The 72,089-nt window shown below is 45.5% G+C and overlaps 1 protein-coding gene across 5 annotated transcripts; it reads right to left on the bottom strand.

Annotated features, from left to right (window-relative positions):
• Positions 1-15,873: 15,873 nt before the first annotated feature.
• KIAA1210 (KIAA1210 ortholog) lies at positions 15,874-71,671 on the bottom strand. Of its 5 annotated transcripts, none has more exons than XM_028715287.2 (14): positions 71,570-71,671; positions 51,583-51,627; positions 39,282-39,364; positions 36,345-36,516; positions 34,351-34,447; positions 32,718-32,876; positions 29,738-29,803; positions 28,677-28,886; positions 27,752-27,857; positions 25,751-27,343; positions 22,225-22,409; positions 20,736-20,822; positions 19,866-19,971; positions 15,874-18,097 (listed from the first exon to the last, which is right to left on the bottom strand). In XM_028715287.2, coding segments are annotated over exons 1-14 (3,078 nt in total). In that variant the 5' UTR covers positions 71,572-71,671; the 3' UTR covers positions 15,874-17,930. The 5 variants fall into 5 exon arrangements, with proteins under 5 accessions (XP_028571120.2, XP_028571119.2, XP_028571122.2 ...); XM_028715286.2 differs by lacking the exon at positions 71,570-71,671 and adding an exon at positions 56,790-57,116; XM_028715289.2 differs by lacking the exon at positions 51,583-51,627 and having other exon boundaries at positions 71,570-71,662.
• Between the last annotated feature and the right edge of the window lie 418 nt (positions 71,672-72,089).

Genomic DNA, 72,089 nt, shown 5'->3' with positions numbered 1-72,089 from the left:
AGCCAGGTAAAAGCACTTGAGAGGGACCAATGAAAGGTGCAGCCTGAGGAGACATGGCCTAGGGAGAGTCCTGAGGGCTTGACAGAGAATTTTGGAGAGCCACATTTGGCCCACAGGCCTGAGGTTCTCCAACTATGCTCTCACCACTACAATTCACAAGTCTTTTTTTTTAAATCAAAGTTACAAGCTTGGTGGATCAGGGGAATAGTGTGGATGTAGTATATTTGTTTTCATTAAGGCTTTTGACAAAAGTCCCCCATTATAGTCTTACAGAGAGGGTGGTAAAATTGGGCTGGACAAGGTAACTGTGGATTTGTAGCTGGCTGACTGACCGAACCAATGGTTCCTTGTCATCCTGGGGAAAAAGTGACAAGTGGGGTGCTCAGAGTTCTGGATGAGGGAGCTGGGGGAATGCTCATGAAAGCTGCAAATGACACCAAACTGGTAGGGGTATCTAATGCCGCAGAAGATAGAACTGGAATTCAAGATGACCCTCACAGATTGGAGAACTGGGCCCAAAGTAACAAAATTCATTTCAACAGGGACAAATGCAAAGTTTTACACTTAGGCAGGAAGAACCATCTGCAGAAATGTAAAAAGGATCGAGGGGGGTCTTAGACCATAAGCTTAACCTGAGTCAACAGTGTGATGCAGCAGCAAAAAAATCTAATGCTATTCTAGGCTGCATCAAGGGATGTAATAGTACCACTCTATTCTGCCTTGGTCAGACGACACCTGGCCACCACATTATAAGAAGGTTATTGACAAGCTGGAATGTTTGCAAATGAGGGCCACCAAGGAAACCAAGCCTTATGAGGAAAGGTTGAAGGAGCTGGGTATGTATGGCTTGGAAAAGAGGATACTGAGAAGAGTTATGATAATAATCTTCAAATATCTAAATGGTTATCACATGGGAGATGGAGCATGCTTGTTTTCTCCTGCTCTGGAGTGCAGGACTCAAACCAATGGCTTCAAGTTAGAAAAAAGGAGATTCTGACTAAACAGGAAGAACTTTGTGAACGTAAGAGCTGTTTTTATAGTGGAACAGACTCCCTTGGGAGGTTGTGGAGTCCCCTCCTGTGGCGTTTGCCTCCTAGGATGGGTCAAGAAAAGGGTTAAAATGGGTGTGATGTGATTGGCCAGTGAGAATGCAATGGGGGGAGTAAAAGATAGAGTGGGAGGTTTTGAAAGGCAGTTGAGGTTTGGGAGTTGGGAGTTGAGGTTTGGGTGTTGGAGAAGGAAGAAGGTGGAATAGGCAGTGGGTTGGTCAAGTTGTATTGTGAGAGAGTGAGAGGAATTGTTAGGGAGTTAGAAGGATAGTTGGGAATAATTCAGTTTGAAGTTGTTAGGAACTAAGATTTAAGAGAAAAAAAACCAAAACCATATGCTTATTCCTGCACTTACGAATAAACTTGATTATTTGTTTATGTTAACAACTGTCTGGACTCCGTGTGTCCCCGTGAGAAGCGGGGTGGTGGCAGCAAAGAAAGCAACTGCAGTGGTGGCACAGGGTCAATAGACCGTGAAACGTCCGGGGGCCCTGTGTGATCGCCACACCTCCCTTGGAGATTTTTAAGCAGAGGTTGGATGGCCATCTGTCATGTATAATGTTGTTGAGATTGCGGGGGTCCCCTCCAACTCTACAGTTGTGTGTCGAGGTCCCCGAGCCACCACAAATAACTCACACATGACACGGAATTTTTGTTTAAGGTTTCTGGCATAATTTTGGCCACAACTTTATTAAAATACAAAAAATGTGAGTGGTTGCTTAGGCATTGGTTGCGACTATCTGCCCTCAGTGGGGACAGAATGGCATTTCGCAAGGCTGCGAAAGCCAGAAAAGGGGAATACATGCTTTCTAAGATTCTGTGAGTCTATAACTCCCATCAGTGCTGGCTGGGACTGATGGGCACTGCAGTTCAAAACATCTAGAGGCACCAAGGTTGGCTGAGGTTGCTGTACTCAGAGACCTACTAACCTGTCTAAACTTCTGCCCTCTCCAGCCTAAAGCTCTCTTTGCTTTATGGATACCTGCATAACAAAGCCAGGAAAGCTATTGCTGCTGTACCAACTTTCTGAACTCATGGAGTTGGGGGGGGGGGGAGTCATTAGAACTACATGTTGTTGCATTGTGGCCAAGTTACATAACCAGGGTAATAATAATAATAATAATAATAATAATAATAATAATAATAATTTATTATTTGTACCCCAGCCACTCTGGGAGGCTTCAACAAAGACCAAAAATACACTAAGATGTCACACATGAATGTCAGGTGTCGTCTGAATGTCAGGTAGTTGTTTATCTCTTTGACATCTGATGGAGGGTGTTCCACAGGGTGGGTGCCACTACCGAGAAGGCCCTCTGTCTGGTTCCCTGTAGCCTCACTTCTCGCAATGAGGGAACCGCCAGAAGGCCCTCGACGCTGGATCTCAGTGTCCGGGCTGAACGATGGGGGTGGAGACGCTCCTTCAGGTATACAGGACCGAGGCCGTTTAGGGCTTTAAAGGTCAACACCAACACTTTGAATTGTGCTCGGAAACGTACTGGGAGCCAATGCAGGTCTTCCAGGACCGGTGTTATGTGGTCTCTGTGGCCACTCCCAGTCACCAGTCTAGCTGCTGCATTCTGGATTAGTTGTACTTTCCAGGTCACCTTCAAAGGTAGCCCCACGTAGAGCGCATTGCAGTAGTCCAAGCAGGAGATAACTAGAGCATGCACTACTCTGGCAAGAAAGTCCGTGGGCAGATAGGGTCTCAGCCTGTGTACCAGGTGGAGCTAGTAGACAGCTGCCCTGGACACAGAGTTAACCTGCGCCTCCATGGACAGCTGTGAGTCCAAAATGACTCCCAGGCTGCGCACCTGGTCCTTCAGGGGCACAGTTACCCCATTCAGGACCAGGGAGTCCTCCACACCAGCCCACCCCCTGTCCCCCAAAAGCAGTACTTCTGTCTTGTCAGGATTCAACCTCAATTCATTAGCCGCCATCCATCCTCTAACCGCCTCCAGGCACTCACACAGGATTTGAAAGAGAGGTAGAGCTGGGTATCATCTGCATATTGATGGACACCCAGTCCATACCCCCTGATGATATCTCTCAGCGGCTTCATATAGATGTTAAAAAGCATGGGGGAGAGGACGGAACCCTGAGGCACCCCACAAGTGAGGGCCCAGGGGCCTGAAGACTCATCTCCCACCATCACTTTCTGAACACGTCCCAGGAGGTCTCCCTGAGTGAGTGCCTGAGGGCCCTGCTCTTGCCACTTACCACCTGGCCTGGGGCGGGACCTGACAGGCCTCACTAGGACAGTTGCTGTTACTGCCGGAGGGGCACAGGGTGTTTTTAAAATGTTTTTAAAAATTTCTTTTGGATTTTTTGTATGTGGGGGGTGGGGGTGGGATGGATGTTTGGTTGGGCTTGGGGATTTTTATTTTATTTTGATGTTTTTGTAATTTTTACAGTTTTTTGTTTGTATTGTTTTATTGGTTTTGTTTCTTTGTTTAAGGTGTTATTTTGTTATTAAGGGGAGGGGTCAGGGCTGCTGGGGAGTGGGCCCCAGCCCACAAAATGGCTGGGGCATGTTCCACAGGGGGGGATGCACTGGGACAACCGATCTCAGTGATCATGGGTAGGAGGAGGAGTTACGCTAAGACTAGACCATGTCATTACAGAGGGGGCAGGTTTAGTCGTTGTCTGAGGACTATTCCTGCCTCCGGGTCTGGTCCTGACTGGATGGATACAGTGGTGCCTCGCAAGACGAAATTAATTCGTTCCGCAAGTTTTTTCTTCTTGCGAGTTTTTCGTCTTGAGAAGCACGGTTTCCCATAGGAATGCATTGAAAATCAATTAATGTGTTCCTATGGAAACCGACTTCAGACCAGGTCCGGGGACAGTCTGTCCCCCAACCTCTTCTGAAGGCTGGGGGGGGGGGACAAGGGCTTTTCTTCCCACCCCCAGCATTTTAAAAAACCCCAGGACAGCGGAGGGCTTCTTCGCTGTCCGGGGCGATCTTAAAATGCTGGCGGGCGGCATTTTAAGATCGCCCCGGGACAGCGGAGGACTTCTCCGCTGTCCGGGGCGATTTAAAAGCCCTCCGGGACAGGCAGGCAGGGGGGAGCAAAGACTTTCGCCCCCCGCCCGCCTTCAGAAGAGGTCCAGGACCTCTTCTGAAGGCAGGCGGGGGGCAAAAGTCTTTGCTCTCCCCCCCCCGCCTGCCTTCAAAAGCCCTCCGGGACAGCGGAGAAACGCGCTGCGTTTCTCCGCTCTCCCGGGAAGGCAGGCAGGGGGGAGCAAAGACTTTCGCCCCCCGCCTGCCTTCAAAAGCCGTCGGGGACAACGGAGAAACGTGCTGCCTTTCTCCGCTCTCCCGGGAAGGCAGGCAGGGGGGAGCAAAGCCTTTTGCCCCCGCCCGCCTTCAGAAGAGGTCCAGGACCTCTTCTGAAGGCGGGCGCGGGGCAAAAGGCTTTGCTCCCCCCGCCTGCCTTCAAAAGCCATCGGGGACAACGGAGAAACGCACTGCCTTTCTCCACTCTCCCGGGAAGGCAGGCAGGGGGGAGCAAAGCCTTTTGCCCCCCGCCCGCCCCAGGACCTCTTCTGAAGGCGGGCGGGGGGCGAAAGTCTTTGCTCCCCCCGCCTGCCTTCAAAAGCCCTCCGGGACAGCGGAGAAACGCGCCGCCCGGGGCGATTTCAAACCCGCTGTCCCGGGTTTTTTTTAATGCTGCCGCTGTCCCGGGGTTTTTAAAAAACCTCTCCGCCCCCCGCCAGGCTTCGGAAGGCTGCTCCGAAGCCTGGCGGCGGGAGGAGGTGTCCCCGCCCCACCGCCCGGCTTCGGAGCATCCTTCCGAAGCCGGGCGGCGGGAGGAGGTGTCCCCGCCCCACCGCCCGGCTTCGGAGCATCCTTCCGAAGCCGGACGGCGGGAGGAGGTGTCCCCGCCCCACCGCCCGGCTTCGGAGCAGGCTTTCGAAGCCGGGTGGCGGGAGGCGGTGTCCCCGCCCCACCGCCCGGCTTCGGAGCATCCTTCCGAAGCAGGGCGGCGGGAGGAGGTGTCCCCGCCCCACCGCCCGGCTTTGGAGCAGCCTTCCAAAGCCAGGCGGCGGGAGGATGTCTCTCCGCCCCGCTGCCAGCCTTCGGAGGAGGTCCGAGGACAGTGGGGAAGACGCGCTGCGCTTCCCCGCTGTCCCGGAGATTTCCCTATGGGCTTTCGTCTTTCAAAGGAAGCCCATAGGGAAATTCGTTTTGCGAAGCGCCTCCAAAACGGAAAACCCTTTCGTCTAGCGGGTTTTCCGTCTTGCAAGGCATTCGTCTTGCGGGGCACCACTGTACTAGAATCAGCAAGGGATACCCACATGACCTGAAGGTGCTGCTGTGCAATGCCAGGTCAATGATTCATAAGACCACTGCCATCCACTGACTTGATCATGGATGGAGGACTTGACCTGGCATGTGTAACAGAGACTTGGTTGGATGAAGCAGATGGGCCTGTCCTTGCCGCTGCTTGTCCACCAGGTTTCTCTTACGCACAACAACCCAGATCATGTGGGCGGGGAGGGGGGGTTGCAGTGATTTTTAGGAAGTCCTTAGTTTGCACCAGGCGTCCTATTGGGAAGACCCAGTTTTCCGAGTGCATGTTCTGGAAGTTGGGCAATAGGGGCAGTACAGGATTCCTTTTGGTGTACCGACCTCCCCGCTGCACCAAGGATTCCCTGCCCGAGTTGCTTCAGGTCGTGGCGGATGTTCTCCTGGAGACACCTAGCTTGGTCGTCCACGGGATTTTAACATCCATGCTGACACGACCTTACAAGGGGCCGCTTGGGACTTTGTGGAAAGCATGGCCTCCATGGGGCTCTCCCTGAATAAATCTGGCCCAACCCATAGCCGCGGACATGCCTTGGACCTGGTGTTTACATCTATGGATGTTGGTAATCTGACACTAAGTAAAAGCGAAATGGAAGCAGTGCCATGGTCAGATCACTTCCTGGTGCAACTGGACTTCTCTGCGACCCATCCCCTCTGCAGGGAGGTGGGACCGATTCGGATGGTCCGCCCCCACCACTTAATGGATCCAAATGGTTTCCAGAGAGTGGTAGGGGATGCTTTATCCCATGTTGATGGCCTTTCAGCTGATTCCCTGGTGGCACGCTGGAATGTGGAGTTAACCAGGACTATTGACTGTTTGGCTCCGAAGCGCCCTCTCCGATTGCATGGAGCCCGGACAGCCCCGTGGTTTTCCATGGATCTGAGGGCAATGAAACAATCGTTGAGACGGCTAAAGCGCCGGTGGCGGATAACTCATTCAGAATCTGACCGGACACAGTTAGAGCTCAACGTCGAGCCTACCAAGTGGCGATGATTTTGCAAAGTTTATTGCAGATAAAATCGCTCAGATTCGGGAAGAAGTAGACTCCACTGTGGGAGCAGGGCCAGGGCAGGAAAGTGCTAGAGTCCTGTCTAGTCAAGTTGAGTGGGATCAATTCCAATCTGTTACCTCCGAGGATGTGGACAGGCTGCTTGGACGAGTGAAACCAACCACCTGTCTCCTGGATCCTTGCCCATCCTGGCTTATAAAAGCTAGCCGGGAAGGACTGGGCGATGGGCTTCGTGGGGTGGTGAATGCTTCCCTCCGTGAGGGAGCCTTCCCAGACCCGCTGAAAGAGTCGGTTATTAAACCGCTTCTTAAAAAAACATCTTTAGATACGGCCACGATGGCCAACTATCGCCCAGTCTCAAATCTTCCATTCTTGGGCAAGGTGATTGAGCGAGCGGTTGCTGAACAACTCCAGGCACGCCTGGAAGAAGCGGACCATTTGGATCCCTTCCAGTCGGGATTCAGGCCTCATCATGGGACTGAAACTGCCTTGGCCGCACTGGTTGATTATCTCCGGCGGGCTAGGGACAAAGGTGAGAGCTGTTTCCTAGTTCTGCTGGATCTCTCAGCGGCGTTTGATACCATCGACCATAACATCCTTCTGGACCGTCTGGAGGGGCTGGGAGCTGGGGGCACTGTCATACAGTGGTTCCGCTCCTTCCTCCTGGGCCGTGTTCAGAAAGTGGTGGTGGGGGATGAGTGTTCAGACCCCTGGGCTCTCACTTGTGGGGTGCCTCAGTGTTCTGTACTCTCCCCCATGCTTTTCAACATTTACATGCAGCCGCTGGGAGAGATCATCAGGAGGTTTGGGCTGGGTGTTCATCAGTATGCGGATGATACCCAGCTCTACCTCTCTTTTAAATCAGAACCAGGGAAGGCGGTGAAGGTCCTGTGTGACTGTCTGGAGGCGGTTGGAGGATGGATGGCGGCTAACAGATTGAGGTTGAATCCTGACAAGACAGAAGTACTGTTTTTGGGGGACAGGAGGCGGGCAGGTGTGGAGGATTCCCTGGTCCTGAATGGGGTAACTGTGCCCCTGAAGGACCAAGTGCGCAGCCTGGGAGTCATTTTGCACTCACAGCTGTCCATGGAGGCACAGGTCAAATCTGTGTCCAGGGCAGCTGTTTACCAGCTCCATCTGGTACTTAGGCTGAGACCCTATCTGCCTGCGGACTGTCTCGCCAGAGTGGTGCATGCTCTGGTTATCTCCCGCTTGGACTACTGCAATGCACTCTACGTGGGGCTACCTTTGAAGGTGACTCGGAAACTACAACTAATCCAGAATGCGGCAGCTAGACTGGTGACTGGGGGCGGCTGCCGAGACCATATAACACCGGTCTTGAAAGACCTACATTGGCTCCCAGTACGTTTCCGAGCACAATTCAAAGTGTTGGTGCTGACCTTTAAAGCCCTAAATGGCCTCGGTCCAGTATACCTGAAGGAGTGTCTCCACCCCCATCGTTCTGCCCGGTCGCTGAGGTCCAGCGCCGAGGGCCTTCGGGCGGTTCTCTCATTGCGAGAAGCAAAGCTACAGGGAACCTGGCAGAGGGCCTTCTCGGTAGTGGCGCCCCCCTGTGGAACGCCCTTCCAGCAGATATCAAAGCAATAAACAACTACCTGACATTCAGAAGACATCTTAAGGCAGCCCTGTTCAGGGAAGTTTTTAACGTGTGATATTTTACTGTATTTTTGGTTACTATTGAAGCCGCCCAGAGTGGCTGGGGAGGCCCAGCCAGATGGGCGGGGTATAAATAATAAATTATTATTATTATTATTAGGAGCAGAACCACTGTATAACAGTGCCCCCAGCTCCCAGCCCCTCCAGACAATCCAGAAGGATGTTATGGTCGATTGTATCAAAGGCCGCTGAGAGATCCAGCAGAACTAGGAAACAGCTCTCACCTTTGTCCCTAGCCTGCTGAAGATCATCAACCAGTGCGACCAATGCAGTTTCAGTCCCATGATGAGGCCTGAATCCCGATTGGAAGGGATACAAATGGTCCGCATCCTTCAGGCATGCCTGGAGTTGTTCAGCAACCACCCGCTCAAGCACCTTGCCCAGGAATGGAAGATTTGAGACTGGGCGATAGTTGGCCATACTGGCCGGGTCTAAATATGTTTTTTTTAAGAACGGGTTTAATGACCTCCTATTTCAGCAGATCTGGGAATGTTCCCTCACAGAGGGAAGCATTCACCACCCCGCAGAGCCCATCGCCCAGCCCTTCTCGGCTTGCTTTTATTAGCCAGGATGGGCAAGGATCCAGGAGACAGGTGGTTGGTTTCATGCGTCCAAGCAGCCTGTCCACATCCTCGGGGTAACGGATTGAAATTGATTCCATGCAACTTGACCAGACAGGGCTCTAGCACTCTCCCGCCCCAGCCCTGCTCCCACGGTGGTTTCTACCTCCTTCCAAATATGAGTGACTGCAAAAAACTTTGCAAAATTGTTGCAGGAGATCTTGGGGTCTTTACAAGGCCCCAGTGGTAAAGGTGGTTCCATTAAATCGCGGACCACCTGAAAGAGTCTCCTGCTACTATTTTCTGCAGATGCAATAGAGGCGGTGAAGAAAGTCTTCTTCGCTGTTGCTATCGCCACTTGGTAGGCTCGATGTTGAGCTCTAACCTGTGTCCGGTCAGATTTGGAATGAGTTTTCTGCCACCGATGCTCTAGCCGTCTCAGTGATTGTTTCATCACCCTCAGCTCTGAAGAAAACCACGGGGCTGTCCGGGCTCCATGCAATCGGAGAGGGCGCTTCAGAGCCAGACAGTCGATAACCCTGGTGTCGGCATGGATGTTAAAATCCCCTAGGACAACCAGACTAGGTGTCTCCATCCGCCACGACCTGAAGCAGCTCGGGCAGGGAATCCTTGGTGCAGCGGGGAGGTCGGTACACCAAAAGGAATCCTGTACTGCCCCTATTGCCCAACTTCCAGAACATGCACTCAGAGAACTCAGAGAACTGGGTCTTCCTGGTGGACAAGCAGCAGCTAAGACAGGCCCATCTGCTTCATCCAACCAAGTCTCTGTTACACATGCCAGGTCAAGTCCTCCATCCACGATCAAGTCATGGATGGCAGTGGTCTTATGAATCATTGACCTAGCATTGCACAGCAATACCTTCAGGTCATGTGGGTTTCTCTTGTTGATTCCAGTATCCATCTGATCAAGACCAGACCTGGAGGCAGGGATAGTCTTCAAACAATGACTAAACCTGCCTCCTCAGTATTGACATGGTCTGGTCTTAGCGTAACTCCTCCTCCTGCCCATGATCACTGAGATTGGATGTCCCAGTGCCCTTCCCCCGTGCAACTTGCCCCAGCGATTGTGTTGGCTGGGGCCCCACTCCCAGGCAGTCCTGATCCCGCCCCTTAAAAACAAAACACAAACTATACAACAACCAATAAAACAACAAAAAACAAAAACAGAACAATTATACTAAAATTAATTCCCAACCAGATATCCATCCCACCCACCCACCCCCAACAAAGCAAAAAAGGAGAAAAAGAAAGAAAAATTTAAAATGCCACCGACTGCTTAAGGGCATTTTAAAACTCATTAGCCACTTGGAACAGGGAAACAATAGCAGAACAACCTCCCGCACTTTCCCAAAATTTTGTTCCAAATGAGGGCCTGGGCCAGTTGGAAAAGACCTTGGAAGGGAGCAGGCCCTGCAGTCCTCACCACAGCCTCTGTAACTAAAGGTTACAGAGTCCCAGATAAAAATAAGGATTTTTTAAAAAGTCTGTGTGTGCCCCCACCCCCAGAAATAAGGTAACAAATAAATATCCAATCTTAGTCATAGCTGGCTCCCTAAATAACTTTCCATAGCTAGCTGGAAACCAAATTTGCAAGAAAAACAACACCAGAGCTATGAGGGGGAAAAAAGCTATGTACACACAGAGATTTCAAAAGGCAATATTGTCTTGCACTTATAAAGCCGTAGACCTGTAACAGCAGAATTTGAAACTGAACCATTTTTTCCTGCTCCCCAGAACCATGGAACTGTTTTAGAATTGGACAAAGAGTTGGATTATTTTAATCTTTAGGACAGGATGAAATACCTCTTGATGGACTCCCCATGGTCAATGGTATAATACAATGGGGTTTAAAGTCCAGAAGCAGTGGGAGGGCAGTAGGTCACCCTTGCTAACTAAGGTAAGCTTTGCAAGAGGTCACCTGCAACAAGCGAGTCAACTTGCACTCTGAATGATGACAACAGCAAAACTGGCTGTTCTGCCTTAGAGAGTGGTTCTGTACAACCAAATACTGAAGGCTTGGCTTTTAATGGGACAGGGAAAGGAAACTGAATGAAAATATACCCCTTGTAACATCAGGGGTTTCAGGTCCCAGCAGAATAATCTAACTCTACATAAAGAGACATAAACCATTAGCAATATGCTTTCTATTTCTCAGCTTTCCAGTATTTTCCCCTGGAGAATTCAAAGGCCTAATGCTCTTTCCTAAGGGTTAAGTTACAGTGGTATTCCTTTTTAGCCATAATCCCTGCATTATGAATGTTCTGCTTTGTTCTGCTCATTCTGTGTAATAGACTCTATTACTATGTAGTATAATATTTAGCCTACTTTCGCTGCAGTTCCTCACACCTTTTCAGAGCAGCTTATTTCCCTTCATCACCTATATTGTTTGTTGCAATAGTTTGCAGCCAATGTCAGTTTGCTGCTGCTGTTTCTTGTTTTCTAGGTCAGATCTCATCTCCTTCCATAGCCACCCAAATCGCTAGAAATCAGTTGTCGATTTGCAAAAGTCTAAAAGTTCAAAGATGTAATGAAAACTGGGCACAAGAGATAAGTGGATTCCCTCCCAACATTTGCAATGAAAGTTAGGAGGAAAACTTTAAAAAAATTATTATATTTTAAAACATGTCAATAAATGTACAAGTGTTAACTGGATAAGTCAGTAAGGTGAATGAGCAACAGTACAATCCCATCTAGGTCTACTTAGTAGCAGTGATGGGGAATAAATTTGATTCAGTTTGCATTTAAAGATGAATCTGTCAAATTCACACTTACCCAGATTTTTAAGATAGCTCTTCAACCAAACAATGTTTACAAAAAAATAATATATTAGAGGAAAGTGTGCATAACTATATTAGTGAAAATCACATACAAAAACATGCATAGTATTAGGAGAAATCGCTTGGAAAAATAGCATACATTAGTCAAAACGGCATACAAAAATTTGCACTAAAATTTCTCCTAATACATTGCAAATTGCTGTAGAATGTGGAAAACTGAATCTGAAACAGTGGTGGGGCGTGGGTGGGATGATAATCTGTAAGAAACTAAATTGTCAGGTCTTTCCACCCCTACTCAGAAGTCAGCACCATTCACTGCAATGAGACTTTCTTTCAAATAAGTGAGGGTAGGGTTGCAGTCTATATGGAAAAAGTGGGCAGATGTGAACATAGGAAGCTGCCTTATACAGAATCAGACCATTGGCCTGTCTAGGTCAGTGTTGTCAAGACTGACTGTCAGCACCTCTCTGGAATTTCAGATAAGGAACCTTCCCCAGCCTTTCTTGGAGATGTTGGGTTCTGTGTTTTTGCAGTGAACAGAGTTCCATGCAGGAGTTCCATACAGTACAGTGGTACCTCGGGCTACAGACGCTTCAAGTTACGCGATTTTGGGTTGCGCACCGCACCAAACCCAGAAGTACTGGAACGGGTTACTTTTGGGTTTCGGTACTCGAGCACGCACAGAAGCACCAAATCGCGCTTTGCGCATGCACAGAAGCACCAAATCGCAACCCGCGCATGCACAAACACAGTGCTGCAGGTTGCGAACAGTGTGGGTTGAGAACGTGCCTCCCGTACAGATCATGTTTGCAACCCAAGGTTCCACTGTACACTGAGTTCCATGCAGAAATGTCAAGGCCCCATGGATCTGAGATGTGCATTGTTTTATTTTCGAGAGGGATTTAGTCAGTGGCCTTGAAGCTCCTCAGGCAGGCATTCTCTTCGAGCTACAAGGTCCAAGCTTAGAACATCATCTCCTAACTGACAGGAACATTTTGTACAAAGAATACCATAATAAAGGACGAAAGTGGTAAGGACCTAACAGAAGCAGAAGACGTCAAGAAGAGGTGGCAAGAATACACAGAGGAATTATACCAGAAAGATATGGATGTACCCCAGGTAGTGTGGTTGCTGGCCTTGAGCCAGACATCCTGGAGAGTGAAGTCAAATGGGCCTTAGAAAGCACTGCTAATAACAAGGCCAGTGGAAGTGATGATAATCCATCTGAACAATTTAAAATTTTAAAAGATTATGCTGATGTGGGAGGAGTTAACAAGTCTCAGATGTAGGGATGGGGAACCTGTTGCTCTCTAGATTTTTTTTGTTCATAGACTCATAGAATTGTAGAGCAGGCCACAAGTGTCATATGGTCCAAGCCCCTTGTCATTGGATAGCAGCTCCTATCAGCTTCAGTCAGCATGGTCGATGGTCAGGCCTGATTGGAGCAGCAGCCTCACAACTTGGGCGGGATGCCCCGCCCCCAGGACACATGCCACGCCCCTGCAGGCAGTGCATCCCGCCCCCAGGATGCATGCCAGCCCCCCCCCCCCGCCTGCTCTCCACCCCCACCCCGGTGCCGGAGCATGAAGCTCCACCACTGATGCCAGCTGGTCAACTTAATTTCTTCCATTGCTTTCAGTTGGACATGCAATCCACAGTCCTGTGCAGATGTTCATAAGGCTTACTGTCTGAAGCTATTGCATATTTGGCCATAAATACTAGAGAGTTCTGTGATAGGTGTGCAGATAGTAGCCCTACAGCACAAACCAATGCATGTTTACTTGGAAAAAAATCTCACTACTTCCGCTGAGACTAACAATCACAATCCTAAGCATGTCTACTCAAAAGTGTGTGTGTATATATATATATATATATATATATATATATATATATATATGCAGGTTTTGGTGTCCTCGGGTGTCTTCCCGTGTAAAAGTTGGGGTGTCTAGGCGACGTTTCGACGAGGTCTCACTCGTCATCTTCAGGCTGGTGCTTTCGGCTTCTTGTTACTGGAACAGAGCAGGATCTCAGTGTTTGAGTTCCTATAAATACTGTTGAGGGGTGTGGTGTATAGCCTCCAATGTTCTGGGCCGAGAGGAAGTTCCCAGGCTAGTGTGCCTTTTCTTCTTTTGTTCCTTAGTTGCTTGAGGGATATCTTGAGTGATTTCTTGAGTGATATCCTGAGTACCACTTAGGTGGGTCATTAGGTGTGGATTAGTTGCTAAAGCCTTTGTGTCTTGACCCCTCAACAGTATTTATAGGAACTCAAACACTGAGATCCTGCTCTGTTCCAGTAACAAGAAGCCGAAAGCACCAGCCTGAAGATGACGAGTGAGACCTCGTCGAAACGTCGCCTAGACACCCCAACTTTTACACGGGAAGACACCCGAGGACACCAAAACCTGCATACCTATACCCGTGAAAATCTACGAAAGCAAATATATATATATATATATATATATATATATATATATATATATATATATTTGGACCATTTCCTTTTTTGCTTTAATAAAATTTTATGAGATTTTAAACCATTTAACAAATTCAGTTCAATTTCAGTACAATATTCCCTTATAATTTTGGCTTCCCACCCTTTATTCCGCGACGTTTCAATTCAAATCATTCATCTACTGCCATAAAAGTAGTATGTCTCCAAAACATATACCCTACATTACATTCCTTTATCATTCCTCAAGTCCTGCCTGTGATTTCATTTGACTATAATATTTTCTCAGATAATCTGAAAAGGGTCCTTTCCCAGGTTGACAAGTCTCATCTGCCCCTCACTTCCCTCCTCAGCACGTGCAGAAACCTTCTTGACCATTGGACCCACTATTGGCCTTGTCAGCTCAATTCACCAGAGCCTCTCTTCATATGCAGGGGAAGTGCCTAACTCACCAAGGGTTTGGGACCCATCAGCTGCCCTCACTTGCTTTAATCAGCCAGTCAAAGCCTTTTCCTGTGGTGTGGCCACTGTCAGTGTTGCAATGTTGTCATGCTGATAGTTTCTAGGGGCCACAGGTGAGCTCTGAGCGCAGGGTGGGGCCCAAAGATGGACAAACTACCTCAGAAGGAGCACAACATTTTCCCCACCAGAGGTACTCCTCTTCTCTTAATACACCACAAACTTCTTAGCAGAACTTCCTCCCAGGAAAACGTGCAACGGATTGCAGCCTAAAGTAATTCCTAGTGAATCCAACGGGACTTAACAGATGCATGGGATTGCAGCCTTAACTACAGTGGTACCTCAGGTTACAGACGCTTCAGGTTACAGACTCCGCTAACCCAGAAATAGTACCTCGGGTTAAGAACTTTGCTTCAGGATGAGAACAGAAATTGTGCGGTGGCGGGGCAGCAGCGGGAGGCCCCATTAGCTAAAGTGGTGCTTCAGGTTAAGAACAGTTTCAGGTTAAGAACGGACCTCCAGAACGAATTAAGTTCTTAACCCGAGGTACCACTGTACAACTATATAAACCAAACCAAGGCCACACATGAAATAGAACAAGCTGATTTAGGGATTTTTTTTTATCTTCCTAGAACAGGAATCCATAATGAAAAATTAATTGTATTAAAAAAGTGTCGATTGCCATTATAAAACAAAATAATAAAAAACTTTTCCAAAATGGTGTCCTATTGCCCTCTACTGGCAGGCAAAGGGGAGGAACCCAAGTGAAAACTTTCGAAGCATAAATATACAGTGGTACCTCAGGTTAAGTACTTAATTCGTTCCGGAGGTCTGTACTTAACCTGAAACTGTTCTTAACCTGAAACACCACTTTAGCTAATGGGGCCTCCCACTGCTACCGCGCCGCCAGAGCATGATTTCTGTTCTCAACCTGAAGCAAAGTTCTTAACCTGAAGCACTATTTCTGGGTTAGCAGAGTCTGTAACCTGAAGCGTATGTAACCTCAAGCGTATGTAACCCGAGGTACCACTGTAGATCTAAAGGTAAAAGTAAAGGGACCCCTGACTGTTAGGTTCAGTCGCGGACGACTCTGGGGTTGTGGCGCTCATCTCGCTTTATTGGCTGAAGGAGCCAGCGTACAGCTTCTGGGTCATGTGGCCAGCATGACTAAGCCGCTTCTGGTGAACCAGAGCAGCACACAGAACTGCCATTTACCTTCCCGCCTATTTATCTACTTGCACTTTGACGTGCTTTCGAAGTGCTAGGTTGGCAGGAGCTGGGACCGAGCAACAGGAGCTCACCCCGTCGCGGGGATTTGAACCGCTGACCTTCTGATCAACAAGCCCTAGGCTCTGTGGTTTAGACCACAGCACCACCCGCATCCCACATCGCCATCTATTTAATGCTATAAACAGCATGTGTGCCTTTGGTTTAGCAAATGGGTGAGAGAGGCAGTTGAAAGTGGATATTTAAACGTGTTGGATATTAAATATCTTGGATATTTAAAGGTGTTGTCTTCTTTTAAAATGTGTTTCTCCCTGCCACCACAACAAACCAAAAAGTCAATTGTGACAAAAGAATTTAATAGTAAACAAAGTGTGGGAACAAAATACAAAAAAAGAAAATGTGCTCCAGAAAGGCAAGGATTACAAAAACATATATACATTCCATACATTTCAAAAGAGACATTTCTTTCTTTCTTTTTTAAAGAATAAACAATAAAGAATAAAGAACTGAACAGAAACCAGGAATGTATTGATTTGTGTATCCTTTACATAGAAGAGGATCAGGAATGGCAGGACAGCATTCCAAGACAATAGCCCACCAGCACTATACTATTAAAGTAGTATCATACCACTTTAAACCGTCATGGCTTCCCCCAAAGAATCCTGAAAGATGTGGTTTGTTTAGGGCACTGAGATTTGTTAGGAAACCCTCAGAGAGCTACAATTCCTAGCATTCCTTGGGAAGAAGGACTGATTGGGAACTGTAGCACTGTGATGGGAACAGGGGTCAACTCTCAGTACCCATGGCAAAGTTACCAGGATTCTTTGGGGAAGCCACTGCTGTTTAAAGTGGTATGATACTGCTTTAAATACCTAGTGCAAAAGGAAGACATCATTATGTGTAGAGCAGCCTTTGCCAACCTGGTGCCTTCCAGGTGTTTTGAACTACAAGCCCCATCAGCCTTAGCCAGCATGTGCTAACTGGAGCTGCTGGGAGTTGTAGTTCAAAACATCTGAAGGGCACCAGGTTAGCAAAGTCTGGTATCGGAGGTTGATCCCAAGTTAGAATTTCACAGCCAGTTTCTTGGACTGGGGCTCAAAAGGGTCATAAGGAACAGGGGAAGACCTGAGCAACTATAAGGCTTCCTGTTTTCCTTGGAAGGGAACAGAAACAACCTATCCACTTCATCCATCGCCAGCGACAAGATGCTTTGGAAGATCTGAGGGGCTGCAGCAGATTCAGATTCCAAGTATGCTCAGCCAGAAAACTCAACTCTGCTTGGTGTTACGTATGCTCTTTACACTGCATAACTGGTTCAGACATCTATGCCAAAGCCTGAAAAAAATATTAAACTAGATTTGTTGTATTTGCAGACAGTTCTGGACAGGCATGCGGACATTCCTGAATGATTGAATCAAGTGCTATTTTACTGGCAATCATCCATTGCCAAGAGCAGCACTATCCAGTTGTGCCCTTTCCCACAAATAAACACACCTTGAAGTCATGGCTGCTATTCTGCTGCCTGCGTAGGTAAAAACTAGGCTGGGCAGCAGTAGATGTTTGGGGGAAATGGAGTTGAAAGGGTTACCATGAATTGCCATTGGGTCTCCACACAAGGGCAGTCAATATGATGACCTCCAGATGATGCTAGGACTACAACTTCCAACATCTTTTACCAATGGTCCCACTTGTCAGGGTGGATTGAGCTGTACTCCAGCATCTTGAGAGCACCACATTGGGTACCTCTTCTATTGAGCGACAAGTACTTTGGACTGACTCTAAACATCTGGAAAATCGGTACAATCCGTCTCCTTGCACAACCATATCTCCCATACAATAGGAAGTCTGTGTGTGAGAGATGTCTTTGGTTACTATCAAAGCAGGCACTGGTGTTGCACTTGCTGTTAGAAAACTAAGTTCACTATTTGAAGAACAGAACACAGCCACCATCTTTGTAGCCTCGCCATCAGCCACTGGCAAACCAGGGCCTGCTTAGGGTTTCAGTCTTTTTGGCAGAAAACAGAAAAGCCAGAAATACCAGCACAATATTTTCCACCCAGTGCAGGAATACTGTGTCTCAGGTGGCTTTTTTTTAATGGGAAATGTGTAACCACCTTCAAGGTCCTCAGCAGAGTCTTTGACCTTAACACTGATACTGTAACATATGGCCAAAGATTCCTGGAGCAATTATTGTCTTACAGTGAAAAGCACCCAGTGTATTAATAATTCCAATGGTTACCTTCGTATTAAATGTGTGGTAGAAATTACGCCCCCCCCCAATTCACCAGTGCTTCCCATCATCCCTCCAAACCCTCAATAAATGATCACAGTGAAAACATTAGTATATGCTATTAATGCAGCTATTGGCAGTGTAGACAGTTCTTCCGAATGGCTACTGAACAATCTGAGGCATTTCACTCCATGCTTTGGCCTTTTTCCTGGCCAGAGAAAGCCAAGGTGGCTCAGCAGGGCTGCACGATGACATTGGTAGGCTTGGCAATGGCCTCGTTTCCTTTTCCATTTGAGGGGCTTCCTGAGGCTTTGTTCTAACAGATGTTGCTGGGGAGAAAAGGAGGACATTAAGTAGGCTCTATGGGGCTGAAGAACACACCCCAACCATCACCCTTTGGAAACGACCACCCAAGTGGGACGGAACCACCACAAAACATGCCACCCACCCCCCAGCTTGGACAGTTGCTACAGAAGGATTCTATGGTTGATGCCATCAAAAGCTGCTGAGAGGTCAAGGAGAATTAATTCTCCTGTCCCTCTCCTGACAAATATCAATATACAGAGCAACCTAAGCACTTTCTGTGTCAAAATTGGGCCTAAACTCCAGTTGAAATGGATCTAGAAAATCAGTTTCCTCTGAGAAAGCAAGGATCTGGTCCTTCACCACCCGCTTAAGAACCTTGGCCAAGAAGGAGAGATTGACAACAGACAGGAAATTGCTCAGATTTTTTGAATCCAGGGAGGGTTTCTTAAGCAGTGGTCTTATCGCTGCATCCTTCAAGCAAGCACGAACCACTTCCTCACAAGAAAACATTAATCACCTCCTTGGCCGAGCCAGCTGTCTCCTCCCCGCTAGTTTTTATCAGCCAAGAGGGCCAGGGGTTCAGAGAACAGGCGGTCGCTCTGACCGATCCAAGCGCTATGTCTGTGTCCTTGGGCCTTACTGAAACTCATCCAACAGGACAAAGCAGTGCCATGTAACCCCCTTGAGATTAAACTGCGTAACACTGGAGATCAGTTCTCAGCAGATGCAAGTGATTTATTCTTCAAAATGCTTTGTCAACAAGTCACAGTAAGCTCTAATCAGTTTTGCTACCTCCTTTGGGCCAGACTGTAAAAGGTCTCATGCTCCCCGGGAAAGTTTTGCTTAATGAGGATGCAATCCCTAGCTAGCAGGATGAGCGGTTAGGGATGGTGCAAATTGTAGCCCAACAACTGCTGGGAACCCAAGTTTGAGAAACACTGGCTTAAAACAATAATGGAGAAGCTGTGGCCCTCCAGAGGTGGCCCATCAGCCCCAGCCAGCATGCCCAATGGTCAAGGATGGTGGGAAGTGGATTCCAACAGCACCTGGAGGGCTGCAGGTTTCCCATCCCTTGGTTAGGGGATGGCTTCCTGATCCTGGAAAGTGGGGGTCATCAGAGTACGGGAATTATTGTCTTCCTCAATTAAGGGATGGTGCCTGTGTCGCTGTATGTCAATAAACTGTGGTTAAGGCAGAGTAAGAAGGGGAAGAAGAGCTATAGCTCATCTACTTTGTATGCAGAAAGTCCCAGCTTCAATCCCTGGCAATCCTTGGGAGAGACTCTGCCTAAAGTCCTGGATGGCTGCTGCCTATCAGGGTAGACAGCACCAAATTAGATCGATCCATGGCCTGATTAAGTAAAAGGCAGTTTTCTAAATTCACAAAGAGATGTGAAATTCTGCTGGAAGGATGGAAAACATGTTGAAGGGGAGGTAGTGGATCTTCTTTCCTGGAAGAACTGTCAACGCTGTACCTCCCCCTGTGCTCTGCTTGTTTATTTGTAAATAAGTCACATGTCCTAGGTGATCAAGGGTTGTCTAGGCTAACCTCCCACTATGCAGGAATCTTCTTCAAAATGAACCCAAGTCTCAGTGAAGACTGCCCCTGAAGTTTTTCACTGCCCGTGGAAGAACTGCATGCATGCATCATCCTGCAACATATCCAAATATAGCTGCTATTTCTATCCAAGCACAGTGCTATATCAAAGTTTAAACATCCCTTCCACATTAGCTGAGCTCAATGGGGGAAGGTTAAATAACCACTCCTGTTCTTTTTTCCAGTTTTTAATACCTTTTATAGCTGCTGGAGCCATCTTCAACGGGGTTTTACTCTCAAGTGCACGTACTTGAGGAGCACTGGTCTTCTTCAATATATTCTCACTGGTAAAATTTGTTTGCTATAAGGCAAAAAAAGAAGAATGCAATTCATGCACTGCAGAGCAGATGAAGCTTGAGTGACTTAAGTCCATTGACTTCAATCAGTAACATATGACTAGTGTTGGATTTCACCCAATGGTTTTTCCAGTTTAACAAACAGTGGTTTAGAAAGTTGGGAGTGAGCTTCAGGCCCAGGCACCCCTTTTCCCTTCCTCCCATTGCAATTGCATCCTAATTACTACTGAAATAGGGAACTCCGGTTTAATGTCAGTGTATTAATCAGGACTCTAAGCCACAGTCAAATCCTTGTTTAAGTGTCTAGTAAGCAAACTAACACAAATCCAGAGCATAGCTGTCAACTTTCAGATTTAAAAATAAGGGATCAGCAGCCTTGAAAATAAGGGATCAGCAGCCTCACCTGTCCCAGGGACAGTCTACGGGATAGCTAACAATCCGGGATAGCAGCGGGAAACAGCGCTGGAATAAGGGTATTTCCCGCAAAAAAATTGGAAGGTTGACAGCTCTGATCCAGAGGGTTTCTTCCCACATTGCAGCTTGTATGCCACTTTGCAAGTCACCATCAAAATCCTATCACCAAACTTACATGCAAATTAGAAACTATAAAAATCTAAAACTGAGCAGCATTTGAAAAACACGTACATAAACGTTTTAAGAGCCAGCCTAACTTCATCAAGCCTTAATTACAGGCTCAGTTCCCACTTTTGTCCAATATATCAGACCCCGGAGACGAAAGACATAAAAAGTAACTTTGATTTATACAGACCAGGGTTGAAGCATCAAAGGGGAGTGCAGACTTGGCACTGGCTTCTGGCTTCCTAAACAAAGATTTACCACGGCAGGACTGTTCCATCTGAAAGATGAATGGGTTGGCTGAGCCATGAACAGTTTCTGTGCATAAAGTACTCCCACAACAGTCATAGAAACATAGGAAAGTGACTTATGCTGAGAAAGACTTTTGTTCCATCCACTGACTAACAGTCGTTTTCCAAGGCTGCAGACCCACAGCCTCTTCTGCTGACTCTCACAGATTCAGAGTCAGCCCCCGACAGGAAATAGGGTAGCATCAGGACATGCGTCAGGACACAGACATCAGGACATACATAATGAACGCAATGCCCTGGAACAGGGTTTCCCAAACGTGGGTCTCCTGCTGTTTTGGGACTATAGTTCCCATCATCCCCTGACCACTGGTCCTGCTAGCTAGGGATAATGGGAGCTGCAGTCCCAAAACAAATGGAGACCCAAGTTTAGGAAACCCTGCCCTAGAGACCATTATACTGAGGAGAGGGTGAAGCTCTCAGGAAGTCATATGCTCGACCTCCGCTGGTGTTACTATGGTAACCCAGTGCACCTGGAAGCATTATCTCAGAACATCAAGACGTGTGGGATGTGCTCCTCAACTCAAGAGCCCAAGCACTGTGTACAATTAACCAATTGTTCACATGACCCCAACACGAAGTACCCTACACACAAACCCAGAGACCATGTCTAAACGAAGCAGGATGTGCTTCCTTCCCTGCAACTGTCACAATATTGAAGTCAAGCTTTGAAGAGTTAGGCTCTTAAAAAAATAAATCCTGATATCCAAATGTATTAGTGAGAGTGGCCATGGCTCAGCGGCAGAGCATAGGCAGTTTAATCCCTGGTAGCCAAAGCTGAAGGGGTACTTAAGTAGCAGATGATGGGAACAATGCTGGTTCTAGGTTCTGCAGAGGTGCTTCTTTGGACACCTCTTTGGCTCCTCTCTTGCTCTCTGAGGCACTGCTGCCCATTCCTTGCTCCAGACAACCACCTACTAAGGCCTGTGGATGGTGCAGCCATGTCCCTTCGCTCATCACTGCCCGTATGTTCAGAGACAGAAGGTGAACACAGGCAGTGACAGCAAAGAGGAGCAGGAAGGTAAGTCTGTATGCAGAGTGTGGCAGTGGTCAGGGGCCAGGGCCTTGAAAAGAGCCCAGTAACACCTGCCCTTGGTGCTGGCCCTGGATTGGAAGAATCCTGCTTGAAACCCGAAGAGCCGCTGCCAGTCAGAGTAGGCAATACGGGCTAGATGGACAAACAGTCTGACCTGATGAAGCAGCTTTCTACATAACTATACCCACACACACACACACACACGTACTCAAGGTGCACAATTACTGAAAATTAAAATCAGAAATAAAACTATCAGTCAATCTCCGAGTATACCAACGGAGAGCTTCCTACAAAACTATCCCACTAAATGATATGAACAAGGGTCAATATGCACCTACCTTTTCCTGCTGAGAAATGCTGCTGCGCTTCTCCCCTCCTTGTTCAGTTTTGGCAGAGGTTTTATCCTCCCATGTCTGTTCTTTCGCAAGAGGGTGACCCTGGAAGCCTTTCTGCTTTAGTTTTGCCATCAGAATCCATGCTGGTTCAGAGGATGTGCTTTCCAGATGTGGGGCCGGGGTTTGCCCTAGGGATTGGAGAGAAGCTGATCAAACTTTCACACTGGCCTCCCTCCCGGTGCACCTGACGCATGCAGAGCGCCATGCAGCCTTGGTAGAAAAAAAAATCTGTTTGGGGACTGCAATCACACGACCACAAACACTTAATCCACACACGGACAGGCACAATCGCAAATATGTAAGATTATTATTATTTATCAATTGTATTTATTTCCCTTCATCCAAAGGTCACAGTATAAAAACAACACAAAATACATAAGATAATAAGAAAGAAAACAATACCCCCGCTGCCACCCACCAACACTTTAAAAGGCCGTAGATTGTTTAATCAGCGAAAGGCCTGGGTTTTTGCTTGACACCTAAAGATATGTAAAGGTGGCCCCAGGTAAGCCTCTCTGGGGACAGTATTCCATAAATGGGGAGCCACATGTTCCCATGTTGCCGCATTCCAGACCTCTTGTGAAGGAGCTACGCAGAGCAGGGCCCCAGATGATAATGACAGGGTCCTGGTGGGTTCACAGGGAGAGGGGCAGTCCTTGAGGTATTGTGGTCCTGGAACAACCTGGCCACCAGCTGAAGTTTCTGAGCTGTCTTCAGAGGCAGCTTCACCTCTAACACACTGCAGTAATCTAACCAATAGAGCATAGACAACAGTATAGGCTATCCCTATCCAGAAAGGGGTGCAGCTGGGCCACCAACTAAAGCTGATAGAAGGCACTCCAGGCCACTGAGGCCACCTGAGCCTCAAGTGACAGCAATGGATCCAGAAGAACCCTAAAGCTATGTACCTGAACCTTAATGGGTAGGAGTGAACCCCCATTAAGAGCAGGTCTGGGGAACCGCCCACTAACAGTGCCTCCATCTTATCTGGATTGAGCTTCAGTTTGTTGACTATCATCCAATCCATTACAGAGGAAAGACAATAGTCCAGCACATCTACTGCAACACCAGCAGATGTAAAAGAAAACTCCAAAACTCTGGATGACCCCAACTCAACTGTTTCACGCCCTGATGCTGCCCTGAGTACCCAGGTGGGTACAAGCTGGTTGAGACCAACTGCACCCTGCTCACCCAGGTCTCAGTGATACAGACTAGTTCAGCCTCCTCATCCACAATCAGATTCTGTGGTGAGGGAGGTCTTATTCAGCACTGGCGTAGCATTCAACAGCAGCAGTGGCAGACCAGAGGGTGGCTGATATGACAAAGCTACTGCCCATGGAAATAGAGGTATATTATTAATCCTTAGTAAGTCTGTTCAAGTCCACACACACACACACACACACACACACAGTTTGTAAAAAAGTTCTTCAACACCCTTTTATTGATCCAGACTCTGCCAAGTGCATAATTCCAAGAAGAGGAATTCAAATCATGTCAATGCACAGCTGAACAAACCCTGCATTACAGTTATTCAAAGTCTCAAACGTCAAAATGCATCCTAAAAACTGCAAAATGTGTGGATGACTTTTTGCAAAGAACACAAGTAAATCCAGCCCACAGATGAGCTCTAAACCTCTGTGGTTTAGAGAGAGAGAGAGAGAGAGAGAGAGAGAGAGAGAGAGAGAGAGAGAAAGAAAGAAAGTTACAGTAAGTGCCACACTTTTAGGGAAGGTTTAATGTTATATTGTGTTTTTATATATGTTGGAAACCACCCAGAGTGGCTGGGGCAACCCAGTCAGTTGGGCAAGTCTGTCTATCTGTTATCTATCTATCTATCTATCTATCTATCTATCTATCTATCTATCATCTCTCTCTTTCTTTCTCTCTCTCTCTCCCTCCCCTAGGTAAAAAAAAGGTAAAGGTACCCCTGCCCGTACGGGCCAGTCTTGACAGACTCTAGGGTTGTGTGCCCATCTCACTCAAGAGGCCGGGGGCCAGCGCTGTCCGGAGACACTTCCGGGTCACGTGGCCAGCGTGACAAGCTGCATCTGGCGAGCCAGAGCCGCACACAGAAACGCTGTTTACCTTCCCGCCAGTAAGCGGTCCCTATTTATCTACTTGCACCCGGGGGTGCTTTCGAACTGCTAGGTTGGCAGGCGCTGGGACCGAGCAACGGGAGCGCACCCCGCCGCGGGGATTTGAACCGCTGACCTGACGATCAGCAAGTCCTAGACGCTGAGGTTTTACCCACAGCGCCACCCGCGTCCTCCCCTATCTATCATCAAAAAGTTTTACCTTTTTTACCCTTTAGCCCTTGAGTACACCCAGAAAAAAAACCACTGATACCAGCCAACCCTGGATTGGCTCTCACATTAGGCAGAGTGAGGTAGCAGACTCGGGGATATTATGAAAGAGAAGCAAATTGCCAATAATTTAGTTTATGCTTTTTAAGACCACCATGGAGGATGCAATATTGATTTTTAGCCTCAAACACCAAGACATCTCAGCAGAGGAGAGCCACAACAGTGGTGAAGGGTCTGGAGACCAAGTCCCATGAGGGAAGGGGGTTATTGATTTTGCTTATTACTATGCTAGGCATTTTTGTGTTTTTATATTGTAAGCAGCCCCATGATCCTTGGAGGAAAGGGGGTATAGAAAAACTGCTTAATTAATTAATTAATTAATTATAGTGTGAACTGTGCATATCAACTCACAAACCAGCCCCATTTCCACTCAGGAAAGTGAGTGTATAATTGAAGCAGTAGTTAACAAACTTTGTCAGGACTCGAAAAGGTTGACAACGACATATTAAGTTTAAGGAAAAAATAGCACAGTATTTAAAAAATAATAATATCCTGGGACATGGAAGAACAGGATTTCATACCAGCTTTTAAAATGCTCAGAATGATTTAAAAAACTGTTCAAGCTATGGTTCAGATGATCTATTTCTAACTGACATAGTGCTTATGTATCTGATTGATGGATTTTTGGAATGAATGAAAGTAAACTCAAATGTTTTTATTGGTTTATTATGTCACAACGTTCTGTGAACTTGAAATTGTATATATGCACAAAAATAACAATTTAAAAGTCCACTGTGTTTATAGTGCAGCAATGCCCACAGAACCTGTATAAAAATGTGGTTTTCTGAATGTATATACAGGGGTGGAATTTTGGCATAAATGCAACCTACACATTAAGAAATAAAGGTAATTATGTACACCAAATACAGACAACTTGTTGAACCACAACTCCCATCATACATGAGCACTAGCTATGCTGGCTCAGGCCAATGGAAGCTGGATTCCAGCATCATCTGTTGGGTGACATGCAGATGTTTGCAGCATGAAAAACATCTGTTTCCCACATCTGGCATAACGTGTGGCACTCTCCTGAGCATTCATGCATCACCAAGCAGCCAACAAGCAGATGCCTCTAAAGCAGCTTGCCTGTATAATAACACAAATACCTGAGAGCTTGCCTATCTGCTGCTTGGCTTCATCTTCGTCAGGTTTGATGGCTTTGATGGGGTGGTTCTCCTTTTGGAAGATGGGTTTTGGAACCGAAGCTTGAGTGCCACCTGTCAGATTTTGGGGAGGCTTCCCAGAACTTGATGGCATCAGATCTTCTTTGACCAAAGTAGAAGAGGTTCCTGGAACCACAGGTGTCAGTTGCTTTGCAGGCTCGTGATGCTTCTGCTGGGTTCGGTATTTCAATAGAGAGGGTGTTCTCCTCAGCTTAACCCCAAATGGGCTCTCACGGTCAAGCACATTTTCTTTTGGCCATTCATTTGCAATATTTAAGTTGGCGCCAACAGTCCCATTACCCTTGTCAAGACACTCTGGGCTCCTTACTATATATCCCTCTGTGGCTGTATCCAACTGGGGCATTCCTTCAAACAACTCTGGTCTTATGGGTGAAGAAGGGGTGCTTCCAGGGCAGGAACTATCCATGGAACTCGAGCTCCCCGAAAGAGACCTCTGCCAGGCTGATGCAATGGTGAACCTGGCAGGCTTAGCAGAAGTGGACTTTGGGTGGGCCTTGGAAATCTCATCTGGACCTTTGCTTTCTTCCATTTTCACACTTCCTGGTAAGTCTCCAGCCTTGTCATCAGAACAGCTACTTTTAGGAGCAACCTTGGGGGATCCTGCAGAGGACAGACCTACCAGAGAAGGGTTGCTCAGGTTTCTAAAGCTGGCATCCTCTTGCCCGCCTCGGCTGCTGTTCAAATCAGAACAATAAGGTTCATTTGGGTGGGTAGGTTTCTCACCCACGGCACTGTGAAGTGGAAGCTCATCTACTTGGGAATCTGAGATGGCTGGTCCTCCCTGTGGAAAGGCTGTTGGCTTTGTGTGGCCTTTGCACAGTTGAATTTCCATATCTGCAGACCGTCCTCCTGTAACTTCTTTGGGTATCTGGTGTTTTTCAAGGGCTGAGGCTATGGCCTTCTCTGCTTCTGTGGGAGCATCCATAGTGGATGCAGAAAACTGTGGACCGTGCAGTGCAGGGTCTTCCTGAAGCGTGACCAAGCTGTCCCTGTCACCAAGTCTATCTTCCGCTTTATAAATATGTATTGCATCACTGCCATCAATGGAGTCTTTTGCTTTTTGATCTACAGGTTGTAGGCAAGGTATGTTGCGACACTCTTCTGCTGCATCAGGGTCCTTATGCATGCTATTCCCAGGCAAAGCACCATCTAAGCATCTAATATCTTCTGTTTCAGTCTGCAAAGGTTCAAATTTCTCAATGATCTCTTTCACGGAGCTCTGTGAGTTCGACGTGACGTTATCAGTTGGTTGCCCAGTTGTTTTCACCCCTTCCTCCTCCATCTCTTCTTCTTTGTGCTTTGTTAGAGAGGACAGTGCATTTGGACAGGACACTGTTACAGAAGCCTGGAGATCTGTTTCCATACGGTTCTGGTTCTCAGATTCTAATCTGCAATTCTCCTCAGCACCAGGGCCAGCATTCCAAGAATAATGCAAAGCATCAGAGGCCCTTGTCATGGATAATGCATCATTAGTTTGACTCCCATTTAAGTTACTGGTATTCTGGATTGATAGGCCTAAATAAGAAAGGAGGAGAGAAGAAGATGGTTAAAGAACACAAGAAGCTGAGTCAGATCATTGGTCCATGTCATGGGCTGGCTGGATACAGAGGAATGTTGGGAGGTACCAGCTGCTTTTGGCTCTGCAGGGTTTCACACAGAAGTCTTTCCCATCCCTATCTGGAGATGCTGGTAACTGAACCTGGGACCTTTTGCAATGCAAACAATGTGTTCTTCCATAGGTCTCTGGTCTGCAGAAACAATACAAACCTCAACGCTCTTCCCCACACTCTCCCACATGTGCTGGCACATGCACGATCACACTCTTGCACACACGCACGCACGCACACACACACACACACACATGCACACATGCACACACACACACACACACACACACACACATACACACACGGAGGCCATTACCTGCCAAGCCCTCCTTTTTTCTACCATCTTCTTCAAGTAATTTTTCATGGTCTGGTTTTCCTTCTCTGGGTTTGAGAAGGCCTTGCTGTTTTGCCACCTCTTTTACCTATTGTGAAAGAGAAAGACAGTTCAGACAATTTGCAGAGGGCACAGATTCCATTTTTTAAACTGAGCATAAACAAAAAGGGCTTTCAACCAACAAAAAGGGCGTTGGGGGTTGATCAGCTGCCTGCCTTTTTAAGGCAGCCAACCAATTTCACAATGTAATATTGAAAGGCGCTGTTGGGAACTTAGAATGGAAAGTGAAAGGGGGAAATGATTCCTTTGTTTTGCATCAAACTTTTATTCTTCAAGAGCTTCTGTACAAGATCCAAAGAGAACAGTGTTGATGGAACCATAGGTAAAGGAAACTCATTTGTTTTAACACATCCCTTGACCTCAAGGCAGCTTACGACAATAGACCAATAAAATGTGACAAAGTAGAATGGATAAAGTGGCATGAATCTAACACCTACCCTTCCCAAAGCCTGGCAGACTACAAAAATTACAGACTACAAAAAAACATAAGGAAGAACCTCTTCCAAAAGAACCAGGAAGGAATTGGATCATCCCTCATATCTTTCTTTAAAAAAAATAAAAATCTACCAACCTACAAGAAGAAAACTAGCCCATCCCATTCCTTGTGAGGCTAGTTTTCTTCTTGCAATTAATAAAAAAGGCAACATTTCAAAATGCAATGCTCCCCATCAGTAACCCAAAGTAGTACAGTCCTTGCTGTCAGCTCAGAATTCTGATGCCTCACTCTGCTGCAAGCATTGACGAGATCTGGGCAAGAACATTCTTGGAGCAGAGTCCTGTGTGAATATCGTAACAAACAGGAAGGCTCATAAGAGAGAATTTCTTCCAACCTCCAGAAGGCACTTACTGAAATAGTTTGGTTTTTGTGAGTGAAGGCTTTCTGCTTCCGCGGGTTTATTGCAATCTTGTGCTTGGCTGCTGATGTGTCGAGGCAGCCCAGCGGAGTGGGTGGACGGCTGAAATCAACAGGAAGCAAGTGGCTGTATGGCAAGGTAGGACTCCCAACAACTGCAGAGGGTTGTGGGCTAAGGGGTCTGGAGGCGGATTCTGAGGTGACCTGAAAAATGCAGACAGACAAGTTTAATAGGTTTCAGGCCTCCCCTATATATGTGATTATTGTGCTAAAAACAACAACAACAACAACAACAACAACAACAACAACAACAACAACTTGGCCTAGATGGGTTCAGAAGCTAAAATACTCAGATGTAAGCACTTAACAAACATTATAAGTAGGTAAGATTCCACCTTTAGACCTGGGAAAATTACTGCACTGAAGTAGGCTGTTGTCCAATCAAGTGAGTGTAATATTGTTGATAGAGATTGCTGGACTACACACTTTGAAAGTTAAGGATTCCAATCCCCACAAAACTCACAGGCTGAACTTAGGTCGGACATTGGCCTGGTGTGCACAAGGTAGGTCCCATCTGTGCTATACTCTACATTTAAATCAACACCACACAATTTTAAACAGCCGTGGCTCCGCCACCCCCCCCCCTGAATCCTAGGAACTGTAAGTTTGTTCAGGGTGCTGAGAATTACAGCAGATCCCTATTCCCCTCAAAGAGCTACAGTTCCCAGAGTTCCATTTAAAAGACCTATTTCATAATGCTACTAAAAGAAGAAGAAAAAGCAAAGCCAGCACAGACATGGCCATCACCCAGCACAAGCTTTATACATAAAACAACCAATTAAACCAAAGCACCATTTATTTCTACAGCTCAGTTTACAATTAGCACCACCCCTGGTGGCAGAAATTGAAAAAAAAAAAAAGGCAGGTCGTTCAGACCCATGTGAAGCTATGGAGGAATGGGGTCTGTCTGGTTCTGTGTGGGATTGAATTCTGCCACCGCAGGAAAAGTACAAAAGGCTGCCGCTTCAGCAGCAGCTGGAAAAATGGCTATTTACCTGGTCATCTTCACTGTCTGTGCCACCTAAACTCAAAGAGTTATAGCGCTGGGCGGGGATTGAGGACTGCAGGATAAAACAAGGGAAAGGGATAAATCAGGGAGGCATGGGGCTGGTTTAGCGTTCTCCAGGATGGCACATAAAAAGGACAAAGGGGGTGGGGGAAATCGGGGGCGGAGGGAGGAATGTCAACACAGCACCCATCTCTCATGCATTTATGACAATATTGCCGGCAGCTATCCTTGCACTGCCAAAATAGCTGCCACTAGGACAGATGGGGTTGTACTTGTTGCTATTACAGTGGTACCTCAGGTTAAGAACTTAATTCGTTTCAGAGGTCTGTTCTTAACCTGAAACTGTTCTTAACCTGAAGCACCCCTTTAGCTAATGGGGCTCCCGCTGCTGCCGCCGCACAATTTCTGTTCTCATCCTGAAGCAAAGTTCTTAACCCGAGGTACTATTTCTGGGTTAGCGGAGTCTGTAACCTGAAGCGTCTGTAACCTGAAGTGTCTGTAACCTGAGGTACCACTGTATATCCCACCTTTTCTCCAAGGAGCTCAAGGTGACATACACCCCCCTAAAAAAATATATATTTAGGGATACCCTCATTTTCCTACTCATATTGAAATACTGCCCTTCAATGAGGCCAAACTTAGATTCACAAAATGTTTAGGGGTATGTGTACCCGTGTCCCCCCAGGAAAAAAGCACTGCATGTACCCTTCTCCCACTTTCCATTTTATCCTCAACAGTAACCCTGTAAGGTAGGCTAGGCTGAAAGACAGTGGGCAGCACCCAGGGGACTTCATAGCTGAGTGGGGAGTTGAACCCCTCCAGTGCCTGCGCAGAGCAAGGACAAAGTTGTTACGTTTCAGTGCAAAGTTACGTTTCAGTGCAAAGTTATGTTTGGTTTCTAAGTCCTGGCAAGTGTTTTCAATAAACTGCTGCTTCCAAAGCTTTGGGGTGCACTGGAAAGCTTTAGCCAAGTCTCCTTAAAGTTCTTAATCATGATAGCTAACTATGGCCTCCAGCAGCAGAGGCAGTGGATCTCTGTTGCTATGCAACAACAACAGCGGGAGAGGACCCTTGCCCCCATGCCCTGCTTCTGGCCATCCCAGAGGCATCTAGCTTGCCACTGTGTAAAAGAGGATGCAAGACTAGACAGTCATTTGGTCTGGTTCAGCAGGGCTCTCCTGAGAGTTTTCTGTTTTGGCTTCATGAGACGTCTCCAAATCAGATTCGTATAAAAATGAAAGTGAAGAGGAACAGGGGCCTTAAAACCACAAGCTGCAATTTCTATGGGTAGTTTTCTGTGGGAAGAGTTCCCTATAAAGAAGGATTGACCGTGAAACCACTCTGATCATTGTGGCTCTGTCAGGGAAATAAGGTCTCCTGGCAACACTCAAGCACCCTCTAGAAACTACGAATCCCAGGATTCTCTGTAGGAACTGTTTAAAATGGTATGATACTGCTTTAAATGGATAGTGCAGATAAGGTCTAACTTCAGGTCATTAATTTCAGTGATTCTACTCCGAGTAGGACTTCATTGAATACAACCCTATGTTTCTTCCACGGCATGCATTTCAGTGCCACCACACTGTAAAATACGAAGGGCTCCAGCAGACCAATGTCTTTCTCCCCACCAGTATTAGAAACTGAAATATGAAAGCTAGGAGCTAAATGGCACCTTAAACCTAAGTTATGGGCACAACAATGGAATGTTTAAGCACGCTTTTTTATAACAAGAATACAAAGCTGAAAATGAATGAACTGCAGCTGAAATATTATGTTCATTTTTCACATGGTCTAGTCCTTCCCCTGCCCACCCCCCTAATATTCTTAAGAGCGTCTCTTCTCCAGCCTTCAGAGAGTAACCAGAAGTGGGGAGGCAGAAAAAGGTCCTCCTTTCCTTCCACTCTGCAGTTTTAATCTGAAATCTTAGGCGCAGTACTACACCCAGAGCTCAGAAACTGCTTGAGCTAATGAAATTACCTGTCGCAAAATGCGCCAAGAACAATGGGAGTTTCAAACCCTGCTCCCCTCCCTTATTCATATACATGTATATGTGCACCAGTAGCAATTTAGTCATGCTGGCCACATGACCCAGAAAGCTGTCTGTGGACAAATGCCGGCTCTCTCAGCCTGAAAAGCAAGATAAGTACTGGACTTAACTGTCCAGAGGTCCTTTACTTTTACCCTTTAACACACACACACACACACACACACACACACACTTTACTTTTCTTTTCTTTTCTTTTCTTTTCTTTTCTTGATTTGAGGACTGGATTAAAAAGGGGTGGGAAGGGAAACCACCATGACCATAAAGATTTTGAGCACTATCAGGATTTGTCCAAATTAATATTAAATAAAGCTGGAATGGAGGAAAAGGAAATGAAACGTGTAGTGAAACATTTGTTGTTGCCTGCCAAATGGCAGAGGCACCACACCTCATGATATAATAGACCTATTCGGGCATTATCCTTCACATGATTAAACAGTGGTGCCATGGTTAAAACACTGCAGACCAAGGTTTAAATCCCCACCCAGCCATAAAGCTCATGGCGTGCTCTTGGGCCAGTTATTCTCTGTTAGCGTAAGCTACTTCACAGGGCTGTTGTGAGGATAAAGCAGGGATGGAAGGGGAGGGAGAACAATGTACTATGCCTTGAGCTACTTGGAGGAAAGTGGTAATATAAATGCAACAGTACAATTTAAAATGTGTGAAGGAGAGAGCAGGGCTGTGAGTGTGGCACTGTATGTCCTCATCCCCTGTTGGAAGCAGCCTGCTCTAATGCATGAAAGCTGATCATTCCCATTGACTGGAACACACACACACACACACCATGCAGGAGAGGACAGGGACCAGCAGCATACCCCACTCCCTCTTCCCACACCTCAAGATCATTAATAGTGTGAGGGAAAAGTGCCCCAAAAGTGCTATTCTCTATTATCCCTTGTGTTCAAAAGGGCACAACACACACCTTGTTCGTAGAACAAATCAGAACATCATGGAGGGTGGAAATTCCCTTAGGACTTCTGGGTAAGCCATCGTCTTCCGAAATGCCACCCACCTCTTCCATTCTCTTGCTGGGGATAACAAGCGGTGGCGATCGAAACACGAGGTTCGGCTGTAACTGAAGCTGTTTAGGTGGAAGGAAAGGAAGGAATAAAAGTACAAGGAGTCATCAAACATTTTTTTTAACTAGGAGGTGCAGCCCTCTTGGCAAGTACAATGCTGCTAAGGTTGCTTCGGTTTCCATTCTACCCTTACATTGCAACCTGGGCCAACCCAAGAGAGTTTGCTACCCAAAGCTAAGGACAGGATGGTACTCTTCATTTCCACAGCTCTATATGCATTCAACCAGCTGTCCTGAGAGTTTAATTGCTCTTCAACACTGGCAACGATAGCATCCTCCTCCACTGTACCTGAGGACAGCAGGCTAGCTTTGTGGGCAACAGGATGGGACAGACCTTGGAGGACACAAATGTAATAATATTCCTATTGGATCAAGTACATCCTGGCAAATTCAGGTTGCACCACTGAGGTCGACTTGGAGCTCGTACATGTCAAATCCACTTCCACACAAGGCTGGACTTTTTACAATAAGGAAACTACTGGGGAAATGCAATGGGAAGTGTGAGATAACATTTGCTCAGTACAACATCATCTAACCTCCCAGCAAACAAATCTCAATAAACAGGTCACCTGGAAGTAACCAAACTTCAGAATGTGATGATGGCTGCAAAAACCAGTAACTTCAGTTTATATCGGATATGGAGGGCAAGAAACGAGTTCCTTATGGTTACAATTGTATTGGGCATAGCTTGTAATAATAATAATAACATGCACATTTCATGGAACATGGAGACAGGGGAGAAACGTTCCAAAAGTTGATCTCCAGCGCTTCAAAGAACTCCTGGTGGGTAACTGAGTCCTGCTGTGTGGTCTCTCTAAAGCAGTGTCAATTGGCCTGAGCTCTGAAATCTGTGGCATTTGTATCAACCCAATGAAAAATGTGCTCATTCAGAGAACACACACACGAAAAAGGAAGGGGCAGAAATGAGCCAACGGCGGCTGTACAATATCTTCATTCAGACAAATGTCTTGATGCACATCCTCATGTGGAATTTGCATATATCCACAGCCACTCAAAGGATGAGTTCTGACTTGGAAAAGGAAGTCGCTTTTGCTATGCTGAAATGCTTTAATTTGCCATGCTCCCATCCTAAAACATGACAACCGTGTCTCTTACTAATAATGGCACAGGCTTGGCAGCAAGCATGGACCCAGAAGTCATTTTCCCAAGATACATGATAAAGGAAAAAGATGGAAGACTGAAGGGTGGTGGGGAGGTGTCCCAACAGCTGTCACTCCCCTCCCACCAAGCTTTAAAAGACAAGACTGAGTGAGCTCACTTGCGAGATTCTCTCGCCTTATGAGGCCACCATGCATTGAAACACATGCTCCTACTTGGTGAGTTCATATGATCCCACTTACAGTGGCAGCATCAGGTTCTCAGCGACAGAACTGTGCTGGAAGGAAAGGGGGATCCTGGAGAATCCTCAACTGAACCAAGAAACCACAACCCTCGGGAGAGGTGAAGGTCCTCTTACCTGCAAAGCTTTCACCTTCCCTGGAAAGGTTTCTGGAGAGGACACTGTGAAAACACTGTCATGAGATAAGGCTTTGTTTCCCATGTTCCCTTTGGATCTGAAATGGGAAAAAGGGGCAGTTCAGACTTTTTAAAAAACTATATTTTAACGCTTTTTTTAAAATGTTGTTTCTTTAAGTCACAGGCGGGGAAGCTATGACTCTCCAGATGATGCTGAACTCCAACTCCCAGCATCCTTAGCCACTGTCTTTGCTGGCAAGGGTTTATGGGGCTGATGGGAATTTGAGTCCAACAATGTCTGGATGGCTCCCATCTCTGCCTTACATTCTCCACATACACATACTAATTTTTACAACAGTCCTGTAAGGTAGGGCTGTCTTTCCTACATACCATGCACAGGGCACCAAGGCTAAGAAATAGCAGCTTAAAAAGGCACTCAGAGTATTCAAAGCTAAGCTGAGAAAGAGGCTTCCTGGGTCTTAGAGAGTAACTCCAGCTTTCCCAAGCTGGAGCCCCCGATATTGCTGAACTACATCTCCCATCATGCCTGACTATTGCTCCTACTTGTTGGGGCTGATGGGATTTGGTGTCCAACAGCCAAACAGTCTAGAGGGCACCTGGTTGGGTGGGTCTGCCACCAAAAGTACTTTATTTATTATAACTCTTATTTTATATATACTTAAGAAAACTTACTTGCTGTGCTTCTACAAGTAGCAGCCAAGGTGGCTTAACCATAAAAACCATAGTAACATAGAAAGCAGGGCAGGACCCTTAGTTTAGTGCCTATAGAAGAGCCAGATAAATAATCAGAGGCTGTGAAAGTCCTTTGTAGGGGACCCTGGAGAACAGCCATTGCTGGGCTAGAAAGACCAGTGGTTGACTCCATGGCAGTGGTTTCTGGTGCCCATTGGGAGGTTTGGGGCAGAAAGCAGGAAGCCCAACAGTAGGTGAAGCAAGACCCAACAACAGGCACAGCCAACTCTTCCTGGTTTTGTTCTCATCCTCCTCCCTGTTGAATTCTGCAAGGGCACCATTGAGACTAAGGAGGAGGCGGAAGCTGACACACAGTGCCATCTACTGTCTTGCTTGTTAGTAAGAAGGCAGGAAGGTGGGGGTCAGAGTGAGGTTGGTGGAGCAGTGCACCATTCATCCTAATGGACTAGTTTCCACTGCTCAGAGGAGCAGCCCTCCTTGGAATGTGGTGGACTCTCCTTTGTTAGGGGTTTTTAAGAGCAGAGGCTAGAGAGAAGCAAATAAGCACATAAGAAGATCTCTGTTGAGTCAGAGCTTTCTTGTCCAGCATTCTGCTCTCACACTGGCCTGCCAGACTGTCCTGCATTGGCAAGGCGGTCAGACTAGAGGACCTTTGGTGGCCCATTCCAACTCTGTGTTTCCTGTGTTCACTACTGCATACAACAATACACAATACAAAGCAGCCTTGGGGACTTTGTTCTTCGTGGAAATGTGGCCTAAAATAATACCTTGTATTAGTCAATAATACTGTGCACATCTGCGCTCTGTATTTTGGACTGCTGCAAGTTCAAGATTAGGCTATAGAGATCCTTTTTTATTAATTGCAGAGTGTTGCCACTGTCTGCATATTGGAGGTGGAGGGATAAGGTCATGCTCCTCCCACAATCGTGGTATGAAATAGCTGCTCAGGCCATGATAATATTTCAGGTACCATATGATAATAAAATATTGACGAACCCACCTGCAGCACCCCTGCTAATTGGTGCTGTCTGGGTGGATTTTAGACAACAGACGGTCAAATCCCATCTCTCAGCGCTTCTGTGAGCTAAAACAGTCCAGAGGGTGTGTTTTTTACTGCACTAGCTGTTTTGAGGCACGCTGCAAATGGAAAAGAGGAAATTCCTGGCATTCCAGCTGCAGCGCTGGGATTTGTTTGTGCACCAGCATGAATGAAATGTGTAGCTTGCTGTGGGACAATTCTTGCTTTTAACCTGTTGCTACAAGATGATTGCACTACCTTACCCAGGCTCTATTGGCAAATGGAGTATGCAGGAATCAAGGTTTCGGATGCTGACATCACTACTGGATTGACTTGGCTTTAATTTTATTTCTCCCAGGGAGGACGGCTGCTCCTTGTTTTTCTTCTTCTTGGAGAAAAAGTTCTTAAAAGTCTGAAACCTTGATCTCTTCTTCTCTGCACAAAGAAAATTTTAAAAGTGTCACGTCAAAGCAGTTGGCATGAAGGGGGGAAACCTCTCTGGCGTTATAATGACTGTGAGAAAATGGAAGACAACAGTATGTCCAACTAATGGCTGCCTACTGTATTGTATTTTATTAAAGGTAAAGGTAAAGGGACCCCTGACCATTAGGTCCAGTCGTGACCGACTCTGGGGTTGCAGCGCTCATCTTGTTTTATTGGCTGAGGGAGCCAGTGTACAGCTTCCGGGTCATGTGGCCAGCATGACTAAGCTGCTTCTGGTTAACCAGAGCAGCACACGGAAACGCCGTTTACCTTCCTGCCAGAGCGGTACCTATTTATCTACTTGCACTTTGATGTGCTTTCGAACTGCTAGGTTGGCAGGAGCAGGGACCAAGCAATGGGAGCTCACCCCGTCGCAGGGGTTCGAACCGCCGACCTTCTGATCGGCAAGTCCTAGGCTCTGTGGTTTAACCCACAGCGCCACCCGCGTCCATTGTATTTTATTACTTTATTCTTATTATACTGCATTGGTTTAAAATATTGTTTGTTTATAAATGGCACTTTTGTAAGAAATATAGCAAGGCAGCGTACAGCTTAAAGACCCAACACTGTAATACCCACAGCAATTAAAACAGGTGTTGGGAAACTTTGGCACTCCAGATGTAGCTGAGCTACAGTTCAACTTCCCTGGCTACTAGCAATGTTTGGTGGTGCTGATGAGAGCTGTAGTTTATTCACTTTGATTTTATTTGTTTGATTGCTGTTAGCAGCCCTGGAGGAAATAATAATAATGTGATGGAAAAGCCATTTATAGCCTCCACTCCAGCTGAAGATTTCAAGAACAATACACAAGATTATGCTAAAATACCACATATTAACAATGCACAAAACTAGTTCAGCTGCTTCCTTAATTAGCAGTGGTGGCTTTTTGAAGGCTCGTGGCCTGCTAGATAGCAAAAGTTTAGATTTTTTTCAAATATGGATCTGTCTGATTTTGGAGAAAACTTACGCTCCTTCACATGCCTGGAAAACATTGGGCTGTTCCTCTAACAATTAACTCATACATTTGTTAAATGTGTAGATCATTACACATAATTCCATGCCGCCGCCGCCCCCATTCTTTCCCTCTAAGATGAGAATTTTTCCCAGCTGCATTGCACATATCTTGGATGCAAAGAAGTCATGAGATGACCAGAACCTGGCTCGACACATATTCTATTATTTGACTAAACAGGGGCACCCGACATTTTAAAAATCCTCACAGCTGGTGGGCTCCTTCGAAAACAAAAGCATCACTTCAATGGGAATTCATCTCCTCCCCTCCCCACCAGCTAATCATTTTGTCAGCAATGTTTTCTCTCCGCCTCGTGCCAGCATGCATGGCAGGGGCAAGATAGTGCCACCATCAGCTGCAGAGTGGCTTGCACAGTAACTGCTTTGTGGAGTGAACAATGACTCCAGGCTGCTACCTGCCCTCTCTCTCTGCCTTGCTCTGTGGGAGAGAGATGTCAGCCACAGCCAACATACTTAACATGACTTAAGCCACGTAGTTTGGTGCAGATAGTGATTAGGCATCTTGAGCTAAGAGACAGGGAAACTGGCAAAGCAGTAGACTTTGCAGGATCCGCTTTTGTTCATCACCAAACATGTTTGTGTTTTGGAGTTGCCAGGAATTCACAGTTAAAGGCTTCCGTAAACAGTGTAACATCAGGATATCTTAAGGACAACCATACACAGTCCATAGTTTGGTGTGTGCCGTGCATGCGAGAAAGCAAAACACAGATGGTGGCACCTAGACTATAGGACAACTTCTGGGGGAGGCTCATTTGCAGCCCTGCTCCAAAGGATTTTAGACAGCAAATTTTAGACCCTACTACTAGGGATGGAAGGATCTGTCAATTTCAGGTGTTGTTGTTTTATTTCAGTTCTCTCAGTTTCAGCTTTCCCCCCGTCTTAAATCCAGTTCCCAACGCTTATGCAGCAATCTGCAATTTTTTAAAGTTCTAGTGAAAGTTTACTAGCATTTTAGTGTGAATCCCTCCTAAGAAACGTATCTTCGTATGCGGTTTTGACTAATATACGCATTTTTGCAAGAAACTTCTCCTAATTCATACAATGCATTTGAGAATTTGCTGTTCATGCACACTTTCCCCATATAATCACATTTTTGAAAAAATGCTGGTTGATACGGGGCACTGCAGCACAACAGTGAAGCGTGAATTTTCAACAAGGGCTGCTTTTCAGTTCTCATATAGTTTTGGAAAGTGCAAATTTGATAAGATACACCTTTCAATGGGAACTGAATCAAATTGCTCCCCCATCCCTAGCTGCTACTTTGAAAAACATTTTTGGACAGCAGTCAGCCAGCCATTGTTCCATGCTGCCATTCAGGCCTCTGTTGCTGTTCATGAGGGCCATTCTAGAACAGCCTTCCCCAACAGAGTGGCATCCACCTCTTTTTTTGGACTACAAAAGCACCAGCCATCATGGCCAATAGTCAAATGTGATAGGAGTGGTAGCCCAAAATTACCTAGAGGACCACAGTTGAGTAAGGCTATTCTAGGAGAAAAAAGAAGAAAGTAGCCCCTTGCCAGAGTTTCAGCTTACAAGAGAGAAAGTGGTGAGGAGTTTGGGAGTGGTGGCTCAGCTGCTGGCCAGGTACCATCAGCTTATTGGGGGTTAGTTCAGACTGACAGTTGCCAACCCATAGATCAGGACATCTTCAAAACAGCCACCCAAAGTGCAATATATTTACTTACTTGAACATTCTTCCTCTGTCTCTTCCACCTCACATGGCTCTATCTCATACACTCCAGTCGCCATGACAGTCTCTCTGAAATTTCTAAGGATAAAACGAAAGATTACTTTAGATGTGAACACACTCTGAAGTACTCATGATAGACTGGGATATAGTTTCACGCCCAGCAAAGAAGGAAAACGTTGTCTCTGATGCAGTCCTACAGAACCACTCTGTGCATACCAAACCGGGGGGGGGGGGGTGTTATTTCACAGATATGTTTGCACAGGAGCTAAACGGTCTTTCCCTCACTTTTCAATAACACCCCGTTCTCCAGCCAAAAACAACAAACAGCCTTGCTTCTCAAGAGGACATGTACCACTTTTCAGGAAGCTGGGATCAACGTTCGCATTAAGAGGGGGAAGAAACAGTAAATGCTTAGAATGTTTAATTTTTTTTTCTTTCCCGTGGGCAAAAGAATCTCACAGATCAGACTCTACAGCTTTTTTTTAGACTTAAAAAAAACCCCACCTCTATGCCAAGGGGGTTAAAGGATCTACATAACGGAGAATATGAGCTATCACTCAATAAATGGAAATACAGCAGCAACAGCAGAAAACAGCAGATGTGAAGACAGAGCATGAGAATCAACAATATGCAGATAAGAAGCCAGGTCATTTAGAAATAAATTTAAAAGAAACAGGACTGTGTCTAACCCCCCCCCCCCTCGGAGCAGGGACTAAAATAGGAACTTATCCTTGCTGTCCACATCTGATTTGGCTGCATATTTAGAAGTATTTGTTTTCGCATTGTTGTGACACATATTCTGTACAAAAATTTATTGGTCTGTGACTGTATAAAAAAACAATTCTTCTTCAAAGTGGAGAGGTTTCTGGCTAACCTAACTACTGGGTTCATTAAAGGACTAGGCTCAAGTCCCACCAGATGATAGCAGTGGAAACTGGGGGCAGATCTGATCCAATGGCGCAGGGGAATGAAAAGATAGATAAAGCCACAGAGCTCCCTCATGTTTCTAAACTGATGTGCTTTATTATAGGGTCCCTCAGCTCGAGGCTGCAAAAATCCCAGTTCTGCAGTGCAACCACCGGACTGCCCTTCCATCGTGCCCACATACCAGAGAAGTCAGAAGGGTTGCAGACTTGCTTAGCTTGCAAAACACTCTCCTCCGCAACCCGCCAGCTGCTTCCTTTCTTGCATTTCTATGCAATTGACGGCAGAGGTCCAGACAGGCTTCAGCCCTGATAACAAGGTTCAGTGCTGCAACCTGGGCAGCCCCTGCCTTTCCCTCATTCTCCTGAATTCTGCCTGGTATCGCTGGCGAGATACCAAGTGTGCTTGTGGATCCTAATTTTATTCCAGGAATGGAGAATCTTTAAATGTTGTGGGCATGCTCATGTAAGGAAGTAAAGGGGGGGGGGGAGGTGTGCCTTCTTTTAAGATGGTACCTAGCAGTTACAGTTTTTGAGTTGCAGCCAACTAAGTTTTACTTGAAATTAATGGGCCTAAGCCGTGCCCGTCAATAGGTCTACAGTAAGGAGGACAAACACTTGATACAACCCTTTATATAAGTATTGTATTAAAAATAATGAACTTTTTTGAAATGTGCTGATCCAGTTAATCTTCTAATCAGTTAAAAGAAGGTTTTAGAATCAATATAACCAATTAATCAATTACAGGTTGCAAACCATGTATACACTTTCAAGCATATATTTACAATCAAAGGGCCAGGAAGTTGCTTGAAAACTTTTATGTATGTAAAGAGGACAGCTGAAGAAGTTCAATTCTGCACTTATTCTGACATCCTAGACAGGAGTCAGAGATTCTGTCCCCCCCAGATATTGCTGGACTCCAAGCCCCATCAACCGTGGCCATTGGCCATTTTACCTGGGGCTGATGGGAGTTGTAGTCCAAAACATCTGGTGGCACACCCCACGTTCCCGCCCCACGTTCTCATGTAACTAACGAATACACACATTCCAAGCTATAGGTCACATTCAGAGCTGAGGTAGGTCTAAGATGCCAAGCTCTCTCTTAAGTATCACGAATATAATAAGATAATACAGTGGTGCCCCGCAAGACGAATGCCTCGCAAGACGGAAAACCCGCTAGATGAAAGGGTTTTCCGTTTTGGAGGTGCTTCGCAAAACGAATTTCCTATGGGCTTGCTTCGCACGACGAAAATGTCTTGCGAGTTCCTGCAGGGTTTTTTTTCCTCCCCCCCCCTTTTTTCTAAGCCGCTAAGCCGCTTATCAGCTGATCCGCTAAGCCGCTAAGCCGCTTAACAGCTGATCCGCTAAGCCGCTAAGCCGCTTAACAGCTGATCGCTAAGCCGCTAAGCCGCTTATCAGCTGATCCGCTAAGCCCACTAAGCCGCTAATAGCGCTAAGCCGCTAAGCCGCTAATGGGCTTGCTTTGCAAGACGAAAAAAACCGCAAAACGAAGAGACTTGCGGAACGGATTCTTTTCGTCTTGCGAGGCACCACTGTAATAGCATTAAGAAAGTCGAGTTTAGCAGCCAAGTGACATCCAATATTAATGAAAGCATTCTGTTAGGATCATTAAAAGGTCATGTTGGCTTTTTTGCAAATATCAATGGACATCACACTCAAATGAGCTCTCTGGGTGCACCACAAAGGCCCATACAATTCCTATAAAAAGGAATTTGATTAAATACAATTACACATTAATGTATTAGGAGGAGGAGGAGGAATAGTAGTAAGTAGAAGTACATCTGTATGGAGAAGTGTGTGTGATTTTCCCGCCATTCACATTGAACAGGCTTTACTGCAGTGCCTTTTATTGCTGGAGAGAGTTTTGTGTGTGTGTTCATGTGCAAGTAAAACAAAATCTAATAGAAAACAGCTGGTTTCGTGGGTTTCCCCCTTTAAAAAATGTAACAGGAGGAAATGCTTTTCATACAATTACACAGGCTTAGCTGGGGAAGCCAAAGGGAATGAAAGACAAGGCAAGTCTCTTTGGTGAATGAAACGAAAATAAATGGTTTGCTACGTAGCAGTCAAGCCAAGGGAACAAACGCCTCTTTGAGCCACAGATCTTGAATTTCATGCTGCCTCGATTTCTCCCCACCTATATGGCACAGCCTCTGTAATAGAAATCACCCGACACAGGCATTCAAGGCAAGCCAGATGTCATAAACGAATACACATCCTAAAGAGACGCAGTTGGGCTCCTGTCACTTGGTCACTCTGAACTTCTGGTGAGTTCACACAATCTGGCCATCGTGGGTAACCCAGAATGCTCAATGTGGCTGGGGATGAAGGAGCATCTCCACTAGCTATTCCACATGCAAGGGGGCATCTCCCAGTCAGAAGAAACCTGTTCTGTCTCCAGAAGGAACCCAGTGTCTGGGCAGGGAGGAGAAAGAAGGCCCATTGCCTTATACCTTCCCTGCTGTGGCACATCCACCCTCCGAACTAGGGTTGGTGAGCCTGTAGTTGTCCAAATGTTGCTGAACTACAACTTCCAACATCCCTGACCAATCACCATGCTGACTGTGGTAGAGGGGCGCTGGGAGTCCACACACACCTGGAATGCTGCAAGATCACCATTGCTGCTCTAGGTCAAGCACAGGTGAGAAGCTAGATGAAAACCACACTCCACACACTATGTGTCAGCACACTGATGTATGCTATCACCCACACACACCTATGACCTGGGCTGGGCTGCGCTGAGGACACCTTTAGTTCCCTTGTCTCAGGAGTTAGGGAAACTCAGGCAGAGGGGGAGCAAATGCAACTCTATCCAGCCCTCCCCAAGCTACACCCCTCACTGGCCTGCCCTCAAATGTGTCTTTCCCTGACTGGAATGTGTCCTGGAAGTCTGATTATGCCAAGCAGGAGATAACCAGAGCATGCACCACTCTGGCAAGACAGTACACAGGCAGGTAAGGTCTCAGCCATTGTACCAGGTGGAACAGGTAGGCAGAATTGATCTGTGCCTCCATGGACAGCTATGAGTCCAAAATGACCCTCAGGCTACACACCGGGTCCTTCAGGGGCACAGCTACCCCATTCAGGCCTCCCCATCCCCTGTCCCCCAGAAACAGTACTTTTGTCTTGTCAGGATTCAACCTCAATCCGTTAACTGCCATCCATCCTCCAACTGCCTCCAGACACTCACACAGGACCTTCACTGCCTTCACCGGTTCTGATTTAAAGGAGAGGTAGAGCTGAGTATAATGGTGAACACCCAGCCCAAATCCCCGGATGATCTCTCCAGCAGTTTCATATAGATGTTTAAATTCCCTCCCCATTTTTCATACAGCAAGATGGTCAACAACAACAATGGCTTTTTAAATAAAATAATGCACAGGCCTTTAGATTTGGTAGGATACCATGTGTGATTTTCCTCTGGCTGCAGCTGTATTTGGATTTAGTTGAGGTTTGTTGTATTAAGATGTGCTTGTCTTTTAAGGATGGCTCCTTCAATGATAACCAGTGGATATGTCTATAACAGCCTCTATTGATTTTTGATTTAGCCGTTCCTGTTTTTCTCCCTGAAGTGCTACACTATTTTAAGAGGAGATTTTGCTACTTCGTAAAATACTCCTTTTTTAAAACAGTATTTTGAGGTTCTTCTTGCTTCTTCGTTGAGAAGCAGGTCCCATATACCAAACATCCAGTTCCACCACCCAAGATTTTTTTTTAATGCACCACAGCTGAGGAAGGATCCTAAGTCTATGGTACAGCTTCTGCTTTTACATGCAGGAGATTCCTGGTTCAATCCCCAGTATCTCCAGGTTGGGCTGGGAAAGACACACACCCCTACCCAAAATCCTAGAGAGCCGCAGCTAGTCAGTACAGACAATACTCAGGTAGAGGGACCAGTGCCCTGACTCTGTATAAGGTAACTATCTATGTTCCTTGGGCTTTATTGCCCTGTTGGTTCAGGAACTTACCTGAGACACTCCACCCACCCATTGCTCCCCTGTACAAAAACCACATTGGAGTTTCTTTCTTTAAAAAAAGAAAAAAACTGAAAATTAGCATAGTTCTGCCCCCTCTCCCAACAGCTTTTCTCTCCCCACCTCTACCCATTACAAGGAAGTTATGGTATTGTATTTCTGGTGTTAGGTCAGAGCTTAAGTCTAAAAATGCTTGGGTGTTTTTTCTTTTCTTTTCAAAATACCAGGAAAGACTCTGAGGTTCTAAGAGAGAGAGTCAATTATGCATCAATTGGTAGGTTAAAAACAACACAACAACCAGCTCCAATGGGGAACAGGAGGCAGTTTAGACAAAATTGAATTCCCCTTCCATCCCTTGCTGGCAGACTTGATTCCAAGTGTATTCAATGCAGATGTTTCATGGTCAGGGAATTCCAATATGGAAGGGTACACTTTTGGCATGCATTTCTGGAGGGACACTTGCCATAAACATTTAATCTCAAAGCCAAAACAAAAACTAATTTCCCCCACCCCTGGGGGGGGAAACCCCCCAGCTCCCCATCCTTGAGCCTCTAGATTGTAAATGAAAGGCAGGCATTGTGGTTTCAGTTCTTGCATTGCCAACAAGCTCTCTTCAGTCAACTTACCAGGGGTTGGGGGGGGAATCCAGTTGCAAAGTAAGCTGCACATATATTCATGGGAGAGGGAGGCATTTAGTGCCTGCTTATGCACTGCTTTTAATAGCCACTCCTTACCCCTGGGAGGATGCATAGGAAGATGCCTCAAGCCAACTTTCCTTTTGAACTGCTAGGTTGGCAGGAGCAGGGACCGAGCAACAGGAGCTCACCCCATCACGGGGATTCGAACCGCCGACCTTCTGATCGGCAAGTCCTATGCTCTGTGGTTTAACCCACAGTGCCACCCGCGTCCCATCCATTCTGGTAGTCCGTTCCAAAAACAAAGCGTTCCAAAACCAAGGCACACTTTCCCATGGAAAGTAATGCAAAACAGATTAATCCATTCCAGACTTTTAAAAACAACCCGTAAAACAGCAATTTAACATGAATTTTACTATCTAACGAGACCACTGATCCATAAAATAAAAGCAATAATCAATATACTGTACTATAAAATAAATAAGACAGTATTGTAGATGATAAAAAGTAACAGAAAAAGTCTCAAAAACAAAAACGCAAAATAAATAGCAAAAACAAAAGCACCAAACTTATTCCATTCCGGATGTCTGTTTGACTTCTGAAATGTTCGAAAACCAAGGCACAGCTTCTGATTGGTGCAGGCGCCTCCCCCCACAACCACCACCCCAAAGAGCAGACAACCATATCAGATGTTTGGCTTCCGAAAAACATTTGAATACCGAACATTTCCGGGTTTTCAGCGTTTGGGAACCAAGGTACAACCGTGTTGCCTGCCTTTCTGGTCTGGAAAAAAATTACTGTGTTCTGCAGGATAACACAGGACAGTAATACTGTATTTATTTACTTATTTACTTTAAATGTTTTGATATCTCTACTGATTTTTTAAAAATAAAATAAAATACAGTGCCATAGAATTAAAACCGTATTAAAAAGTTAGAACCAGATATCAGCTGTTACGGAGAGACCTATTCTTAATTGCCAGCATAAGCCTGACTGAATAGAAAAGTTTTCAGCGGCGTTTGAAATCTGGCACAGAAGGCGCCCAATGAATCTCTATTGGCAGAGAGATTTGACAATAATTGGCCCATGACACTAAAGGCTCAGTTTCTTGTTCTTGTCAAATGAGCCTCACCAGCTTGGGGAATGACCAACAACACTCTTGCCATTGATCTCAGTGATTGAACTGGGATTATACTTACTTACTTATTTATTTATTATCCACCCTTTGCACCCAAAGACCCAGGGCAGGTTACAAAATTAAAACACACCATTCAAAAAAGTAGCTTAAAACAACATACAATCATAAAAATAAAGTGGGTCCTAAGAATATACACCTCAAGTATCAAAAGCTAGGATACAGAGATTTGTCTTCAGCATCCTGCAGAAGCTGCATAATGAAGGTGTCAGATGTGGAGGAAGTTCCACAACTTAGGGGCCACCACAGAGAATGCCCGTCACAAGGTTGGCAGTCCAGGTCCCATCCACCCCCCTGACCCAGACACACAACATCCATGACCTACCTTAGGAACACAGACAAGCAGCAGAGGACTGTGTCAGGGGAACATCCACAAAGAGAAATTTACGAAAATAAGAAATGGACATGACTCACACTCCAGCTCTCACCTGGGACAAAAAACTCCACATTCCCTTCTGCCTCACACCTGGGAAGGGCCACAGTTCTGTGCACTCCAGGAATATGAAACCACTTCCACTAGTCCAGACCACATCCAGCATCTCACCCAACAAATGACCTACAGCTGTGTTTCCCAAATTTGGGTCCCCAGCTGTTTTGGGACTACAACTCCCATCAGTCCTAGCTAGCAGGTCCAGTAGCCATGGATGATGAGAACTGTAGTACAAAAACAGCAGGAGACCCAAGTTTGGGAAACCCTGGTCTAGAGGAAAACATAAACCTTCCAGAGAAAGGGACACCACACACATAACAATGTCCAATGAAACAATAAAGTGGGTGGCCCAAAGAGGCAACTCCTTTTCAGGTGGGCTGATTTGGGGAGAGTCCTGAACAGCTGCAGCTAATCAGACTAACAGTCTGTGGGCTCAGTAGGGTCTAGCCCTATTAATAATAATAATAATAATAATAATAATAATAATAATTTTTATTTATACCCCGCCCTCTCCAGCCAAGGCCAGGCTCAGGGCGGCAAACAAGCAATAATAAAAGCAAGTTGAATGAATACAACTTAAAAACAAAATACAACAATTAACATTAAAAAATTAAAATGTAGCCTCATCGCAGGAGGAGAAAGGAAAAGAAAAAAGAAAGAGGGAGGGAGGGAATCAAATTGGCTCCAAGCCAAAGGCCAGGTGGAACAACTCTGTCTTACAGGCCCTGCGGAAAGAAATCAGATCCTGCAGGGCCCTGGTCTCATGAGGCAGAGCGTTCCACCAGGCCGGGGCCAGAGTTGAAAAGGCCCTGGCTCTGGTTGAAGCCAATCTAACTTCCTTAGGGCCCGGGACCACTAGGGTGTTGCTATATGTGGACCTTAAGGTCCTCCGTGGGGCATACCAGGAGAGGCGGTCCCGTAGGTACGAGGGTCCTAGGCCGTGAAGGGCTTTAAAGGGCAAAAGCAGCACCTTAAATCTGACCCTGTACTCTACCGGGAGCCAATGCAGCTGGAAAAGCACTGGGTGAATATGCTCCCATGGCAGAGACCCTGTGAGGAGCCTCGCTGCAGCATTCTGCACCTGCTGGAGTTTCTGGGACAGCTTCAAGGGCAGCCCCGCGTAGAGCGAATTACAGTAGTCAAGCACGGAGGTGACCATCGCATGGATCACTGTGGACAGGTCGGGGCGGGAAAGGTAAGGGACCAACTGTTTGATGCGGCGATGGTGGAAAAATGTCGCCTTGCCTGTTGTTGTAACCTGCGCCTCCATGGAAAGGGAGGCGTCAAGGATTACACCCAAACTCTTAACAGAAGGCAATGGCATTAATTGGGCCCCCGCAAGAGAAGGGAGTTGGTCCCTCATCCCCATACCATCCCGACCCTATTGAAAATAAACTCCAACCTTTGTTGGAAATGTAACAAAGAACCTGGAACGATAATTCATATGTGTTGGGGTTGCAAGGAAATAAAGAAGTTTTGGGGAATAATACATGAGGAACTTAAGAAAATGCAAAAAAAAACTTTGCTAAAAAATCCTGAAGCTTATCTGTTAAGGTTGGTGGGCAAAGACATACAGTGGTGCCTCGCAAGACGAAATTAATTCTTTCCGCGAGTTTTGTCGTCTTGCGATTTTTTTCGTCTTGTGAAGCACGGTGTCGGAAAAGTTTTGGAAAAGCTTCAAAAATCACCAAAGTCTTCAAAAACCTCAAAAAAGGCTACCACACCGCATGCTATGAGTTGCTCCTCGAAGTCAAGTCGCAACTGTATTAACGGTGTTAAGAAAAAGGAAACAAACTTGCAAGACGTTTCCGTCTTGCAAAGCAAGCCCATAGGCCCATGTCGTCTTGCGAAGCAGCTCAAAAAACAAAAAACCCTTTCGTCTTGCGAGTTTTCCGTCTTGCGAGGTACCACTGTACCACATATGAAAAAAACAATTTTTTTATATGCAAGAACAGTGATTGCCACTAAATGGAAATCTCAGGACACACTAACAAAAGAAGAGTAGATTTGCAAATTGAGTGAGCATATAGAATTGGCAAAAATTAACTTCCGTTATAATATACCAATCAAATCAAAAGTTAAGAATGGAGTAGAAGCATTTCGAAGATTATATGTCAAAATATTGTTCTAAAAACGACATGCTAATAGGCTTAGAATAAAAAATATAAGCAATAACAAAACCAATAAAGAAAGAAGGAAAAATCAGAATTTAACAAAAATAATTTATTATAGAATGCAAAGAAAAAAGGTAGAAAGAAATATAAAGAAGTCGAATTGCTGTGGAGGGAAATAAGAGGGTGGGTGGTGGCTTTTATAATTAACTGTATAATTATGTAGCTGTTGTAATTTAGATATTATATTTTATATGAGGGAATCATTGGGAATTTTGGTTATTATGTATATATGTTAAGTTTCAATAAAGATCTTTGAAGATGAAAAAGAAAAAGAAAATAAACTCCCACCGACAAAAGCCTCTCACGGGCAGCTGCTTTTTACAAGGTAGATAGGTGGCCTGATATTAACTAGTTCTTCTTCTTCTTATTGTTTTTTTATTATTATTACAAACTTTACTGAAATGTTTTAAAACAATTACCAAGCATAAAGCGTTGTCTTCTAGAACGAGTACATGTGCAGATGTTAAGCCTTGCATGCAGTTGTGCACATGGCATCAAAGCAGACGGAAAACAGATTAAGCTCACACCCACAGGGTATACTATCTAGAGCACTAAGATAATTTCTCCGTACTGGCTGGTATCTGAGATGTAAGGGGGAGTTACTGCACTATTGTTAATAAAGCATATATTTGAGTTCCATTGCCTCTCCCCACGCTGCCTCTTCCAGCCAGCTGCCTTCTCTCCCTCTTTCCTTCCTTCTGCTGCAGGATATCTGTTTATGCTTTGTACCGTATTAATGTAACATTCTTATAAGTTAGCTCTTGTATTTGTATAATATTTGTCGCTTAAGTGGTCTGTTCTTGCCTAAAGTTTTCTGCACATTGCACAGAGAGAGAGTGTGTGTTCTAGAAATGGTGTAAAGAAAGAAATAAAGTAAGTATCAATAGTCTGATCACCACATTGTAATGAGGCCCAAGGGCAGCCCTACATATACAGTACATTGCAGCAATCTAGCCTTGAGGTTCCCAATCCATAAACTCCAATATAATAATGATCACCTCCATATTTAATAACTGATGCAACAAAAATATGTGACTGGATTTCCCTGACCATACTGCAGTCTATGAAGGTCTTCTTATGTTCTCACTTTGCACTAGCAATAGGACAGCGCTGCCGGTTTGAAATAAGGGGGAAAGGATTGAGGCACAGCAGAGGAGAACTAAATATAATTTGGGGCACATTTTTAGGGGTGTCCAATCTCAATTCTGCCCAAAGGTTTGCATGCCAAATATTTTGTGTAGCTTCTGACATGCTAGAATATACAATAAGAAGCTGTGGTTCTATATTTTGACATAAAATCTTCGAAATACTATAACTCCATTCTTAACTTTTGATTTGATTGATATCTTATAATTGAAGTTAATTTTGCCCATTCTATATACTCACTTAATTTACAAATCCACTCTTCCTTTGTTAGTGTGTCCTGAGATTTCCATTTAGTGGCAATCACTACCCTGGCAGCTGTTCTTGCATATAAAAAGATTTTTTTTTTCATACGTGGTATGTCTTTGCCAGCCAACCCTAACAGATAAGCTTTGTGATTTTTTATCAAGGTTTTTTTTAGCATTTTCTCAAGTTCCTCATGTATTATTCCCCAAAACTTCTTTATTTCCTTGCAACCGCAACACATATGAATTATCATTCCAGGTTTTTTGTTACATTTCCAACAAAGGTTGGGTTTTAATTTATAAATTTTGGCGAGTTTACCTGGTGTTAAATACCACCTGTAAAACATTTTAACAAAATTTTCCCTATCATATAGCAGGCGGTAAAGCGAATATCCTCACGCCAGAGTTTCTCCCACTGTTCTAAATATAAAGCGTGGTCGATATCTTGTGCCCATTTGACCATTGTTTCTTTTACCTCTTCATCCATCAAATCATACTCCAATAACAGAGTGTAAATTTTTGATAATAATTTCCTATTGTTTTGTAATATAATGGTGCTAAATAGCGATTGTTCAAAATATTGTCAAAATACTGTTATTTATGCTAATAGGCTTAAAATAAAAAATGTAAGCAATAACAAAACCAATAAAGAAAGAAGGAAAAATCAGAATTTAACAAAAATAATTTATTACAGAATGCAAGGGGAAAAGGAAGAAAGAAATATAAAGAAGTTGAATTGCTGTGGAGGGAAGCAGAGGGTGGGTGGTGGGTTTTATAATTAAGTGTATGCAGCTGTTATAATTTAGATATTATATTTTATGACCCATCTCGCTCAATATCCTATTTTAACAGTGGCCAACAAGAAGTCTATGAAAAGCACACAAGCAAGACCTGAGTGCAATTGAACTCTCCCCTCACCATGGTTTTCAGAACTTGGTACAGTGGTACCTCGGGTTAAGAACTTAATTCGTTCCGGAGGCCCGTTCTTAACCTGAAACTGTTCTTAACCTGAGGTACCACTTTAGTTAATGGGGCCTCCTGCTGCTGCTGCCGCACAATTTCTGTTCTCATCCTGAAGCAAAGTTCTTAACCCGAGGTACTATTTCTGGGTTAGCGGAGTCTGTAACCTGAAGCGTCTATAACCCGAGGTACCACTGTACTCTAGTCTCTGCCACTGGAGGCAGAACGTAATCCTCAGGGTTAGCAGTCATTGATAATCTACTTCTCTAAGAAACAGCAAACCTTGAGAATCAAAATTACGCCACTTTTGCAAACAACACGGATTTAATTTGCACTCTGAGCTCCAGAAAGGCAGACGATATGGGGAAAGAAAAGAGAGAGAGAGAGAGAAATAAGTACAGCAGAGTTTTTTGTTGGCATAGGCAAAGTTCAGAGTTATACAGCACCCCTTGCCATGCTGAAGGAAGATGTTCTGTGAAATGAGTACAATACAACCCTAAAGAGAGTGAGAGAGTGTGTGTCCATGCACACACACACACACACACACACACACACACTACAAGACCAGAGTGGTCAAATTAAAAGTTTCATCTTACCTATTTCGGCATTCTGACTGAGATCTCACAGACCAGCGACCACACCTAGGGATGCGGGAGGGGCGCAGATATTCAGTTTGGATTGCAATTTAATGTGAATCAGATTCACACTTACCAAAACAATACACAAACCAAAATTTATTATTATTATTATTAAAATAATTTTCTTATTTGTATCCCACCCATCTGACTGGCTTGCCCCGGCCACTTTGGGCAGCTTCCAACAAATATAAAAGCCCAATAAAACATCAAACATAAAAAACCTCCCTGTACAGGGCTGTCTTCAGGAGTCTTCCAAAAGTTGTATAGTCATTTACAACACAACTATCCTTTAAAATTTGCATTTCTCTGAATTTTGTGATGTAGTTTTCCAACAAAAAACAAACAAACAAACAAAAACCCAATTTGTGCAATCATGTGTATTTTAGGGAAAGTGTGCATACAAAAGCATATATTAATGATAACGCGCACACAAATGCATTTATGTTAGGGGAAATTGCTTTGCAAAGATGTGTTACGTTAGGGAAAACTGCATACAAAAATGTGTATATTAAAAGCAATGCTCATGAAAACACTGACAAATTTTCATGAGGACTACTAAAGTGGAAATACGACAAACTGAATTTAATATGGGGAAAATGATAAAGTATGGGAAACCGAAATTGGCAGATTCACCCATTCCTAATTACAACTAGGTTTCCCAGGTCACAACCAAGAGATGGGCTGCATTCAGATGCCATAATAAACCATATTTATTGCCATGGTTTAGAGCAGTGATGGCGAACCTTTTAGAGACCAAGTGCCCAAACTGCAACCCAAAAACCACTTATCGCAAAGTGCCAACACGGCAATTTAACCTGTGTCTCTCATTTTTTCTGTGCGTTTCACGTTTCTTCTTTTATGACTGCTGCTGTAATAAATAATGCTTCCTAAAAGTTATTGCATTACATTCTTCATTAAATAATCTTTCCATTGATATATAATTTTATGGTATAATTCAGTGCTTTTTTTCTAAAAAAAATAAAAATGTTTAGGGGTACTGTCATTTTGACTCAAGAAAATTGCCACCGGGGGGAAATAAATACAGTTCAAATTGGGGAAAATAAATACAGTGAATTTCTTCGCCCATTAAATTCACAAAATGTCTGGGGGTATGCATCCCCCTGCATCCCCACAGGGAAAAAAACACTGGTATTACTCCAAAACAAAGTGGTGTTATGAACCATCAAACCTCGGAAATACATTTTTTTCCAGAAGGTTCCACAATTTTGGCCACTATTGTACACTGGAGGGCTGTACTAAGAGCCACCATCTCCCAATTTTTAATATGAGATAGGAGCTCTGGCCCAATGGTTGCCAGTGGCTTGAATTAATTAATTTTATAATAAATGATTTTAGAGTGTTGTTTATGCTGTACTTTTGTTCTGTTTTATTGTTGTTAGCCGCCCTGAGCCCGGCTTCGGCTGGGGAGGGCGGGATATAAATAAAATTTATTATTATTTATTATTTATTATTAATGATTGTCTGCGTGCGCACATACAAATAAATATAAAATAAATAAATAAACCCAAACAGATGTGCGGGGTATAAATAATATATATTATTATTATATTTTGCCATTTCTTTGGCTGCCGTTTGATCGCAGCCTCCACGGAATGGATTTCTCCGTTGGCTTCCGCGGGAAAGCACAGCGAACTTGTAAACCCAGCAGACCCGTCTTAGGTTGCCGTCTTTATATGCTTACTAGCTTGGGAGTTAAGCCCTGCTGAACTCAGGGCGGCTTACTCCCAAGTAAAGATGTAAAATTTCTGGAAATTTTGAAGCCATGGGGGGGGGGGTTTGACCTGTTTTTTCTGGGGGGGAAATGGAGAAATTGGAAAAATTGGAAAAAAAACGTTCAGTGTGGAGTAGTTTTACAAATTGCGTGAAACAGAGTGTAGATAAAAGTATTATGCTTGCAATAAAACGGGTAGCCACCCCCTTACCCTCAAAAGCAACAAAAAAAGCAAGAAACCGCATCAGATTTGCCCCTTAGCACCAACAGCACATAAAGTTAAGGTCCACCTCAATATTTAAGCTCCATAGAAAGTCTACCCTTTGAGCAGTGCTTTTTAAAAAAACAAAACCAGAAGACACAACCTATACATGCAGTTCATTATATCTCATTTTCTGAACTACAGTGGTACCTCGGGTTAAGTACTTAATTTGTTCTGGAGGTCCGTTCTTAACCTGAAACTGTTCTTAACCTGAAGCACCATTTAGCTAATGGGGCCTCCTGCTGCTGCCGCGCCGCCGGAGCACGATTTCTGTTCTCATCCTGAAGCAAAGTTCTTAACCCGAGGTACTATTTCTGGGTTAGCGGAGTCTGTAACCTGAAGCGTATGTAACCCGAGGTACCACTGTAATGCTATCATTTTCCATTTCTTCTTGCTCTTCCTCTTTCTTATTTTTCTCATGGAGTTTTAAAAAACGGCTTTGGGGAAAAACGTGGGTGGGGTGGGATGGATACCTGTCCCCCCCCAAATTTTACCAATTCCCCCCCCCCAGGCCTTTCCATCTCTACTTGAGGACAGCCGGGGCAAAGCATAAGGCAAATTTTTTTGCATGCCAGGCCCAGAAGTAACCAACATCCAGTTACTGAATAGTATGTTGCACTAAGGCTCAAACTCTGTTTGAATGGAAAAGGAGTGTGTGTGTGTGTAATTGAATTTGTTATTATATATTATACATCGCATGATGGTAAGAGAGCTTTCTAAACAGTTTACAGAAATATACAACAGAATATTAAAATGATTGATAAAACAGTTAAAAGCAGGTATTTAAGAGTATTCAAAAGATGATTAAAGTCAGCAGTGGTTAAAAGGAAGTGCCGTAAATCGCATGCAGCTTCTACGTGTCCAGGTGGGCTGGCCCTAACCAAAATGTTTTGAGCAGTTGCCGGAAAAGGTACAGTGAGAGCACCTGCCTGGTGTCAATCGGCAGGGAGCTCCAAAGTGGGGGCGCTGGAAGGCCTAGAAAGAAACCGGGAAAATTGGGGGGGGGGGGAACCAGGCACAAAACCCTGGTTTCTCTCCTCCCCCCAATTTTCCTGGTTGTTTTTTTTCTTCCAGGCCTTCCCATCTCTACTCCCAAGTAGGAAAAACAGACTGGTGGGAGGCCCTGGCGCATTAAAAGTCAATGCCTGCTCAGCTCCTCACTCACTTGCCAGGCCCTGGTGCCGCAGGCTTTGGACAGCATGCTAGAGCCCTCCTCTCCTCCTCCCCTCCTCCCCCACCCCCGGCTGGGAAGCTACTGCCCTGGGGCAACAGCGCGTGTGCCCACAGAGAGGGCTCTGAGTGCCCTCTTTGGCACACATGCCATAGGTTTGCCACCACTGGTTTGGAGTGACCAGAAGGTATCTAGGTGAGCCTTGCATGTCCCCTTCTTTCATTATCCTCCTTTAGCACACCTGAAAAGGAAGACATCAGAAGCTTTCATTACCATTTCTGATCAGCTGCAATTTAGTGTTGCATACAGACCTGACAAACTGTAGTTCACCTTAAGCATGCACACTGCCTTCCCCTGTGATTGAGGTGGCTGGGGCCATGTGACGTGTGCACACTGAGGGGCATGTGCACATGACGTAAGCGTGCCCCACAGCATGCTCTCACCACATGCAGACACTGTGGGGCAAGTCACTTGCATGCGCCACAGGGTTTGCTGATGTGTTGTGTGCACACCCAACAGCTTGCACGTGTGACACCCTGTGGCATGTGCACACGACTGCCAGGGAATTTTGAGGGGGCCCGGCCCCCTCCTTGAAATTTTTTTGGGGTCTCTGCCACCCCAATGGCGCAACTAACCTTAACTATGGTTTGCTGGAAAAAGCCAGCTTCATAACCCATGGTTTGAAAGGAGTGAAGGTTTGCTAACCTCTCACGGCTGCGCAGGCCAACCACCTGTCCATCAAACTCCCTTCCACAGTGCTTCCCATGTACCCAACAGCCAACTGGAATTGGACACTTGGGCACCACAGCAAAAGGCACTTTGCAGGCCCTCTGCTCAGCAATGCACCCTGTACAGGACTGGCAAAGCTGCTTTCTGTAGAACATAAAGCGACTCCTGCTGGGTCACACCAAAACTCCATGTATCCTATTCTCATAGATGTCCATGGGAAATCCTCAAGGCAGACATGGATGCAACAGCACTCTCCAAACTTGCAATTCCCAGAAGCTGGTACACCTCTTCTGATACTACACTGGAAGTAGTACACATTTTTAAATGACTAATTTCAGTGATTGACAAGTACATATTAAAATTAATGGACCATAACTTAATAAAAAAAGAAGAAGAAGAACACAGACATAACCCTGCTTTGTTCCATTCTTCTTCCCTTTTACAATTTGCTGCATGGATTCCAGCCACAGAGCAATTAATCAAAACAAATAAGAACCTATTTATTTTAAAACTGCAGAAATGTTGCTTTATAATATCACACTCATTTTTAAATTTAAAAAAAACCTTCATTTTTTTCTGCACTCTCATCTTCAATTCCATTCAGTGTTTTAAATCCAACTACTGTAGTTTCCAAGAACTTGACACACTGACATATTTTCCTGCTTTCAACTTCACAAACTACTTAGCACACCTGAAAGCATCTTCTCTAACTAATAAAGCACATTAAAAAAACACTATAGAAACAATAAAAGCACATACACTTTCATACTGGAAATCCCACTTTGCATTGTTAAAAACGTCTACTCAGAAGTAAGTTCACTTCTATTCAATGAGGCTTACTTCCAGGTAACTGAATAGGATTGCAGTGATTGAGTTCATATTTATGCAGAAGCATCTCCCACTATCTCACACCACCCCAAGGTACATTTGCAACCTTAATTACCATTATCCATTTCTATATCAAAAGTTGCACTTTCAGGAAAGCCAGATAATTCATTCGGTGCTTCATCCTTTGCATGTGAAAAAAGAATGGTCTTTCTTAAACACCTAAGACCTGGACATTTACACAGAGCAATTTTTTTAAAAAAAAACACCAACAGATTCTGCCTGCAGGCTTACAACCTAAAACAATTGATAAGCGGTCCCTCTTCTTGCATACAATATCATACAATGATTAAAGGAAGAAAAAGAAGTGTTTGCAAAAGTCTCCACGCTGCAAAAGAAATATGGGGGAAGGAGGTGGGAAGCGAAGAATAATTAAAGTCACTTACCTTTTAAAGTTCAGACAGCTGTAGAACGCAGCCATGGTATCTCATAGACAGTCAGCGTGAGTGTATATTTAATAACTCCTCACGTGCATATAACGATGCTTCCTTCTATCAGAACTAAGCACTTAGCATCCGGCTTTCCCTCACACCAACTCGAAAGCCAGCGTGCCTATAGATTACTAGCCAGATAAAGTTCCTGATCTGAGGCCCACGGGCTCTGCTTAACAGGATTCAAAGAAGGTTGTGCTTGTTCCATACATGGGTAAGAATTGTTAACTCTCCCCTTTCCTGTCTCTGTCTCTCTCAAACTCTACAAAACCACAGCATCTCGAGCCCTAAATACCATCTGTTTGTCTCTCCGCCTCTTTCTCTCCCCCCCCCCACCCCGCCCATGGCTAATAAGGGACTCTGCCGACTATTAAAGAAGAACACACACTTGAAACACGCCGTACGAAAAAGGATAGGGCAAACTAGCAAGCTGCAATCCTGTTAAGAAAAAGGAGCGTTTGTTCGCAGAGGGTCCCAAATTCTATCCCAAGCAACTCCAGGAAGGGGCAGGAAAGGCTCCTGGTTGCAGCCCTGGAGAACCACTGCCTGTCAGGGCAAATGGACCAACAGCCCTGACTCAGTGCAAGGCAGCTTTCTATATGGCAAAAATGGGGAGCCTGTGGCACCGCCCCCCCCCCATGCTTCTGGACTGCAAGTCGCATCAGCATTATCCAGCAGAGCCAATGATCAGGGATAATGGGCATAGCTGTCAACTTTCCCCTTTTCTTGCAAGGAATCCTATTCGGAATAAGGGAATTTCCCTTAAAAAAAGGGAAGCGTTGACAGCTATGATGATGGGAGCTGCAACATCTGGAGGGGCGATGGTTGCCTATCCCTGCTAATGGAGTGATTTCAGAAAATAGGCTGTTGTGAAATGTTGGGGCACCCAAAAGAAGCAGAACAGAAAACAGTGTCAACAGGTTAATAGCAGCAATGGAGAAGTTATTTCCTCTAGCCATTAGGAGTCTAAATTATACAGCAAGGGACATCCTTTCTAGCATGCTGCACAGCCAGTTGTTGAGGAAAGTAATTTCTCTCAGCAATGCAACAGTGTAGCTTATTCCCTCCAGCTATTTTTTTTTATTAAAAAAAATGAGATCCCCGTTATATTTTACTTGACAAGATTTATATAGAGTCGTACCTTGGTAGTCGAACAAAATATGCTCCAGAAGTCCGTTCAATTTCCAGAACGTTCAGAAATCAAAGTGTGGCTTCTGATTGGTTGCAGGAAGCTCCTGCAGCCAATCGGAAGCCATGGAAGCCCCATCAGATGTTCAACTTCCAAAAATAGTTTGCAAACCAGAACAGTCACTTCTGGGTTTGCAGCGTTCAGGAGCCAAAACATTCAAGAACTAAGTTGTTCCAAAACCAAGGTACAACTGTACCACCAAATTGACAAAAACCTCTATACCAATAAATAAATTAAAATAAAAAACACTGAAAATGAAGTCATTAAAACCAATCTTCAGCAAACTATTTTCCCTCCAGGTGTCTTGGGTAACAACCACCCTGCATCAGCCCCAATCCCACAGCTGCACTAGCTGGAGCCGATGAGAGTAAATAATCCAGAACATCTGGGGGAACTGGGTTGGGGGGAGACTTATAGGGGGGAGACTTATCTTTACCTTCTTCATGCTATTTAGAATTTTATTGGTTTCCGTCATGCCAGCACCTACTCACCTTTTCCGTAAACATAAAAAAAAAAAATCTCAAATGCTGCACCCTTTCCTCATAGGGGAATTGCTCCACCACTTCAATCATTTTGTCTGCCCTTTACAGTGGTACCTCGGGTTACATACGCTTCAGGTTACATACGCTGCAGGTTACAGACTCCGCTAACCCAGAAATATTACCTCGGGTTAAGAACTTTGCTTCAGGATGAGAACAGAAATCGTGCTCCGGCAGTGCGGCAGCAGCAGGAGGCCCCATTAGCTAAAGTGGTGCTTCAGGTTAAGAACAGTTTCAGGTTAAGTACAGACCTCCAGAACGAATTAAGTACTTAACCTGAGGTACCACTGTACTGGGTTTCCCCCCAACTTTGCAATATCATTTTGGAGGAGAGGGCCAGAACAGTATTCCAACAGTATTCCAAATGCATTTACACCATAGAATTGTATAACAGCATCAAGACATGGTCACTTTTATTTTCAGTTCCTTTCCTGCCTGTTTCACAGCTGCTGCATACTAGGTCGACGTCTTTATCAAGCTATCCACTACGACCTTAACTCCCACCATGTTCAACAGCCCTTACTCCCATGCAAGTTTGCAGAGGACTGAAGGTTTCTATTTCAGCCAGATGCAAATACCAATGAACTCAGCTAGGCTTTTTTTGTATCACTGCAACAAAGAGTTCTGCAAATTAGGAATGAGGAACCTGTGGCCCTCGAGAAGTTGTTGGACTGCAACTCCCATCAGCTCTGGCCAGCATGGTCAATGGTCTGGGATGGTGGAAGTTGCAGCCTATTAGAAACTGGAAAGCTACAGGTTCCCCATCCCTGGTGCAATGAAATTGCTGATCTTGTTTGTTTGTTCCACTTGGTTGATTGATAATGAACAGCAGTCATCAACTGATCTGCAGTTTGCTGAAGCTGCTTGCTCAGGTGCTTTTGATGGCTAGGGGCTAAGAAATTTTTCTTCAAGGAGCATGATGGCTGTTGAGCATACTGAACTTGTGAACAGCATCTAACAACCCCTAACAACTCTTCATTATGTCGTCCGGCAGAGCTTTTCCAGGTTGTGCGGTAACTCACTGTGACTTGTTTGCAAAGCATTTTGAGGATAAAATCGCTTGCATCCACCAAGACCTTGACTCTGCTGTTATAGCAGATGAATCTCATGGCGAGTCCAGAGCATAGTCTAGTCCTGTTGTGTTAGATCAATTTCAGCTGGTAAGGCTTGAGGATGTGGACACGGTGCTCGGATCAGTCAGGGCAACCACTTGCGCTCTAGACCCCTGCCCCTCTTGGCTGATAAAGCCACTTCCGCCCTTCGGAGGAGGTGGAGTTGCAGGCTTCAAGGCCCCACCACGTGCGTGGTGGCTGGAACACAGCTCCCGCACAATTGGGGAGATTCCCGGCTGTGTCACCTCCTGGCCAGCCAATCAGCTGGCTCTGGGGGTGTGGCCTGCCTTATTTAAAGCAGGACGTGGCCAGGGATCTCCTTCTTTGCCGCTTACCAGCTGTTCCTGCTTTTCCCACCCTCCTGCCCTATAAGGTTTTCGTTCTTTGACCTTGCTATGGACCTTGGTTGGTCGCCGTTGAGGGGCCTGGTAGGCATTTTTCCACTTGGCAAAGTGGCACCAGCCACTTGGTTTTTGCCTACCTTGTAGCCAAATCATCACAACTTTCTGGGTATTGGTGGTTAGGCATTGGTATAGTTCTGTAGGTGGAAGAGGGGAGGTAGTGCCATCACCTGCCCCACATATTGAAGGGTAGTCCGGTAGAGGATCCCAGGGGTCGTGGCCCTGTCTGAAGCCTAAGGAGGTGAGGGCCTAAGGCACGCCCCCCTAGCAGTGACCCCGGGGGAGTTCCTAGTTGATGTGCATCAGCAGGACTCCCCCTACTGGTGGTAAAACCCTTCCCGGACTTCTAGCGGATGGGCTATAGTCTGATATAGTCGGTTAGGACCAATGCCTAAGCCAATAGCGCTCATCACCTGCAACCAATAAACGTTGTGGCCTTATTTAGCCCATTAACCTTAATAATTGTGTCATGTGTCATTATTTCCACGGGGGGGGGGGGGACTCACCTCGCGAAAACCAGCAGGAAGGAAACAGTTGGCTGGGCCAGGGAGGTGATCAGTGCCTCTTTATGAGAGAGGGTGGTCCCTGCCTGTCTGAAGGAGGCAGTGGTAAAACCGTGCCTTAAGAAACCTTCCCTGGATTCAGAAAACCTAACTAACTACCAGCCAGTTGCTTATCCCCCTTTCCTGAGCAAGGTTCTGGAGTGAGTGGTCGCAGACCAGATCCAGGCACTTTTGGAAGAAACTGATTTCCTGGAACGGGGTTTAGGCCTGGTTTTGGCACAGAAACTGCTTTGGTCGCCCTGGATGATTACCTCTGTCGAGAGAGAGAGAAGGGAAACATGTCCCTGTTAATTGTTCTCGACCGCTCAGCGGCTTTCAATACCATCCACCATGGTGTCCTTCTTGAGTGACTCTGAACTGGGGGTGGGTGGCACTGCTTTGCGGTGGTTCCAGTCCTACTTGGATGGTCATCCCCAGAGGGTGTTACTTGGGGAGTGCATTCAGCTCCATGGAACCTTCAATGTGGGGTTCCGCAGCACTCAATCCTATCCCCCATGTTGCTTAACCTCTACATGAAATCACTGGGTGGGGTTATCCAGAGGTCTGGAGTACGTTGTCGGCAGTATGCTGATGACACTCAGCTCTATTTCTCCTTTACATCTGCAGGTGGAAGTGGACAGTAAAGTGCTGGACCAGATTCTTGCCTCAGTAATGGACTGGATGAGAGCCAACAAACTGAAGCTCAATCCAGATTAGACTGGGGTGGTTCCCTAGACCAGATGGGTGGGAGATCACCTGTTCTTGATGGAGTTATACTTCCCCTGAAGCAGCAGGTTCACAGCTTGGGGGTCCTCTTGGATCCTTTGCTGTCGCTTGAGGCTCATGTGGCCTCAGTGGCCCAGAGCACCTTCCATCAGCTTTGGCTGGTGGCCCAGCTATGCCCCTGTCTGGACAGGGATAGCCTAACTCTGATAATCTCAAGGTTAGATTACTGCAATGCGTTATACGTGGGGCTGCCTCTGAGGACGGTTTGGAAATTTCAGCTGGTGCAGAATTCAGCTGTCAGGTTGCTCATCGGAGCAAGACAGTTTGAGCATATTACACCGATCCTGGTCCGACTACACTGGCTACCATTTAGTTTCTGGGCCCAATTCAAAGTGCTGGTTTTGACCTAGTGCTGGTTTTGACCTTAAATGGCTCAGGACCACAATAGCTCAAGGACCGCCTTTTTCCATCTGAACCTACCTGGACCCTGAGATCATCTTCTGAGGCCCTCCTTAGTGTGCCTCCTCCTTGAGAGGTCCAGAGGGTGGCAACTGAGAACGGGCCTTCTCTGCAGTGGCTCCCCGTTCATGGAATGCTCTCCCCAGGGAAGTTTGCCTGGCGCCTTCATTATACACTTTTCAGTGCCAGGGGGAAACGTTCCTTTTTAAGGCCTTTGGTTGATCTGATTTACATACTATGCCCTTTTAAAATGTGGCTCTTTGGGGGGGGGGGTTATTTAGGTTATTGATTTTATTTTGATTTTATATATTATTATCTTTCTGTGAACTGCCCTAAGATCTCTGGGTATAGGGCGGTATATAGATACAATAAATACCGGTAAATTCAGGGATTGAGATAGAAATTCCTTCCCCAGTTTGATCCAACAGAGTAAGCGCAGAAAAAGAGAGGCTGAGATCAAAACTGAAATTGTACAATTTAATATCGGTCAGAACTGAATTCCCAAGGATTACATTCTGTATGCCAGCTTGGAACTTGAGCTCCAAACTATAACTTTTCAGGCATTTGAATGGGAAAAGCTGTCAACTGCAATAAATGCAGAAACTGGTTAAGATGGGAGACCTCATCAAAAAGAGAGGGAAACCCAGAGAGAAACTCAAAACAAAACTGAGTTTAAAATTTAGCAGCAGGACCAATTCATTCTCCTTGCTAAACCGATGACCAAAAAAATTATTGATTGGATTGCCTAGTGCTGGGGAAATTGAAGCCAGAGGGAAATGCTGTTATGCTTTTTCCTAAGCTTTAGAAGGCTTTGCATAATGATGATGGGGCAGCGAGGTGGGGTGGGAGATGAAAGATCTTTCTAATGAGATCCATATTGCTCCTTGTCAAATATAACAGCATGCCCCAAATAGTACATCTCCTCTCATTTTTCCATATTCTGCTTTTACAGACTCCATAGCCAGGTCCTCTCCTACAACTAGGGCTATTACACAGGCACAGCAAATGTTTTCATGCCACATATAACTCAGCTGGCATAGGCTGAATATTCATCCAGTTAAGACCATAAGAAGTGCCAACTGGATCAGGCCAATGGCCCATCTAGTCCAGCATCATGTTCTTAAAGTGGCTTTCACGTGCCCATGGGAACCTGACAAGCAGAGAGTACCTAAATGTAAGAGGACTCTCCCCTCCTACAATTTCAAGCAAAGGGTTTTTGAATTGCCATTGCACCTGTTGGTTTGGCACCATCCAGTTTCATTCACAACCTCCCCGCCTCCTCTTCTTAGCCGTAAAAATTGCAATGATAATGGGTTTGCTCCATTTCCTTAGAAGGAAAAAGCACTGGATGCTTAAGAGTAGCCCCCAACCCACCCATATCTATATATTTACAAATATATATGAGTTGAGCTACAAACATGAGTCTGACCAAACTGCGGGCGGCAGTGGAAGATAGGAGTGCCTGGCGTGCTCTGGTCCATGGGGTCACGAAGAGTTGGACACGACTAAACGACTAAACAACAACAAATGAGTTGAGCATGGAGGGAGAACACAGGCACTCAGACAGCACTACTCTGAGACTCAGTATCACTTTTCCCCCAAACAAACAGCATCTACATAGTCCTCCTCTTTAACAAAATAATAATAATAATAATAATAATTATTATTATTATTATTATTATTATTATTATTATTATTATTATTATTTTACCACACCCTACTGACTGGGCTGCCCCAGCCACTCTAGCTTCCAACATATATACAAACAGAAGAAAACATTAAATCTGAAAAAGCTTCCCTATACAGGGCTGCCTTCAGATGTCTTCTAAAGGTTATACAATCAAACCTCAGTTCCTGAATGGCCCCGTTTTCAAACATTTCGGCTCCCGAACGCTGAAAATCTGGAAGGTAATGCTCTGGTTTTCAAACATTTTTTGGAAGCTAAATGTCCAATGCGGCTTCCACTTGAGTGCAGGAAGCTCTTGCAACCAATCGGAAGCCACGCCTTGGTTGTCAAATGTTTCCGAAGCTGAATAGAACAGATTACATTCGGCAAGCGAGGTTTGACTGTATGGTTACTAATCTCCTTGACATCTGATCGGTGCCACTGCAGGCCCTCTGCCTGGTTCCCTGTAGCTTCACTTCTCACAGTGAGAGAACTACTAGAAGGCCTTTGGAACTGGATCTCAGTGTCTGGGCTCAGCGATGGGGGTGAAGATGCTCCTTGAGGTACAGTGGTGCCTCGCAAGACGAAATTAATTCGTTCAGTGAGTTTTGTCGTCTTGCGATTTTTTTCGTCTTGCAAAGCACGGTGTCGGGAAAGTTTTGGAAAAGCTTCAAAAATCACCAAAGTCTTTAAAAACCTCAAAAAAGGCTACCACACCGCGTTCTATGAGTTGCTCCTCGAAGTCAAGTCGCAACTGCATTAACGGTGTTAAGAAAAAGGAAGCAAACTTGCAAGACGTTTCCGTCTTGCGAAGCAAGCCCATAGGGAAAATCGTCTTGCGAAGCAGCTCAAAAAACAAAAAACCCTTTCGTCTAGCGAGTTTTTTGTCTTGTGAGGCATTCGTCTTGCGAGGTACCACTGTATTCTTGGTCAAGGACCATTTAGGGATTTAAAGGTCAGCACCAACACTTTGAATTGTACTCAGAAACATACTGGGAGCCAAAGTAGGTATTTCAGGACTGGTCAACCAATCCCAGTCACCAGGCTAGCTGCTACATTCTGGATTCCTCCTTCCGACTACAAGCACAACTGAACTCTCTGCCTCCTGTGCTAGCAATATTGCAATTCTCAACTGCTTTCCCAGACCTCATTTTGCGGGGCACATCATTCCTCAGTAGCCACCTGAGCCATCAGCGCGAGTGAAACAGCATCTCCTAGCCTAGCCATCAGCAGCCATTAGAGCAAGCAGCTTCAGGTAGCTACAGAAACATCAGCTGGCACCACATATGCCCAATGAAACACTTAGAGCTGCAGAACTGGCATTTTTAAGAATGTTCAATCCACACTTGTAAGTAGCTGATATTTTAGTGTGACGGCTCCTACACTTTGGAACTCCCTGCCCACTGACATTATCCTGGTGCTTCCCCTGTATTCTCTTCAGCACCTGCTAATACAGTTTCAGTTTAGGTGAACCTACTCAGACCAGTCGGCGGGGTGCGCTCCCGTTGCTCGGTCCCAGCGCCTGCCAACCTAGCAGTTCGAAAGCACCTCCGGGTGCAAGTAGATAAATAGGGACCGCTTACCAGCGGGAAGGTAAACGGCGTTTCCGTGTGCGGCTCTGGCTCGCCAGATGCAGCTTTGTCACGCTGGCCACGTGACCCGGAAGTGTCTTCGGATGGCGCCGGCTCCCGGCCTCTAGAGTGAGATGAGCGCACAACCCTAGAGTCTGGCAAGACTGGCCCGTACGGGCAGGGGTACCTTTACCTTTACCTTTTTACTCAGACCAGTAAAGACAAATAGCCTGTAATTTTGGCTTAGAAATGCATACATCTAACTGTTGATTTTATTCATTTTGCTTTTTGTTATAAGCTGTTTTTAATGTCAATTTTAATGCATACTTCATATTGTTTACAAACCACTTCCTGGAAGCTTATGTATGGCTGAGCGGCATGCAAATTTTGTTAAGTAAATAGCCACCCAATAGTGAAAAATCAAGTGGGGGGGGGGCTCTTCACTTGATGCGACGCTACAGAATTTTTCATTACAGGACTATTTGTCTCAGCCAAACAAAAGGTTTAGCTGTTCCTCACTGGGGGTTGCTCCATCTTCGACATCAGTCCTAAGAAGTATCACTTGGTGCAGATACCCAAACCAAGGCAGCCACTGGAGGCACAGAATGGTCAGGAGCATTGTCTCATTCCGTCTGGAAGTAGAGTGACAATTCTATGTTTGGCAACCTGCCCAGCTGCAACTCACTGGGGGAAGAGGGGTGGAACCAACACAGAGGAGCACCATCAAAGAAGAAGCTCTGCAGGCAAGCACGCCAAAAAAAAGAAGAAGAAAGATTAAAATAAAAAAATAAAAACGCCTTACAAGGAGTTGCTTTCCTGCTCTACAATTCCTCAGGGAAGAAGACAGGCAAGCTCAGACAAAACCCAGGTTTATCAAGTGAAGTTGAGGACGAATACTGTTAATAAGAGGAACATCTGGTGTGAAAGCTGAGCTCAAATCTGTACGTGTTAGCAACATGCAAAGGATCTCTGCCTGGCTTGCTGCATTCTTCTAATAAGTAGCCTAGGCTGTGTACAAATTACACACTTTACTCCTCAGCCAGTGCATTCCCACTGCTAGTTCTTGAAGCTGCATTTACGATAGCCACAAACCAAAACAGTCCTGTAGTCTCCTGAGAAATAATGCTGTTTGGTGCATTTTCTCTCTCTCTCAAACCAGCTTCAATCAGACTATAAAGCTTAAAGCCACATTCACTTTGTACTGAAACCAGGTGTGTACATTTGAGGTACCCATTGTGCATTTAGAAATGCGCACGCATGTGCAGATGACAGCTTCATGAATAGGAGTTCTGGAGATGGGGCTGCAGTGGCACAGAGACCAAGCAAGTCCTGAGCATTGGCTGAAGACAACCCTGCTCTGATGTGTATAACACTGTGAGAACATCTCTTGAACCACAGCAGGAGGAAACGATCTTGATGCATTCATCTCAAGCCCTTAAGGTGTACATAGTCCTGCAGTGTAGGATCATAGGAACAATCCAGACAGTTTCGTACTTTGCATTTTGAAGTGGAGTAAACAGATGCTAAGGGGCAGTGGCATCTTTGAAGGCGGGTTCAGGAACTCAGGTGCAAAATACCAGGGAGAGTAGGAAGAATTTGTCCACTTTTTTTTCAGCAGATCAACCTGATTTGACTTTTCCAAAGCTGCTTGTGGATCACAGCAGTACTAGTAGTTGGATCACACATTTCTCCAGATTTTCAGTCCCAAAATATGCACACAAAAGTAGGTTTATTGCATTCATAAAGGGTATGCAAAATGCATATGTTAGTGGGGAGGTGTACTAGAAAGAGGTGAAATGCAATGAAGAAAGAAGAGTACCTACAGAATACCTACACAATTTACTTGTAGCTTTTTCATGGGTTAAGGGAGAAATTTGATTTAGTTTGCATTTAAAGGTGACTCTGTCAAATTTGCACTTTTTGGAATCATCCAAGAACCAAAGCACACTCATCTATTGAAATTTAAAATTATTTCAATTTTGTGCTGCACTCCTCCAAACAATGTTTACCCCCCCCCCCAGGCATATATTAGGTAAAAGTGTGCATATAAATAAACACAGAAATCCATTATATTAGAGGAGAACTTGCTTGCAAAAATGTGTGAATCTGTCAAAACTGCATACAAAAATGTGTTTATTAAAAGACATTTGCACAAGAATGTTGAAGAATTTCCATGAGGATTTAAAAAACAAACAATCCACCACATGTTCGTAAATTGCTGTAGAAATGTGGAGAACTGAATTTAAGATTCGAAAAACGAGAAACTGAGAGAACTGGAATTGACAGATCCTTCCATCCCTAATTGCAGGTATTTTGAAGATGGAGATGAAGTCAAGTGGTATGGATGCTGAGTGGGTTATGCAGGTCTCTTTGCTGTGCAGAATTTTGGAGAGAGAGAAAATATTAAAAGTACCTCACCAGAGCTGCAAATGAGCAGAGAGAGAAATGCAAGTTGTTACAAAAGTAGGTTTGTTTGCTTCCTGAAAGCACATCTTTTCCGTGAATTTTTTTTGCAGGGTAACATTTTCATGGAACCCCAAGAGAAACCAAGAGATGCAGCTTCTACCCTGTGCTTGCTCTTCTTTTGCATCATTTGATGCCCACATTATGTAACTAATGATATGGAGGCTAACCACAGAGCCTAACCAAGCGGCTGTGCTAGAAAGACAAAGATTAGCAGCAATCCTCCAGTAGGAGGCGAGGAAAGAGACAGAAGATCAGGCCTATTGACCGGGGCCCTGTGTATTTTCTCCCATTAAAACTATGTATTAGATTATGTTCACCAGATTTAAAAATGCAATTAAGCATCATGCAAAGATTGATCGGAGATGTGAAAACATCTATTTGCTAGGATCACGAAATATCCAGAGGTCGCTACGCATAAAGAAGTAGAAAATATGCTATTTGCTCCAGTGTACAAAGTATTTCAAGAAGCGGTAGATGGGGCTTGTCAACCTGGGAAAATAGCCCATCTAGGAGAAGGAAAGCTCTGGTCCTAACCCTCTGCTGCCTTGCAGGAGATCTTCAAGAGAAGAAAAGGCGAAGGAGTAAACCCTACACAAATCCAGAGTAGAGTCCCTAAGGCAGTTGGATGGCGCTTCGTATGCCTCCTTCCGGCAACTCCTGCAGCCAAGCTGGTGCCAAACGCATTGCTTTGCTTTCCTTTGGACCACAGCAGTGAGGCAGAAAGCAGGATGTTGTTGTCTGGGCATCCCAGGACCTCCATAGACACTGCCCAGGTTTGCACCCCAGGGGTATCACGTCAGTGCTGCCCACACAGAGTTTTGACTTCACCCCTGTAGGTGCACTCCATTGTCTCTCAAGACAGATGGATGTCAATCACAATTTAGTGCTGGGGTGGGGCACCTGTGGCCCTCCAAAAGCTGAGGGTCTCCAGCTCCCATCAGCCGCAGCCAGCAGGGCTGGACATTGGCAGCATCTGGAGGTTGTGTCTTCACCCCTGTTCTGTGGAGTGGAAGTTGTGCTCATTAGACAGTGCCAAGGTGCTGGCAGAAGCTACCAGAGTCTAAAATTATTGCTTTCCATTGACACTGTGGTTTCCAGTGCTAAGAAAACCTAAACAAATAAATGGATGGGAAGGAAATTCAAGAAATGAAGCAGCAGCACTTGCCTTCCCTGCACTCCATAGCCCTAAACATTTACAAAATGTGGTTTGAATTTATGTTTCCAGGGCAGCTAACAGAGGAGTAAAGGAGAAGTGCAATGCACTTACTATTATTATTAATGGCAATGATTCATACAAACATAACAAATTAAAACAAACGAAAGCTGTTACTGTCCATCCAGAGAGACAGTAAAAATCAAACTGCTCCAAGTTAAAATTGCTCATGTTAGCAATAACAGTGTGTATCTTGTTTGTTTGTTATGTTACTTAGTTTATTTAATATATTGCTTTAATAAAATATTGTTTTTTTAAAAAAAAAGTGAGGAAAAGGCAGAGTGGGTATAAATAAAATATTGCTTGATGCAGTTTCATATTGCTGGACCCCCAAGTCCCTCTGGGAAGCTGACGTTTACTAATATCTGGAAATGCTGCAGGTTCCCCATCCCTAAATGCAAAGTCAGGTTATTTCCCAATAACCAAGCAGGTCAGGTCATTTCCCTCCACCAAAAACAGCTATATCAAAAGAAAGCACTTTTCAATGTATTTGTTCCTGGCATAACCTTAATTATTCCAGAAGAATGGGAGTTCTTCTGGGAAAACTATCTACAACATGTTCTGTTATTGTACAGTCCATCATGCAAGGACAAGTAACCTGTTGCCATGATTAAAATGCACCTTTTTATTTTATTTTTAAAATTGCTTTAGTAAGTTGGCAGCCCAATACAGTGGTACTTCGGGTTAAGAACCTAATTCATTCTGGAGGTCCGTTCTTAACCTGAAACTGTTCTTAACCTGAGGTACCGCTTTAGCTAATGGGGCCTCCCGCTGCCACCCCGCCACCACCACGTGATTTCTGTTCTCATTCTGAAGCAAAGTTCTTAACCCGAGGTACTATTTCTGGGTTAGTGGAGTCTGTAACCTGAAGCGTCTGTAACCTGAGGTACCACTGTAAGCAGAAGCACTAGCACCCACTTGTGCATTTCCACCCCAAACTGGGTTTGTAACTATGTGATCCTCCAGCTGCTTTTGGACTCCAACTCCCAGCAGCCCCAGTCAGCAGGGCCAGCGGTCAAGGATGATGGGAGTTGCAGTCCACCAATTGCTTGGGAGTTCCACACCCATGCCCTAATGCAAGCAAGTGTTTTGATCTTACCTGTTGGAAAGCGCATAAATATCAGCATAAATAAGCTTATGTGGAATTATTGAAATATATGGTAGCCGTGCAGAAATAGTTGCTATAATGATATTCCTATAAGAACTTTAGATGGGGAGTGCAGGAACCTGCTATCATAAATGCTAATAATAAAACAGATCTCCGCTCCCACCCCTCCTGCTAAAATATGTCCAGCAATAGAAACAACAACAGAATACTTTTGAACCTCTCAGGTGAAGGTGTAGGAAGGGAAATATGGGGAAGTGTCACTGAATTGAGTGCAACTGGAATAACTAAGGATCTTCAATTAGAAATATGTGCAGTGGCTCAAATTGTGCTTATAAATTAAGAGCAACCATCCCCCAAGGGCAACCAAACTCACGCACATGAGAGAGAGAAATGGGGTGGAGGGAGAAAGAAGGAAAATTAGAAAGCATATGGTGGAACGCTTGGCTGTCTAACTAGCCAGCCTAGCTAATCCCTCCGCCTCCCCGTATTCTTAAAATAGACAGATGGAGCCTTTTGACATCTTGAGTACTGACATCCCCGGGCTGCATTAGCGCTGCCTCCCTCAAAGATTAAATTCTAAAGGCTGGGAGGGGGTGCATGCCCCCACTGCCATCACGCAAGAGATTTCAGGCTCTTAAGAGAAGCACTTCGTGTTCGTACAATCACAACATTGTCAGATAAGCCGGGAGCTCAGGAGAAAGCGCTCATTCCTTCATTCTAAAGGGCGGGTCAGCACCCAAATCTCCCAAAGGACCACTTTGAGAATGAGAACCAGGGAGTCAAGCCCACATAATTCCAAGAACATTTAGAATGTCAGGAGTTCGATCAGACTGCTCCCAATCTCTCCCTGAATCTGCTATACACTTCTCGTTCCATTCACAATTATTAACGTGCGTGCATTCAGTTAAGCTGTTAAGGCAAAGGCAGCGAAAGCTCTGCCCTCCCGAGATGTCGTTGGACTCCAACTCCCATCAGCCCCCGCCAGCAAGGCCAATGGCCAGGGACGATGGGCGTTGTAGTCCAGTAACATCTGGCAGGCCATTCATTCCCTATCTCTGATTTAAGAGTTGCACACTTTCCTGGCGGCCTGTGATGAGTTGTATTTTAAACTCTGGAAGAATACGAACTAAAATACAGTCGCGCACGTACGCAAGCACACTAATCACAGCTGCGATCCAGTCACACGCGAAATTCAAAATGTGTGCCAGGATCCACTAGGGTCCAGCGAGCCCTGGGATACTGAAGGAGAAAAGAAAAGGGACCTCTCGTGTCCGGGATCGTGTACATCTCCCTCAGAAGAAGCAGAGCACGCGACCTCAAACTTTTCAGGAGTTGGAGGGGCGGGTCATCGCGATCAGAGGGGGTACTTCCAAGTAGGATTCCTCCCCCAATAAAACCCTTGTTTAGAACATTGCCTTATTCCCACACCCATTCTTCCCGAGGTTGCAACACCCTCCTGCCCTGAGCTTTCCGCGGCGTGAGAGAGAGAGAGAGAGAGAGAAGAAGGGTGCGGGGGCAGCGCTGTGCCCGGCGCGCCATCAAGAACCCCACCCCCATTCCTTTCCTGGGGGCAAAGAATAAGCAGATCGTCTCCCGCCCCCCCGGCCTCGCAAGGGAGGACCCGGTCCCTTTTGCCTCCCCTGAATCCAGGCTTATTCCAGCCAAGCCCCGGCCGAAGCCACTGATCCAAATTCCTCTCCAGCGCGCTCCTCCCCTCCCTGCCCCGGTGCCGGCGCTACTTACATCCAGCGGGTCTCCCCAGGTACGTCCTGCCCTCCCGCGGCACCTTCTGTGGTTCTCCGAGCTCCGCCCTCTCTGCTGCCCAGCCCTGCCTCTCCATGCAAGCCAGTCGCCGCCCATCGGCCTCCCCAGCTGCTCTGCGGGCGGAGCAGCAACCAGGCGCCGAGACCCACCCACGCACCCACCCTGCCTGCCTGCCGCCCCTTCCTCCCCCTTCTCAGTGGCGGACCTACATTTTGGGGACCCTGAAGCTTGAACTCTCCCTTCATAACCAGCAACGAAGTCTGGGTAACCACTGTTATCTTCTTCAATGGGGTTGTAACCATTACAACATCTGTGCTTACATGCTCTCAAACTTTGGGATTGTTGAAATACATACGATAAAAAAATCAATTTGAGCCATGCGACTCAAATGGCGTACACGGGACTCATTTTTTAACGCAATGTGGACTAAGGTCTCTTCTGAGGACCCTCCAGTAAGCTTCATTCTTTTCAAACCACCCAGGCTTCTGCGTATTCTGCA

The sequence above is a fragment of the Podarcis muralis genome, chromosome Z (assembly GCF_964188315.1).
Source record: "Podarcis muralis chromosome Z, rPodMur119.hap1.1, whole genome shotgun sequence".
NCBI classification, from domain to species: domain Eukaryota; kingdom Metazoa; phylum Chordata; class Lepidosauria; order Squamata; family Lacertidae; genus Podarcis; species Podarcis muralis.
Note: the sequence above shows the minus strand (reverse complement) of the source record. Positions and strands in the feature narration are given on the sequence as shown.

Excerpts from the sequence above, each read along its gene's own strand:
- KIAA1210 (XM_028715286.2), bottom strand. The coding sequence starts at position 56,824 with ATGGCTGCGTTCTACAGCTGTCTGAACTTTAAAAG. Across the intron at positions 36,517-39,281 it reads GACAGAGGAAGAATGTTCAA|AGAAGAAGAGATCAAGGTTT; the intron begins GTAAGTAAATAT and ends TTCTTTGTGCAG. Across the intron at positions 18,098-19,865 it reads GGCTCCAGCAGCTATAAAAG|CAACATCTGTTAGAACAAAG; the intron begins GTATTAAAAACT and ends TTTTCTCCCCAG.